Source organism: Microcebus murinus, chromosome 31 (genome assembly GCF_040939455.1).
Source record: "Microcebus murinus isolate Inina chromosome 31, M.murinus_Inina_mat1.0, whole genome shotgun sequence".
NCBI classification, from domain to species: domain Eukaryota; kingdom Metazoa; phylum Chordata; class Mammalia; order Primates; family Cheirogaleidae; genus Microcebus; species Microcebus murinus.
In genome coordinates, this window is record NC_134134.1 from 635,226 (window position 1) to 707,314 (window position 72,089).

The following is a 72,089-nucleotide window of genomic DNA, read 5'->3' on the forward strand; positions in this document are numbered from 1 at the left end:
ATGTAAAGTATACTTTCTGGTCAGGGTGGTGGTAAAATGTAATAAAGTATAATTTTTTGCTATTTTTGACATGCAAATACTGATGTTATTCAACTTCAAATACAGTAGATGGTATGCTTTCAATCTTACCCTGATGTGAATGTGTGTGGTTAATGATAGTTACATCACATTTATTCTATATTAAGAATACAGTCTTTCTATATTAAGTAGGCATTATTCATGTACTTTTCCATGGAAAATTGAAAACACTGAAATATGAGATTTATGGAATGGAGAGGTACTTTCGAGTTTTCTTGTAACAAACAGTATTTCAACTGATGTATGATGTAGGTATACAGATTCATATTCTTATTATGATCAGAATGAAAAAATTACAATATTAGAAATAACTTGTTTTACAATTAAACATTCAGATAATAAAATAGAATGAAATTTGGAATGTTTTTAGATATGTAAACTTAATTTTTTTCAATAATTAATATTTTTAATTTGTCAAACATGTTGTAGATAGAATGAAGTGTTATTTTGCACCAACTTTAACTTAACCCATGTTACTCAAAGTTGGAGGTAATGGATTGTAAAAATGTACTGTTGGATTACATAGTACAAAGACATCATTTGTGATCCTTTTAATCAGTGGGTCTACTTTGAAGAATAATGTTCCCAAAGCTTTTTTTTCCTTATATTTATAATTACATTGTTGCTGTAATGCTTATAATAAAGATTTTGCACTTAATGAAAAGCCATACATTTCTGAACACAGAATGACTAGTTGTTACATTCTATCCTACATTTTTCTTTCAACATGCAACTTGCTTGGCCAGTAAAACAGAAATAAGCATATTTTTTTTTTGAACTTTGTTATAAAAATTTAATGTCAACAAATAGGATAATTCAAAAAGATATTATAATACTCATCCAATTCCTGCTTTATGAATTCAATAGTTTCCTTTTTCCACTTTATACATCAGTAGTGTCAGTTTATAAATCAAAATATGTTTATGAAAAGTCAGTATAGCACTTGAAACATGGCAGAAAACTAGTACAGTGCCTTAGTCCTTTTTTTTGTTGCTACAACTGAATACCACAGACTGGGTAATTTATAAAGACAATAAGTTTTTTCTTACCATTCTGGAAGTTGAGAAGTCCAAAGTCTAGAGGCCTGCCTCTAATGTTTTTTTTTTCTGAGTCATCTCCCATGGTGGAAGGCAGACAGGCAAGAGAGTACATGAGAGAGGCAGGGAGCGAATGAGGCTGAACTCGTTCTTTTATCAGAAACATGCTGCAATAACTAACTCACTTATGTGACATTAATCCATTTATGAAAGTAGAGTTCTTATTACCTAATCACCTCTTAAAGGTCCCATTTCTCAACATTTTTTCACTGGAAATTAAGTTGCCATCACATTTATTTGGGGGAACTTTTCAAACTGTAACATGTAGAGTTGCTGAATGATGCTATCAAACATTTACTAAGTGTTTAGGGAATAAAATAAAAATGCACACATATTTCATTTCAGAAAAGGTCTATTGCTTTAACTTCCATCTTTAAAAAAGTATCATCTTGCTTACACAGTGAAATTCAAACTCCTTCTGGGCATAATTTGAGATTCCTTTGCTTTCCAGACACCATTTACTCTAGCCAGTTATTTCCATAACCATATAGGTGAGCTCCTTATCATTCTACATTCCATGCCTGTTTGCCTTTCCTCAGGCTTTTTTTTTTCAGCATATTATGGGGGTACAGAATATAAGGTTTCAATAAATGCCCATTTCCCCCTGTCCCCCCAAAAGTCTGAGTCTCCATCATGACCATCCCCCAGATGGTGCACATCTCACTCATTATGTATGTATATACCCGCCCCCCACCCCCCTACCACCTGCCCAAACCCTATTACTGTAGTACCTATGTGTCCACATAGGTGCTACTCAGTTAATACCAGTTTGCTGGAGAATATATCTGGTGCTTGTTTTCCCATTCTTGGGAAACTTCACTTAGTAGTATGGGTTCCAGCTCTAACCAGGAAAATATAAGATGTGCTATATCACCATTGTTTCTTAGAGCTGAATAGTACTCCATGGTATACATATACCACATTTTATTAATCCATTCTTGGATTGATGGGCACTTGGGCTGTTTCCACAGCCTTGCAATTATGAATTGTGCTGCTATAAATATTCGAGTGCAGGTGTCTTTTTTGTAGAGTGCCATTGGATCATTTGGGTAGATGCCCAGCAATGGGATTGCTGGATCAAATGGTAGATTCACTTGTATCGCTTTAAGGTATCTCCATATTGCTTTCCAAAGAGGTTGAACTAGTTTGCAGTCCCACCAGCAGTGTAGGAGTGTTCCTCTCTCTCCTCAACCACGCCAGCTTTTATTGTTTGGAGATTTTTTGATAAAGGCCATTCTCACTGGGGTTAAGTGATATCTCATTGTGGTTTTGATTTGCATTTCCCTGATGATTAGAGATGTTGAGCATTTTTTCATGTTTGTTGGCCATTCTTCTGTCTTCTTTAGAAAAGTTTCTGTTCAAGTCCTTTGCCCACTTTTTAATGGGGTTATTTGATTTTTTCTTCCTAATTATCGTGAGTTCTAAGTATATTCTAGTTATCAGTCCCTTATCGGATGCATAGGATGCAAAAATTTTCTCCCATTCTGTAGGTTGTCTGTTGACTTTCATGACTATTTCTTTGGCTGTGCAGAAGCTTTGTAGTTTGATCATGTCCCATTTATTTATTTTTGTTGCTGCTGTGATTGCCTTTGGGGACTTCTTCATAAACTCTTTGCCCAGGCCAATGTCTAGGAGAGTGTTTCCAACTTTTTCCTCTAGAATTCTAATAGTTTCATACCTTAGGTTTAAGTCTGTTATCCAGCGTGAGTTGGTTTTTGTGAGAGGTAAAAGGTGTGGGTCCTGTTTTAGCCCTCTGCAGGTGGCTATCCAGTTTTCCCAGCACCATTTATTGAAGAGGGATTCTTTTCCCCAGCGTATGTTTTTGTCTGCTTTGTCAAAGATTAGATGGCTATATGAGGATGGTTTTTGTTTTTTTTTTTTTTGAGACAGAGTCTCACTTTGTTGCCCAGGCTAGAGTGAGTGCCGTGGCGTCAGCCTGGCTCACAGCAACCTCAATCTCCGGGGCTCAGGCGATCCTCCTGCCTCAGCCTCCGGAGTAGCTGGGACTACAGGCATGCGCCACCATGCCCGGCTAATTTATTTTTTGTATATATATTTTTAGTTGCTCAATTAATTTATTTCTATTTTTGGTAGAGACGGGGTCTCGCTCAGGCTGGTTTCGAACACCTGACCTTGAGCAATCCGCCCGCCTCGGCCTCCCAAAGTGCTAGGATTACAGGCGTGAGCCACCGCGCCCGGCTGAGGATGGTTTTATATCAGGATTCTCACATCTGTTCCACTGGTCAATATTCCTATTTTTGTGGCAATACCATATTGTTTTAATTACTACAGCTTTGTAGTATAGTTTGATATCTGGCATATTAATGCCTCCCATTTTGTTTTTGTTGCCTAGAATTGCTCTTGATATTCGAGGTCTTCTTTGGTTCCATACGAAGCATAAAATTATTATTTCTATGTCTGTGAAGAATGCTGATGGGATTTTAATAGGTATTCCATTGAATCTGTAGATCAGTTTGGGTAGTATAGACATTTTGATGATATTGAGTCTGCCGATCCACGAGCATGGTATGGATTTCCATCTGTTTACATCCTCTGCTATTTCCTTCCTCAGTGTTTCATAGTTCTCCCTGTAGAGGTCTTTTACGTCCTTGGTTAAGTATATTCCTAGGTACTTTAATTTCTTTGTTGCTATTGTAAAGGGAATTGAGTCTTTGATTTGGTTCTCAATTAGATTGATGTTGGCGTATACGAATGCCTCTGATTTCTGTGTCTTGATTTTGTATCCTGAGACTTTACAAAATTCATTGATCAGTTCCAGGAGTTTCTTGGTTGAATCCTTGGGGTTTTCTAGATACAATATCATATCATCAGCAAACAGTGAAAGTTTGATTTCTTCTGCCCCTATTGGGATACCTTTGATTCCATTTTCCTGTCTGATTGCTGTAGCCAAGACTTCCAGCACTATGTTGAACAGAAGTGGAGATAGTGGGCAGCCTTATATGGTTCCAGTTTTAAGTGGGAATGATTTCAATTTTTCCTCATTCAGTATGATGTTGGCTATGGGTCTGTCAAATATGGCTCGTATCATTTTTAGGTATGTCCCTTCTATGCCTATTTTCTTAAGTGTTCATATCATGAAAGGGTGTTGAATTTTGTCAAAAGTTTTTTCTGCATCTATTGAAAGAATCATGCGGTCTTTGTTTTTGCTTCTGTTTATGTGGTGAATTGCATTTATAGATTGACGTATGTTGAACCATCCCTGCATCCCTGGGATGAAGCCCACTTGGTCGTGGTGGATTATTTTTTTGATAAGTGTCTGGATTCGGTTAGCTAAGATTTTGTTGAAAATTTTTGCATCTATATTCATTAGGGATATTGGTCTGTAGTTTTCTTTTTTTGTTGCAACCTTTCCTGGTTTTGGTATCAGAGTAATATTCGCTTCATAAAAGGTGTCAGGGAGGTTTCCGTTCTTCTCAATGTTGTGGAATACTTTCTGCAAGATAGGTACTAGTTCTTCTTTGTAAGTATGGTAAAATTCAGGTGTGAAGCCATCTGTACCGGGACTTTTCTTTTTAGGGAGATTTTTAATTGCTGTTTCTATTTCAGCTGTTGAGATTGGTCTGTTCAGGGAATCTATTTCTTCCTGGTTGAGCCTAGGGAGGCTGTGTGTTTCTAGAAATTTGTCCATTTCCTCCACATTTTCTAGTTTGTGTGCATAAAGATTTTTGTAGTATTCATAAATTGTATCTTGTATCTCTTTGGAATCAGTTGTGATATCTCCTTTTTTATTCCTGATGGAGCTTATTAGAGATTTCTCTTTTCTGCTTTTCGTTAGTTTAGCCAATGGTGTGTCAATTTTGTTTATTTTTTCAAAGAACCAACTTTTTGTTTTATTAATCTCCTGAATAGCTTCCCTGTTTTCAATTTCGTTTAGTTCTGATTTGATCTTGTTGATTTCACTTCTTCTGCTGGGTTTGGGGTTGGTCTGTTCTTCTTTTTCCAGCTCTTTGAGTCGTTTCATTAGATTGTCTATTTGTGATCTTCTTGTCTTTTGGTTATAGGCATTTATGGAGATAAACTTTCCTCTCAGAACTGCTTTAGCTGTGTCCCAGAGGAGTTGATAACTTGTCTCTCCATTGTCGTTTTCTTCATAGAAGTTTTTTATTTCCGTCTTGATTTCTTCATTTACAAAGTAATCATTTAGTAGGAGGTTGTTTAATTTCCACGTTTTTGTGTAGAATCGTGAGTTTCTGTTAGGGTTGATTTCTAGTTTTATTCCACTGTGATCTGAGAAGGTACATGGTATGATTTCTATTTTTTTAAATTTCTTGAGATTTTCTTTGTGTCCTAGGATATGGTCAATCTTAGAGAATGTCCCGTGAGCTGATGAGAAGAACGTATATTCAGTGGATTTTGGGTAGAATGTTCTGTAGATGTCTGTCAGACCCAATTGTTCTAGAGTTTTGTTTAAGTCCATTATTTCTTTATTAATTTTCTGTTTGGAGGATCTGTCTCGTGCCGTCTGTGGGGTGTTGAAATCTCCGGCGATTACGGAGTTGCTATTAATCCATTTGCTTAGCTCCAGTAAGGTTTGCTTTATGAATCTGGGTGCACCTAAGTTGGGTGCATATATATTTAAAATTGTTATCTCTTCTTGTTGGACTTTGCCCTTCACCATTATATAATGACCCTCTTTGTCTTTCACTACTTTTGTTGGTTTAAAAACTAAATCGTCTGAAATTAGAACTGCCACACCAGCCTTCTTTTGGCTTCTATTTGCTTGGAATATTGATCTCCACCCTTTTATTTTTAGACTCTATACTTCTTTGCAGGTTAGATGTGTTTCCTGAAGACAGCATATACTTGGCCTATATTTTCTTATCCATTCAGCCAGCCTATGTCTCTTGAGTGGAGAGTATAAGCCATTCACATTTATTGAGAGAACTGATAGGTAAGGTAGATTATTGATCATTCTGTTGGGTTGGATGTTGTTGCTATGATTTCTGTCTTGAGCCATTGTAATATCTGGCCTTTAATATCTTTGGGTTTTGGTTGTTTTTATATTCGTGTGTTATTATTATGATGTTCCGTGTGTAACGCTGTTTTAAGTACTTCTTGTAGGGCTGGTCTTGTCTTGGTGAATTCTCTGAGCCTTTGCTTGTCTGAGAATGTTTTTTTTCTCCTTCATATACGAAGCTTAGTTTTGCAGGGAAGAATATTCTAGGCTGGGCTTTGTTTTGTTTCAAAAGAGTGAGAATGGGGCCCCAGTCTCTCCTTGCTTGTAAAGTCTCATTAGAGAAGTCGGATGTTATTCGAATTGGCTTTCCCTTGTATGTTACTTGCTTCTTTTGTCTTACAGCTCTTAGAAGGGCCTCTTTAGTTGATACTTTGGTCAGTCTGATGACTGCATGTCGTGATGTCTTCCTGTTTGCGTTGAATCTCCCAGGGGTCCTCTGAGCTTCTTGAACTTGTATATCAAGATTTTGAGCAAGGCCTGGGAAATTTTCCTCTATCATATCTTCAAACAGCTTGTCCAACCCTTGAGTGTTGTCTTCTTCCCCGTCTTGTAACCCTATGACCCTCACATTAGGTTTCTTCACATAATCCCACAGGTCTTGTAGGCTTTGCTCTTTTCTCTTGTTTCTCTGCTCTACTTCTGTGACTGATTTATTTAATTGGAGGGTGTTATCTTCAAGCTCTGAGATTCTTTCTTCTGTTTGATCTTCCCTGTTCTTGAGACTTTCCACTGTATTTTGTAGTTCCTTGAATTGATTCTTCATTTCCAGGAGTTCGGTTAAACTTTTCTTCATTTTGTCTATTTCTTTTCCCATATCCTGGAGGCTTTTTGTGGTTTCTTTGTGTTGGTTATTGAGTTGTTGTTGCAGCTGGGTGAGTGTTCTTATATTCCATATACGAAATTCCTCTTCTGTCATATTGGTTGCCTGATTTTGGTCGGTGTCCGTTTCTAGGGGGCTGGTGCTCCTCTTTGGGGGTGTGTTTTCCGTTTGGTTCTTCATATTTCCTGAGTTCTTTCGCTGATTTCTTCCCATGTCGATCAGTTGTTGTTTCTTTCCTTAAGTTATTGTTTGGGTATTCACACACCTTGTTTAGTTTCTGAGGCATTACGTGGTGTCTGTGGGTGAAATTGGAACACTCCCTGTATATTGAGTCAGTGGGTGCCATGGAAAGGCTCTGCAAGATGCCGTCCCTGTCAGTAGGTGGCGTTTGCTTGGAGGAACAGGCTATACTGTTGATTTTGTGTCCTGTTAACAGCTCTTGTTCTGGACGGAGCTGGGTTGGGTAAGCCTGCCCTCAGGCCGTTAGCAGGGGTCAAAGTTCTGTTCTCTGCTTCCAGGGAAAGCTGTCAGGGCGGGGCTGGAATGGTCCCGCTCAGCCGGAAAGTCTGTGTGTGGGGGTGGGGCTGTCTGAGACACGCAGTCTGGAGCAGGCCTCGCTTCTTTCCACCCTCCTCAACTCCGCAGCTACTCCTGGGCCTCTGCCAGCAGGCCAGACCACAAGCCACCAGGCTTCCCCGGACTGTGATGTCGGCGGGGAGGTTCCCTGCACAGGAACGCCACCTTGGCTGGGCACACGGCCTCCTACTGGGAGGAGGGTTGCCCTCTAGGACGCCGATCCACCCCTGGAGGCACACACCTCAGTAGGCTGTTCACGTATAACCCTTCTGTGTCCTGGGCAATGCTAGCCCTCGGTGCAGGGGATCTTGTCAGCAGGTCCGACCTCTGGGTCCCAGAGTTCAAACTGTATCCCCACCAGGGAGAAGATTTCCGGTCCCAATTCACCCACAGGGAGCCCAAGCTGGGTCTATGTCTCTCAGCCAGTGAGTCGGCACCGTTCTCCTGGGAACACGGTGCCAGCAGCACCTGGGAGGGCTGGCGGGTAGGGAGTTCACAGTCTGAGTTCCCCTAAGTCAGATGTAGGGTCCCAAATGGAAAGGTCCCGTTCCCTGGAGGTGCCTCTGGCTGGCGACTGTATTGTCTCTCTGGGCAGCCACGGGTAGGGTTGGTGGAGGGGAGGAGGAGGCAATATGGCGCCTGCCGTGCGGCTCGGATCTGTGCACACGGAGGTGCCCGGAGGAAGTTGGGAACCTGGTGCCACGTCTGCTACAGGCTCACTGCTGGCTGGTGGCGGCGGCGGTCTCTGGGCTGGTGTCTGCAGGTCTCTCCACCCGCTGGGGAGCCCACCAGCAGTCCCAAATGCAGGGGAGGGAAAACAGCAAATCCACCTACCCTTTCCGCTGGTCTCTGGGCTGCTCTGGTGGTCTCAGCCTCCGGTTCTCCTCCGCAGCCTCCTCCCGTGGAGTCTCCTGGGGTCTCAGGTACCCCTCCTTCCGGCCCTTATCCGCTGTATGCTCGTCTTCTTGCTTCTTTCCTCTAATTTCTGCTAGAATCTGTCTTTTCTACAGAGACACTCTGTCTGGCGGTGTTATTCGTCCGCCATCTTGCTCCGCCCCCTATTTTTTTACTTTAAAATTCTAACACACTCATTAATTTTATTTCATCAGGATTTGTATCATCAGAGGTGTAGGTTCTTATCAAATAATCAACAGGTGTCCTGAAAATTTCATCAAACTATAGGAGCTCCCTCTAAGAAACCCCATGGGGGAGGGTGAACTACACTGCAGATTAAAGATAATGACATATTAATTACCCTTAGCACACCCTAGGTCCCATTGTAAATATTATTATGCCTTGGATAGGGAAATGCTAGATTGATAAAGCATTCCCTCCATCCTCAGGTGTAGAAGTGACTCAGGGTAGAACTAAGGGTGGAGCAGCACTGAAATAGAATGGCAGCCTTATCCATCTCCCCAGGTGGAGCAATTGCTGGAAACAGCACCAAAACAGGGCACCATTGTCCCGAGAAGAGCCAGAGATCCAAACTATCTGCCTAAGATATGTATATCCTTTTGAAGATTTTTAAAAGTTTTTTTTATTATAACAAATGATTTTTCTGAAACTGAAAAACATCTCTTTGAAATAAAACATCAAGGAAGTTAGGTCCCTATCCCACAATTTCCATAGGAAGATGTGATCCTATCTTCAGTGAGCATCTAGATTTAAGTTACAAAATTATCTCCTCCTGCATTGACTTCAGACGCATGTATTTTATTTGAATTTAACCAATTACCAAAAAAAGAAAGTCTCACTGATAACCAAGTAAGTTTAGGGTGCACCGTTTATGTCAAATATTGCTGTACAGTCTTCATTCTTCACAGAAAATGATTATTTATGTAGATAACATATATGTAAAAGTTAGGATTTGCTTAGCTATGTACAGTAGCAACTTTGTGTGTGCCTTTGAAATGTCTCAGTGGATTGGAACTATGCATATCACATTCTGCTTTAATTGAGTAATAAAAGAGTATACTTTCAATTCTCTTTTATCTTTGTGGAGAGGTTTTCTTAGTTGGAGACTTTTGATATTTCCTGAACACTTTCCAGAATTAAAAATGCAACATAAACATAAAATGTGCCCACCACTTCTAAATTAGAAGGACTTTGAACACTAGATTCCTTCTCGAGCTTCCAGTCTGTAACCTGCAAGTTTGCAGCACAGAGCTTCACTGTCCCCACATCTGCACACAGTAAGTTCTCTAAGCCTCTGTGGTGTCTACTGTCCCTCCGGAGCATACTTAGACCAGATTCCTGTGAATACACTCTCATAGGATAAAAATCAGTAGTTCTATCCTTTCTCTAAATGCATCTCACATCTTTAGAACTGAAATGGATTCAGAGACCATGGGGCTCCGACAGAAATGGGAACAAGATACTCTGCACTGTGTGTGACACATAAACTCCCTTTCTGCTTTCTGTTTTGCCCAAATGCCAGGAAGTGTGCATGAGTGCTACTGAATCCATGCCTCTTTAGAGACCTAAATCTGCAGATTTGAATTCTGAATGAAAGGTCTATGGTTCCTCAAGATGCATTAGACAGGTTCCAAAGAGGAATTTCTCTTCCTGTTTTCCTTCCTTCTCTGTAAAAGCAAAGGATACACACGTTGTATACACACATTGTGTATCCTTTGCTTTGAAGAGAGGGAAGGAAACTACACCTGGCCTCAACCTAGAATTTGCAAGACAGGGACATACTCTGGATTAAGGATGTACCAAAAACTCAGGGGAGACATGCTGCAGTGTTAGAGATCAACATGGACTTGTAAGTTGAGTTTGAAAAAACCTTTTTGGAGTGAGTGTAGACAATTTACTAGATCTTCTGTAATGTTGTATTATAATGTCTTATAATATCTTGTATTATAATGTCTTGTGTAATGTCGTATTATAATTGTGTTAGAAGAATAGAAAGGCTGGCACAACATCTAAAATTTTCTGTAAATTATTGGACACTTACTACTCACCTTTTCTGGCACAGCAAGGATTAAATCACACAATGTAAAGCCTTCTTCACAGTGCAACATACTATACTTCTGAGCACATAGCACATACTCTGTAGACATTACATTATGCTGCTCTTCACTTTGGAAATTAAGTATATGTTGTGATGATGAGTGTTGGGCAAAAGGCAGTATGTATGCTGTACTTGCTGTCTCTACCTGAGTTCTAATAATAATGGATCTAGATTGAACAACATCACCACTAAAAGGGGACATGTCAAAGAACCCAATTAATGTACCCCTTCCACACCACCAGACCACATTTCTTAGAGTGAGACCCACAGTACCACATGATTTATATTCACAGTGATGTTTCAGAGACAATTTTAAGATAATTACCTCTCAGCCCAGGCTTTCAGTTAGGATACCTTGGCTAGATTGAAGAAACACCATCACCTGCCTGTTGGGCTGGGTGGGAACATCCATGTGGTTTTAATTGTGCCCCACAAAATTCTAATTTGACACCAGCGTCAAGCATTAGGACTTCTGCATATATTCATGTGAATTGAGTTTAGCCTTTGTTTTAGAGGGAAGGCACAGGTTCTGCTCTCTGGGTTTGGTAGAGGCAGATCAGTTTGGTTCAGATTCCCATTCCTGTAGCAAAAACTCCTGGCACATGTAGCAGGGGAAGGTAACCAGAAGAAAAGACAGAAGAACCTCACATTTTGGTCTACATGAAGGAGCTGATCATAGCTGAATCTTTTCTATGACCAAGAACAAGTGAGTGTAGCCTTTCTGCATTTTATGTTCCTCCTGCTTGTGAATATTGTGGAAACAAGGGAAAAAATTGTGCTGACTCCATTAAGCGTAGTCTGAAGATTTAATTATAATCGTTCTGCACAATCTCACCTGAAAAGGAATTTCAGAGTAGAAGAAGAGGGAGAAGAAATGGCTGGTTTTCAGGTAAGTGTGTCCCAATTAAGGGGTTGTGTCCACTCTTTCTCCTAGAAAGTCATGTAGAACCTCAATTTTTTGAACTTGTAGACCTTTACTTCTTTACTTCTGATGTATATGCCTAAAAAGTTTTGTAACTACATGTTTTTTCTTTCTTCTTATGATAGTCAAGGAGCTCTGGAAAATCCTTCCTCCCTATATAACAGAACCTGCTCTATATTCTCTCCTACAAGCTTCTTACTACAATAACCAACTTTCATAAGAACTGTATGACATGTAATATTGAAAAGGTTCCCATTGTGACAGGTCAAGATAGAATAGTGTGAATGTCTGAGATTCATCCTGGGGATGGGATAGTCTTTGGATCTGAGTGAGGAAGAGAAACATGTACTCTCAATGTTTGATCTGGATGCTTCATTAGCTCTACATAAAATATCATTAGGAAAATTTCAAAAGAAGATAGCATTGATTGAAAAGAATAACCAGAAAATTATGGAGAAAAGCGAAAATAGAAGAGTTGCTCTGTATGATGCTAAACTATTTACATACATTATTAAAGACAACAAAATATAGGAAGTATCAGTATCTGAAATTTGTATAAATTGATGATTCTTCATGGTTACATATTGTTGGCCACTACCATCCCAGCAGTGATTTGTGTCCTCCTCTTTGCAATGATGCCTAACACCAATTTGTGCAGCTAAAGTTATGTTAATTTCATTCACTTGCTTAATATGCTCTCTGACAGATTCATCCAATATAAAGTTAATTGTTTTTTTTTTCTTTATTGTTAAGTGTCTTGTGGAGATTTACTGACTGATGTGCATGAGCCATCACATTAAATCTGGAAGCTCTAATTTATTCTTATACATTGCATTGAAAAATGAGGGCTATTATCTGTGTTCTGTTCAGATGAACTGAGATAAATTCAAAGTCTACCACTTATTGGATATTGACAATATACTCTCCTTAGGCAAGCAGCATTGTTATCAGTAGTTATATTATGTGACAGGCAGAGATTCAGACTACACCCCAGATCTACTGAATCAGAGCTTGCATTTAAAAAAAAAATCTTCAGTTCTTTATTGTACTGATCAAAATTATGTGATACTTTCTAAATCTCTGTTTCCCTATGTGACAAATATGCACAATTTACTGATATGATGTAAATATAACACCCATAAATTTATATTACTGTACTGAGGCCTTTAATTTTGTATTAAATACTTTATCATCTAAAGCAGAATCATATGCACACAGTTTCAAACATCTTTAGTGATCCTCATTCCTGTGAATAAGAGAATATGTTCAAGAATATCAGTATGCTAAAAAAATATCTCATTGGATAAGTCTAGTCACTCATATGTCAGAAACAGTTTTCATAACTTATTTTCCTTGTAGTCAAATGAATAACTCTCTCTATGGCCACTTGGGAAATCTATGTCTTTTTACAGGAGATGGTGACATTCAGGGATGTGGCTGTAGAATTCTCTCCAGAAGAGTGGGCATGCCTTGACAATGCTCAGCGGAATTTGTATAGAGATGTGATGTTGGAGAACTATGGAAACCTGGTCTCCCTTGGTGAGGATCACTTATGTACAGAATTTCTATTCCACATTAAGTTCATTAATTTATTTTTGTAGGTAGTTTCTTAAAAGTTTCTACTTTATATGAATGAATTGTATATCCCCACTTATAAAGAAAATTTGAAGTTTTGGTGTACAAAATAAAATCATTAGATGTCTCAGGTTATCTTGAACATTTCCTTTTCTTGGGCTGATACGTATATTTCACACTAGATTAGTAGTTACTCTAGAAATCAGGGTATATAGTTCTTACCTGCAAGTTAGAATAGAATTTTCACCTCTTATTTATTTGGTGCTAGTGGGAATTGGTGCTCTAGTCATAAATTAGAAATAATTTTTTATCATTCTACAAGGTCTGTGAGAAAACAATATCTTGCAAAGGAATTTGTAGAATATTCTATAATGTTCTCTCTGCTAAGGATAGTACTGCATTAGTAATTGGAAAGACTTCAGCAAGAGTCATGTGAATTTTTTTTTTTTTTTTTTATAAAACAGGTCTTGTTGTCTCAAAGCCAGAGCTGATCACATGTCTGGAGCAAAGGATAGAGCCCTGGATTATGAAGAAAGAGGAAACAACAGCCAAATATCCAGGTAGGTGTGATTCAGTGAAGCAGATAACAAATGTTTGAGAGGTAAAGCTCAAGGAGGAAGGCAGATATTAAAAAGTGGCTTGGAATATTCTGCTGTGTTGGCAATGATTTTTAGAAGCCTGTGTATGTTTCTCTTTAACTTACAGAAGGACATCTTCTGTCCCATGCTCTTAAACTCTCTACAAAGTCTACCCATGCACTGATTTTCCTTAGAATTCAGTAGGAACCAAACTTCTTTTTTTTTTTTTTTTTTTTTTTTGAGACAGAGTCTCGCTTTGTTGTCCAGGCTAGAGTGAGTGCCGTGGCGTCAGCCTAGCTCACAGCAACCTCAAACTCCTGGGCTCCAGTGATCCTTCTGCCTCAGCCTCCCGAGTAGCTGGGACTACAGGCATGCGCCACTATGCCCGGCTAATTTTTTATATATATATCAGTTGGCCAATTAATTTCTTTCTATTTATAGTAGAGACGGGGTCTCGCTCTTGCTCAGGCTGGTTTCGAACCCCTGACTTTGAGCAATCCGCCCGCCTCGGCCTCCCAAGAGCTAGGATTACAGGCGTGAGCCACAGCGCCCAGCCTATGAGCCAAACTTCTTGTCATGGCTTATAAGGGACTCTATTATCTGTCTCTATTTCTATTGCATGTGGGGATATGAGAATATCTGTACATATTTTGAAGACCTCTACATTAAATCATCTTTTGACAGAGTTTTGCTCTGCTGCCCCTTCTGGAGTATAGTGGCTGATCATAGCTCACTGCAACCTCAAACTTCTGTGCTCCAGGGATCCTACTACTTTAGTCTTCTAAGTAGTTAGGACTAACTATGTTCAGGAGTTACCATTGCAAGCTATTTTTTGTTATTAATAGTTTTTTTTAAAAAAAATGGAGTCTCCTTATGTTGCTTGAGCTGGTTTCAAGATTCTGGCCTCAAGTGTTCCTCTTTCCTTGGCCTCCCAAAGTGCTGGGATTATAAGTGTGATCCACCATACCCAGCTCCATGTTTTAAGTTCCTTTTGTTGCCTCATAACTGTAATTTATAAAGTGGAATATTAGAGATATTAGGATTTGTTTCAGTCATGCTAGAAACACTAGGGACAGATGTTCATATTGTCTGCATCATCATTTCCAATTCCAAGGTTTCAGAGGCAATCCTACAGAAATTCAGACTCATTAATTTTATGCAAATACATAGCCTCTTCCTAAACATAAGAAAATCTAATGTTATTTCACTTCTAAATATCCTTTTTTCTAGTAGAAAATAAGAGTAAAATTACAACTTTATTAGACCATAGTTTCCAAGCAGTAATATAGTTTATTTTGCATTCTCACCTCATAGAATTCTTAAACATACTGTCCCATTGAGTGCTTCAAATTGCTAAATATGTTTATAATCACAATTGATACATAATATTTTGATAACTTATATTTTGTAATTTTCCCCTAATTAGTACCATCAGGAATGTGTGATTCCTATGTGCATATGTGTGCGTATATGTGTGTGTGTGTGTGTGTGTGTATTTGTGTGTGTGGTGTGTGTGTCTAACATGTGTACTTTTACACAAATAAGAATTGTATAACTGTACACATTTATTTTTTATGCAGTAATGATTTGATGTGTGTATACATTGTAAAATAATAGAGTTAAAGTGATAAACATATCCATCATCTCTCACATTTATAATTTATTTATAGTGAGAACATTTACTTATAGTGAGGTCTATGTTCTTAACAAGTTTCATGTATATAAATTATTTTTAATAACTGTAACCATGATGCTGTGCATTAGTTCTCCAAGAATTATAACTAAAAGTTATTTCCCTTAAACATCTGCCCACTTTTCTTGCCTCTGCACTCTGGAAACCAATGTTGTACTATTTATTTTTATAAGTTCAACTTTTTTATATTACCTATAGCAGTATTTATGTTTCTGGGAATGGCTTATTTTACTTAGCATAATCCCTACCATGTCCATACATGTTGTTGAAATGGCAGGATATTTATCATTTTTATGACTTAATAATATTCTATTGTATTTGTTTGTATACTCATTTTTTAGCCTTTTCATCATAAACAGTCATTTAGTTTGTTTCCATTTTATTGGCACATGTGCATAATGCTGTGATATACATGGAGGTGCAGAATCTTCCTAAGATACTGATTTTACATCTTTGGTTATACTCATAAGTAGAATTGATTGATGATAAGGCTATTCTCTTTTTTTACAATTGTTAATGAATCTCTATGATGACAGTACCAATTTACAATCAATAACAGTGTACAGGGATTGCTTTCCTGCACAGTCTTGCCCACACTTGTTATGTCTCTTCTTTTGGACATTACCCATATTAACAGTTGGGAGGGGATACCTTAACAAAATTTTGATTTGTGTTTGCATGACGTTGTAGTGATGCTGAGTTTTTCTTCATGTTGCTTGTTGTAAACTTGTAGGTTTTCTGTGAGAAAAATCTACACAATATTTTTCTTGTTTTTGATTGGGTAATGATGTTGAAGATAATATTGTTTTTGCTTTTGATTAATAGGAGTTTCCTTTATATTGGGCATTAACATATGGGCATTATATGGGCATTAACATATTATAGAATATAAAGTGTGAAAATACTTTCTCCTATCTTAAGTTTTCTTATTTTTTTCTTTTCCTTGCTGTACAGAGGATTTGAACTTTTATGCAGCTCATATATTTTATATTTTTTCCAGTGCTTATTTTGTCATATATATCCCCCCCAAAGAAAAACAAAAAACAAAACACAAAATTTCAAGACATATATCATGGTTGTCCCATATTTCTTCTTTTCACTTATGCTTTTTTTTAAAGAAACATTACAGTTTTAAGTGTACCATTTAAATATTTAATACATCTCAAGTTAGTTTTGGTGTATCATGTAAGAAAAAATAGTCTACTTTTATTAATTTGTTTGTGGGTATCCAGTTTTCCAGCACCAAGCATTGAAGACACCATACTTCCTACATTCACATTGCTAGTACCATAGATAAAGATTAGTTACCTTATATGTTTTCGTTAATTTCTGACCTCTCCATTCTCTTCCTTTTCTTTTTGTGCTTTTCTAATACTCATATTTTGTTGTTTTTATTACTGTCATCTTGACATACACTTAAAAATCATAAAGTGTGATGCCAGAACCTTTTCTCTTCTTTCTAAACATTGTTTTGGCTCATCAAAGTATTTGTGATATGGTACAAATATTAGGAATTTTTTTGTTGATACTATGTGTAATACCACTAGAATTTTGATAGGGCGTGGATTGAATGTATGCATTGTTTTGGATAATATCTTTCTATTTACTCATGTCTTATTCAATTTCCTTTATTAATATCTTCTAGTAGTGAGTGCAAAGGATCTTTTTTACCACTTGGTTAAATTTATATCTTAGAAATCTATTATCTTGATGCTATTGTAATTGACAGTGTTTTCTTTACTTACTGGATAGTTTGCTAGTGTATAGAAAAACAACTGATATTTGTATGTAAATTTTATGTCCTGTGAATAGCTGAGTTGTTTTACTACTTTATAATTTTTTTTCTATCTTCTTTATGGCTTTTGATATATAAGATAATGTCATCTGCAAACAGTGTTAGTTTTACTCTTCTGTTTATAATTTGAGTGGATTCTTCTTATGTTGTTGCCTAAAATTTCTGATTAGATCTTGTAGTAATATGATAAAATAGATGTGTTAAGAGTCATTGCATATTATCTTTATATTGGTATCTGTGCATGTGAAGGATTACTTTTCCAGTTTTTATAAAGTGATTTTGGAAGGTAAAGATGTTTTCTTTAGGGTTCTGGGTTTTCAATGGATAGTTGCTGTAGCTCGGTAACAAGACTGCCTCTTGCTCTACAGTGGAGTCTGGGTTTGGTGTGCTAGTTCTGAAGCACTTGGGCCATTTTCAATCCTCTCTTGTTTCTGGGTAAACGGCATTCCTTCAGGAGTTTGATCTGTATGACACCAATTAGGGCCTGGTTGTATAGTGACTCTGCATATGGTGGGGCTGATACCAGCTGTGTGGGTGGGTGTGGCTACCAATGAGTACCTTGGAAGTTACCCTTCAGTTCACCATGTGGATCTACATATTAAGAAAACTGGACATGGACTGTGGTTGAGACTGCTGTAGCAGAGTCACAGGTCTGCTTCACAGATGATAGCAAGACCAAGTAATACAGGCCTGCCTTCATGGCTGCACATAGGTGTGTCTCTCCTAAAGTCACTGGATGAGCAGTACCACTCCAACTTTGTCACAGGGAACCATTGGAACCTCTGCACATTCCTGTTGGTTGACTCATGTTATAGTCTGTAGTGAGGACAAGGAATCCTTAATTTTGCCAACTGGATGAGAACCTGAATATTGAAAATGACTTCCTAGATCTGTGGTACCTCTATGGTTTAATGACCATCCATTTAAGTCCCCAAATTCACATAAATGTAATTTTCCGTGGATAGCTGCCAAATTTTTGTTTTTTGGGATAAAACAACTGGATATTTTCCACCCGACCATATTGCTCATTTGATTCTTTTTTTTTTTTTTTTGGCATATTATGGGGGTACAGATTTTAAGGTTTCAATAAATGCCCATTTCCCCCCCTCCCCCCAAAAGTCTGAATCTCCATCATGACCATCCCCCAGATGGTGCACATCTCACTCATTATGTATGTATATACTTGCCCCCCTCCCCCCTCCCACCTGCCCAATACCCTATTACTGTAGTACTTATGTGTCCACATAGGTGCTACTCAGTTAATACCAGTTTGCTGGAGAATATATCTGGTGCTTGTTTTTCCATTCTTGAGATACTTCACTTAGTAGTATGGGTTCCAGCTCTAACCAGGAAAATATAAGATGTGCTATATCACCATTGTTTCTTAGAGCTGAATAGTACTCCATGGTATACATATACCACATTTTATTAATCCATTCTTGGATTGATGGGCACTTGGGCTGTTTCCACAGCCTTGCAATTATGAATTGTGCTGCTATAAACATTCGAGTGCAGGTGTCTTTTTTGTAGAGTGTCATTGGAACATTTGGGTAGATGCCCAGCAATGGGATTGCTGGATCAAATGGTAGAGTCACTTGTATCGCTTTAAGGTATCTCCATATTGCTTTCCACAGAGGTTGAACTAGTTTGCAGTCCCACCAGCAGTGTAGGAGTGTTCCTCTCTCTCCGCAACCACGCCAGCATTTATTGTTTGGAGATTTTTTGGTAAAGGCCATTCTCATTGGGGTTAAGTGATATCTCATTGTGGTTTTGATTTGCATTTCCCTAATGATTAGGGATGTTGAGGATTTTTTCATATGTTTGTTAGCCATTCTTCTCTCTTCTTTAGAAAAGTTTCTGTTCAAGTCCTTTACCCACTTTTTAATGGGGTTATTTGATTTTTCCTTCCTGATTTTCATGACTTCTAAGTATATTCTAGTTATCAGTCCCTTATCGGATGCATAGGATGCAAAAATTTTCTCCCATTCTGTAGGTTGTCTGTTTACTTTCATGATTCTTTATGTATTTTTAAGTTCTGATCTGTTCCATGTCTATGTCTTATAATATTAGAATCCAAGGTTGAGAAAAACATGGGAGCATTTCAATTTCTCTACATTGTCAACCTATGTATGTATGTGTATATATATTTACTTATTTAAAACTTCTCAATGTAATGGATGTGAGGTAATATCCCATTGTGATGTTGCTTGCATTTCTCTAAAGATTAATAATTTTGAGGACCATTTCAAATTCTGTTTGGCCATTTGTATATCTGCTTTTCAGAAATGCCAGATCAATCCATTGTCCATTATTTAATCAAGTCATTCATTTTTGTTGTTGAGTTGTAGTCATTTTTATATATTGAGGATGTAATCTATTATGGTTAAGTGGGCTTCATCTGAGAGATGTAGGCATGGTTAAACATAGGCAAATCCATAAATGTAATTATATACATAAAAGGAAAGTAAAAACAAAGACCATATAATATTCTCAAGAGACCCAGAAAAAGCATTTAACAAAATCAGGCCTCTTTGGTGTAAGAATGCTTAACAAGATAGGCATTGAGGGGACTTACCTCAAAATGATAAAGGTCGTATATGACAAACCCCCAGTCAATCTCACACTGAACAGAGAAAATTTGAAAGCATTCCTGCTTATAAACAGATAATATATCCCTTTAAGTTATTGTAAACATAGTACTGGAAATCATTGCCAGAGCTTATGGCAAGGGAAAGAAACTAAGGGAGTCTCAATCAGAGCAGAAGAGGTCAAACCATCACACTTTACAGATTAATGATCTCAGAAAACACCAAAGAGTCTGCCAAAAGCTACTGGAGTTGATAAATAAGTTCAGCAAAGTCTCAGGTTACAAAGTCAATGTACACAAATCAGGAACTTTCTCATAGGCCAACAACTGTGAAACTGAGAACCAAATCAAAGATGCATGCCTTTCATAATTGAAACAAAGCAAATGAAATACTTAGGAATATATTTACTAAGGATGAGAAGGACTTCTACAGGGAGAATTATAAAACACTGAGGAAGGAAATAGAAGAGAATAGAAACATACGGAAAAGCATCCCATGGTCTAAGATAGGCAAAATCAACATTGTTAGAATATCTATACTACCCAAAGTAATCTACAGATTGAATACAATTTGTGTTAAACTAATAACATCATTGTTTAGAGATTTAGAAAAGTAATTCTATACTTCATATGGTACAAGAGAAGGCCCCATAAAACAAAAACGACACTGAGGAACATGAACAAATTGAGAGGCATCCGTTTACTAGACTTTCAGCTATAGTACAAGGCTATCATAACCAAAACAGCATGGCATTGTCACAAGAACAGGAAATAGAACAAAGGAACAGAACTGAGATCACAGATATAAAACCATCCTCATATATCCATGGTATAGCAGACAAGAACGTGTACAGGGGAAAGAAATCGCTTTTGAATAAATGGTCCAGTGAAATTTGGATAGCCACATGTAGAAGAGTGAAACAGGATCCACACTTCTCATCTCTCACAAAAATCAACTCACAATTGATGAAAGACTTTATTCTATGGCATAAAACCATAGAATTTTAGAAGAAACTGTTGAAAATGCTCTTACATACTTCAGCCTAGACAAAAAATTTAGGAAGAATACCCCAAATCAATCACACCACCAACAAAAATAAATAAATCAGGCCTCATCATACTAAAAAGTTCCTACACAGCCATTAAAAGTATAACTAGAGCAAGCAGACAACCTAGAGAATGGGAGAAAATATTTGCATGCTATATATTCCATATATTGCTAATAGCTAGAATTTATACACATAAGTCCAGGAACTCAGTAAGATAAAATCAAACAACCTGATTAAAAGCATGCCAATATATGAACAGAAAGTTTTAAAAAGGACATGTACTATGGCCAAGAAGCATATGAAAAAAGTGTGTATATCTCTATTCATCAAGGAAATGCAAATGAAAACCAAAGCGAGATATCTCTTTACTCCAGTGAAAATGGCTTTTATCAATAAGCCCAAAGTAAGTGTAGGTGTGGATGTAGAGAGGTAGGAAGACTTGTATACTACTAGTGGGACTGCAAACTGGTACAATCTCTCTGGAAAGTTACATGGAGACACAGGAAAGTACTAAATTTAGAACATCCATTTGATCCAGAAATCCCACTACTTGCTATCTAACCAATGTAAAAACATCATCCTATAATAAATACATCTGCACTTGAATGTTTATAACATCAAAATTTACAATTGCAAAGAGGTAGAAACATCCTTAGTACTTATAAATACATTAATATAAATATATCTATAAATAAATATAAAATGTGATATATGTATACCATGGAGTACTACTGAGCCTCAAATTCAGTGGCTAAATGACACCCTTTTATATTATCCTTGATTATGCTGGAGGCCTTTCTTTAAAGTAAACTATCACAAGAATGGAAAAACAAGCACCACAAATAGTCCCTATCAAATTGTTACCAATCGATCAACACATATGTGAACAAATGGAAGTAAATTTCATTGGGTATTGGGCTGTTGAAAGGGGGAGAAGGTGTTGGGAAAATCCACTCCTAATGAGTGTGGTGCACACGATCTGTGGATGGGCACAGTTGTAGCTCTGGTCAGTCGATGCAAAAGCAATATACATATTCTAAATGATTTACTCCCATAATATTTTGAAATTAAAAAAACAATTTTGTAATATGTAAGAAAGTTTTGAAAAGTTCATCTCTGTATCTCTTTAAGATATTCTTTTTATTTTAATTATTGTAAATTCACAAAAATTGAAATCTTAATTACTTTTAGTTGTTAACATCAGTCATGTGAGCTATATTTACATCATCATGTACTATATTGTCTGGAATGTATGTACTAAGTAAATGTGAATTTCAGTACACATGAGAAAACTACCTGTTTTGCCCATTGCCTAACTGCTGACAAAAAGCATTATGTTTTCTGTTCCTAGGAGTGTAACAGCTTAGAAATATCCTATACATACAATCAAAATACATCTGTCTTATTGTGACTGACGTTTCATTAAGCATATTGTCATCGAGGTTTATCTATATTGTGGATGTTATTAGAGAATCTGTTTTTTCTTAAGCTGAGAAATAATCCATTATTTCTACATTTCAAATAGTATTTATCTGTTCATTTGGCAAAGGCAGTTTGGGTTGCTATCATCCACTGACTTTTGTAAATTATGGTGAAATGAATATGCATATGAATAGAACTCTTTATTTTACAATATATGTAAGAGCTTATTTGTGTTTCTTTCTCATTCATTGGTCCAGGTGTCTCTGCCATTAGATAACTTCTTTGACTACTGTATCATTTTTTTATTTTTCTATTTTTATTTCAGCATATCATGGGGGTAGAAATGTTTAGGTTATGTGTGTTGCCTTCACCCCCAGAGTCAGAGTTTTAAGCGTGTCCATGCCCTGATGGTGCACATCGCACTCCTTATGTTTCTATATACACATCCCCTCCTCCCCCTCCCACTTGCCCGACACCCGATAAATGTTAATCCTATATGTCCACTTAGGTGTTGATCAGTGAAACAAATTTCCTGGTGAGTACATGTGGTGCTTGTTTTTCTATTCTTGGAATATTTCACTTAGGATAATGGGGTTCAGTTCTATCTAGGAAATTACAAGAGGTGCATATCAGTGTTGTTTCTTATAGCTGAGTAGTATTCCAAAGTATACATTTTTAATGTTTTAAAATGGGTAAGTGTGGTACCTATAGCATTGCTTCTCTTTTTGATGATTGTTCACATCTTTGTGGTCTCTTTAGATTTCATATTATTTTGGGGTTTGCTATTTCTATTTTTGAAAAAATGAAATTGAGAATTTGAAAGGAATTGTATTTAATCTGTAGATCACTTTGGACATTTTCACAACATTAGGTCTTCTTCCCTTGAACAAGAACATGTTCAAGAGTGTGTTGTTTATTTTCCTATACTTTTGAATTTCTCTGTGTTTTTTGTGTCACTTATCTACAGTTTCATTCCATTCTGGTGAGAAATTAAACTGTGTAAAATTTCAATTTTCGAAACTTGGTTAAGACATGTTTTCTGTCTGAACAGGTAGATTTGTAGGAAGAATTTTTATGAGCTATCAAGAATATTGTATATTTTATTATGTTCTATATATGTGTGAGGACTTATTGTTCTCTAGTGATTTCAACTCTCCTGTTTTCTTACTAGTAATTTGACTGACCTTATTAGTATTGAAAGTGGAATACCATGCTATCCTATTATTTTTATGTTCATTTCTTGCTTCAATGTTGTCAACACTTTTTATATATTTGAGAACTTTTATGCGAGACATAGATAGATATCAGATATATAAGTTATATTTAAAGGGTTATCAGTGAATGACCTCCTTTTATATTAAATGTCCTTGTTTGTCTCTTGTGGAACTTTTGACTTAAAGTATATTTTATAAACTATAACATTTTGCACTTCAAAAGTCATGTGCCTAATATAATTTTGAACTCCACTGCTCTGGTATGCTGAGCATTTTCGTGGTATGTCTTGTTATTTCCTGTCACTTTTTGTCTATTGCTTTCACCAGGTATGAAGTCAAGTCTCTTTAGAGAGAATATAGTTGGATTTTTTAATTTCTTTATTTAATTGTGTCTTCTGAGTAGAAATACTAGTACATAAATATTTGCATAATTGTCTAAAAGGGACGGATTCAAAATTGCCCTAATATTAATTGTTTATATAACTTTTGTCACTATTTAGTCTTTCTTTTCACTCCTTTTCTCCTCATTCCACCTCACTGAATTTTAGTGATATATTTTGTTTCTGTGGCCACCTTCATTTGTGTATTGCTTTAAACATTTTTCTGGTGTTCACTGTGAGAATTACCTAAAATATTCTGAAGTTGCAACTTATGTTAAACTGATAACTACTTAACTTCAATTGTACATAAAAATTCATAATATTTATATCTGCTCTCAACTTCATGATATAGATGTCAATAATTATGTCTCTTTATATTCTGTCAATTAACATGTGGTAATGATCATTTTTATTTTGTCTTTCAAATTTTATAGCATAATTAAATTTTTTGCACCATCAATATAATACTGCAGAATTTTATTTTTGATATGTGCATATCTTTCCCAGAATGTTATGTAGTTGTCTTGGAAGATAGAAACCAGACATTCAAAGGCCATCAAAAACCAGATGTATGGACACATGTGCCATTGGTTGGAATCTCTTTTGAAAGGGAATCCAGGAAATAGAATTTTACTGCTAAAGTGAGAACTCTGTATCAGTGGGGAGGAAGAGTTTTGCTGGGTAAATGTAACAAATGTTCCTTCCCCTTCCATATGGTTCTTGGTGTCATACTCATCTGGGGTACCATGAAATATTACCAATTATGACTTCTCAATGAATCATGTTTGCAAATATATTTTGAAGGTAATATATCTATGATGGAAGTAAGACTATGGTAGTCTATTGCACTTTCTTGCTAATGTCCTTGGTATAGTTTTGTATATTCAAATTATGAAGTATACTTACCTAAGTATAATTAGTGAGATACTTTGTTATTTTAATTTCTTTCAGGACTGTCTTCCCATTGCACCCAAGACCTACTGCCAGAGAAGGGCATAAAACATCCATTCCAGAAATCAATAATAAGACTATATGGAAGCTTTGACCTAGAAAATGTACATTTAAGAAAAGACCGGGAGTGTGTTGATGAGTGTAAGACGCAGAAAGTATGTTATGATAATCTTACCAAATGTTTGTCAGGTAATCATAGGAAAATCTTGAAAGGTTATAAATGTATAAAAATGTTGAGCAAGTCCTCAAATCTAAATAAACCTAAGATAAGATATACTGGAGAGAAAAGATTCAAACATAATGAATGTGGCAAACCTTTTATGCACAGCTCAAAAGTTCTTGGACATAGGAAATTTCACACTATAGACAAACCCTCCAAGTGTGAAGAATGTGGAAAACCCTTTAACTGCTACACAAATCTCACTATACATAGGAGAATTCACACAGGAGAGAAACCCTACAAATATGAAGAATGTGGCAAAGCTTTTACCCATTGCTCAATCCTTACTCAACATAAAAAAATTCATAATGGAGAGAAAACATACAAATGTGAAGAATGTGGTAAAGCTTTTACCCAGAGCACACACCTTACTCAACATAAAAGAATTCATAGTGGAGAGAAACCCTACAAATGTGATGAATGTGGCAAAGCCTTTATCAAGATTGGAGACCTCAATCGCCATAAACGAATTCATACAGGAGACAAACCCTACAAATGTGAGGAATGTGGCAAAGCCTTTACCCAGAGCACATACCTTACTGAACATAAAAGAATTCATAGTGGAGAGAAACCCTACAAATGTGAAGAATGTGGCAAAGCCTTTAACAAGATTGGACATGTCCATCGACATAAACGAATTCATACAGGAGAGAAACCCTACAAATGTGAGGAATGTAGCAAAGCCTTTACCTGGTGCTCAACCCTTACTCTACATAAAAGAATTCATAGTGGAGAGAAACCCTACAAATGTGAAGAATGTGGGAAGGCCTTTACCCAGAGCACATACCTTAATGAACATAAAAGAATTCATAGTGGAGAGAAACCCTACAAATGTGAAGAATGTGGCAAAGCCTTTAACAAGATTGGACATGTCCATCGACATAAAGGAATTCATACAGGAGAGAAACCCTACAAATGTGAGGAATGTGGCAAAGCCTTTACCCGGTACTCAACCCTTACAATACATAAAAGAAATCATACTGGAGAGAAACCCTACAAATGTGAAGAATGTGGCAAATCCTTTAGCCAGAGCACACACCTTACTCAACATAAAAGAATTCATAGTGGAGAGAAACCATTCCAATGTGAAGAATGTGGCAAAGCCTTTATCAAGCTTGGAGACCTCAATCGACATAAACAAATTCATACAGGAGAGAAACTCTACAAATGTGAAGAATGTGGCAAAGCCTTTACCCAGTTCAGAAAACTTACACAACATAAAAGAATTCATAGTGGAGAGAACCTCTACAAATGTGAAGAATGTGGCAAAGCCTTTACCCAGAGCACACACCTTACTGAACATAAAAGAATTCACAGTGGAGAGAAACCCTACAAATGTGAAGAATGTGGCAAAGCCTTTAACAAGATTGGACATGTCAATCGACATAAACGAATTCATACAGGAGAGAAACCCTAAAAATGTGAGGAATGTGGCAAAGCCTTTACCCGGTGCTCAACACTTACTCTTCATAAAAGAAATCATAGTGGAGAGAAACCCTACAAATGTAAAGAATCTTGCAAAGCCTTTATCCGGTGTAGAGACCTCACTTGACATAAAAGATTTCATTCAGGAAAGAAATCATACAAATGTGAAGAATGTTGCAAAGCCGTTACCCGGTACACACACCTTACTCTGGATAAATGAATTTATACTTGAGAGAAACCCTAGAAATGTGAGCAATGTGGAAAAGCCTTTTCCCAGTGCTCAATCCTTACACTACATAAAATAATTCGTAGTATAGAGAAACCATATAAATTTGAGGATCGTGGCAAAGCTTTTATCCAGTGCTCATACTTATATCTATATGAAAGAGTTCATAACAGAAAAAAATTGTATAAATGTGAAAATTGTGACAAAGTCTTTAATAACTGCTCCAATCTTACTCATCATCAAAGAAATCATACTAGATATAAGTGAGATAAATGCAGTGACTTTGGAAGTATTTTCCCAAAATATTAGCTTTAAAATGCACAACAGTACTTATACTTATGTAAACAATAATAATGTAGAGTGCTGACAATATCTTGAGTTATGGCAGAGATTTTATTGGACATGGGAGAACTTTCACTGAAAGTAATTCTCTAATATTTTCTGAAACATTGATCAACATCACAAAAATTTTCATAGATAGAAACCTTACAAATATACTGAATGTGAACAAATATTTATGAAAAAGGTATACCTTAGAGAACAACAAAGAACTGATACTTAAAACTCCTTTTGAGATATAATAAATTTCAGAACACATATAATCAATATTAAGTCTAAACAGATATCAGAGGACTGACAGAAAAATGTGCTGAGGCACTAACACATTTAAACATTTCTTTAAACCAGGTTGTTGTTTATAGAGAATAACTCTGTTAAAATAGTTAGATAAATTATTTTTATGTCAGCTTTAAAAACACGAGATTTTATGAAAATTATTATGATGTGTAAAATATACTTTCTCGTCAGGGTGGGATGCAAATGCAATAAAGTATAATTTTTTTTGCAACCTTTGACAAGGAAATACTGATGTAATTCAACTTTAAAAACAGTAGATGCTATGCTTCATTTTTAGTGTGTATGTGAATGTCTATGGTTAATGATAGCTACATCACAGTTATTAGAAGTCTTTGTGTATTAAGTACATATCATTCATCTACTTTTCCATAGAAAACTAAAATCACTGAAATGTAAGATGTATGAAATGGAGAGGTGCTGTGTGGTAGACTTCTAACAAACAGTATTTCAAGTGATATATGATGTAGGTATACAGATTAATATCCTTCTCATTAAAATCAGAATAAAACAATGACAATATTACAAATAATTTGTTTTACTAATTGTACATTCAAATAATGAAACAGTGAATTTTTAAATATTTTTAGATTACATGTAAACCTAATTTGTTTTATTAAATTAAAAAAGGTTTTTGTTGTGTCAAACGTGTTGTAGATTGAATGAACTGTTAGTTTGTTACCAACATTAACCTATTCCATGTTACTCAAAGTTGGAGGCAATGGATTGCAAAAATGTACTATTGGGTTACACAGTAAAATTAAATCGTTTGTGATCTTTTTTTCAGTGGCTTCAAATTTCTAATTCTTTGAAGAATAATGTTCCCACAAGTTTTATTTTTTATTATTTTTATAATTCATTGTCACTGTAATGCTTATAATAAAGTTTGTCCACTTAATGAAAAGCCATATATTTCTGAACACTGAATGAGTACTTATTACATTTTATGCTACGTTTTTCTTTCAACATGCCACCCGTCTGGCCAGTTAAACAGAAATAAACACACTTTTTTATTTATACTGAATCAAATACACAAATACATCACGTATAAGATGAACTTTGGTTGCAGTAGATTTATAGAGTAAGTAATTATGTTTGTGTGAATATGGATGTATACTTATTTTGAAAAGAAAAGTAGAAATATTGAAAAAAATAGTTAATTTCATAATTGTTCAGAATATACTAGCAAACTAGAAACTCCACAGATTCTGAGAGCAATATTTTTTGCTTTATGTTGAATGAATTTGTTTAAAATTCTAAAGTCTCTAATTCAGAACCTGCCCGTGCCTATCTTCTGTTCTTACACGGTTATTACTCATGCTAGGCTTAATATATTATTTTATTACTTGAAAGTTTGTATTTATTGTATGTATGACCTACTCTGCAATTATAAGAATGATTTTTATAAAATTTAATTGTGGCTCCAGGTAAGAGATTGAAATGTCCAGGGTGAAAAATGTCACTGATTTTCATGTGGAGTGATGAGACCTGCAGAACAAACAACTCTCAGAATTTATCAGTGGGAATTCAGCTTCTTTCATTTCTTAATTATTTCCAGTGTTTTTTTGTTTTTTTTTTTTTTTTTGGTCTCTTTTTATCTTCATTCCCTTCTACAAATGTATCTATGCCATTCTTTTTTCTGCCTGCACTTGGGCTACAATATTCTCACTGTTGTACTCACCTGCTGAGAGTTCACATAATACTTTAAAGGTTCTGATGAGAATTGTAGAATTAATTTAATTTGGTGAAAATCATTTAACTATAGAATTTGAGGGAATTTATTGGCTATACATGCAGTATTCTGATTACTTAATTAAGATTAGAGAGATTCAGAATCCTAAGCTTAAAGTAAGAGCCTTAAGAACAAAGACAGATATACAATTCTGAATGCCAGAGGATTAAATCAAGAACTCAGTATTGTTTGCTTTGTAAAAGCAAACTGTTATTAGATCCTAACATATAATGCCATAAATATGAAAATAATTCCAATAAGTAAAGCATAAATAAGTGTGTGATGCATACAGTAAGTACTATATAAAGAAACATGAGAATCTGGCAATCTCTTAATAGAGAGTTTGGGTAAATAAAGAAGTTTGAATTTAATTTTCTATAAAGTACTTATAGTACAACCTATGCATCCATCTAGAATCTACTTATGAGTGTGTATTTTCAGGGTTAGAATATAATAGAATTATTTCTGTGTATTTAAAATATTTGGAATAATATTTATCTGATATTTCAATCTAGAGAATTTATTTACATGACTTTATCTTCCTTTATTTTAGTGGGTGCAGTACACAGTGCACAGTTTTCATTTTTAGTCATCTAACTTTGACAAACGATTCGGTCATTCTCTCTAGAGGAATCTCATGGATCATAGCTGCTTTTTGATTGAAAATTTCATTAGTGATTTTGGATGCAATCCTGCTTTCTATGTCCACAGTGGCCAGAGGGGAGACGGTGAGCACCACATACATCTTTAGTCTCTTTCATAACATAATCATCAGCACCAGGAAGTCCAGCTGTCTTTAGCTTCAAATAAAATTGTTAAAGCCCCTTTCATGTTCTGTGCTGCATTATTAATCTGTTGGTAAATATCAGAGTTCCCTTGTTTATGAATGACAGGTGGAATGACAAAAACAGCACTCTCACTCTGTTGCCCAGGCTAGAGTGCCATGGCATCAGCCTAGCTCACAGCAACCTCAAACTCTTGGGCTCAAGCAATCCTTCTGCCTCAGCTTCCCTAGTAGCTGGGATTACAACCATATGCCACAATGCCCTGCTGATTTATCTATATATTTTTATTTGGCTGATTAATTTTTTTCTATTTTTAGTACAGACACAGTCTTGCTCTTGCTCAGGCTGGTTTCAAACTCCTGACATTGTGTGATCCTCCTGCCTTAGCTTCCCATAGTGCTAGGATTACAGGTGTGAGCCACTGCACCCGGTCAGCACAAACTCTCTTTACACCAATAACTCGTTTAAAGAATTGGCTCAAATGGAAAGATTAATTCCTTGGGTTTGGAAATCTCTTGTGTGAACCGTTATATCTCCGTGTAAACTTTTAAAGTTCACCACTTAGTGCAGGGATTAGATGTGTCAGAAACCCTAGCTAAATGAGTCCACAGACCCACCAGTAAAAATCGATGGCACAAATGATGGGACAGGAAATTTGGTTTGATATTAATGCTTAACTAAAATATGATGATCAAGCTATTTCTCAAATTCAACAGTGCTGTATTAAGAATGGAAAAAGATAGCTTCTCTTAGACTGTAGCTTCCTATATAAATGTTAAACAAAATGTTAATGAAACTCATGTAGATTTTATTGCTAGATTGTAAGAAACATATGGTGCAAGAAATGGTTAGTCCTCCTAATTTAAGAAATATGGTTTTACATATATTGGCTTTTAATAATGTTAAATCTAAATGCCAGCGGCTTTATGCCCAGCAAAATTAAAGTGCATGGTGCCACCGCTGCCATGGCTGCTGAGCCACCAATGCTGTGGCTGTGCTCAGCCAGGCAGCCCCGCACCAGCTCCCCTCCACCGCACCCCAATGGCACCTTATGGAGGAAGGGGATCACCTGGCTGCTGAAAAAACTTTTAAGAATTTGCCATTATTTGTCCTGGTCCAACAGGCACATTAATATTAATAATTTGGTCATATTTTTGTTACATGAAAAGGAGTATTAATGCATTTAGGTGTAATTGATTCAGCTTATTCGAAAGAAATTTCAGTTATCAAGGAAAATAGCTCCCAATCCCACAATTTCCATCTGAAGATGGGATCCAAAGTTCAGTGAGCACCTGCCTTTAAGTTACAAAATTATCTCCTCCTGTATTAACTTCAGAAGCTTGTTTTTTTTTTTTGTTTTGTTTTTTTTGAGACAGAGTCTCGCTTTGTTGCCCAAGCTAGAGTGAGTGCCCTGGTGTCAGCCTAGCTCACAGCAACCTCAAACTCCTGGGCTCGAGCAATCCTTCTGCCTCAGCCTCCCTGGTAGCTGGGACTACAGGCATGTGCCACCATGCCCGGCTAATTTTTTATATATATATATCAGTTGGCCAATTGATTTCTTTCTATTTATAGTAGAGACAGGGTCTCGCTCTTGCTCAGGCTGGTTTTGAACTCCTGACCTTGAGCAATCCGCCCGCCTCGGCCTCCCAAGAGCTAGGATTACAGGCGTGAGCCACAGCGCCCGGCCCAGAAGCTTGTTTTTTATTGGAATTTAACCAATTATCAAAAAAAGAGAGTCTCACTAATTACCCAGTAAGTTTATGGTGCACTGTTTAGGACAAATAGGGCTGTCTAGACTTCTTCCTTCAAAGCTAATTATTATTCATCTAGATAACATATATGTAAAAGTTAGGATATGCTTAGTTATGTACAGGAACGACTTTATGTGTCCCTTTGCAATCTCTCAGTGTATTGGCACTGTGCACATCACATTGTGATTTGAGTAATAAAAGGGTTTCTTTTAATTCTCTTTTACCTTTGTGGAGTGGTTTTCTTAGTTTGATACTCTTTACTATTAATACTTCCTGAACACTTTCCAGAATTAAAACTGCAACATAAACATAAAATGTGCCCACCATTTCTAAATTAGAAGGGCTTTGAACACTAGGTTCCTTCTTGAGCTTCCAGTCTGTAACCAGCAAGTCTGCAGCAGAGAGCTTCACTGTCCCCACATCTGAACACAGTGAGTTCTCTAGACCTCTTTGGTGTCTAGTGTTCCTCCGGAGTATAGTTAGACCAGATTCCTGTGAATACACTCCCATAGGATAATAATTAGTAGTTCTATCCTTTCTGTAAATGCATCTCACATCTTTAGAACTTATATGGATTCAGATACCATCGGCCTCAAACACAAATGGGAACAATATTATGCACACAGAATTGGACACATAAACTCCCTTTCTGCCTTCAATTCTTGCCCAAATGCAAGGAAATGGGCAGTGAGCCCTACTGAATTCATGCCTCTCTAGAGACCTAAATCTTCAGCTCTGAACTCTGAATCCAAGGTCTGAGTTTCCTCAGGATGCATTAGAGCAGCTTCCAAAGAGGAATTTCTCTTCCTGTTTTCCTTCCCTCTCTGTAAAAGCGAAGAATACACAAATTTGATCCAAACTAAACCTGGCCTCAACCTGGAATTTGCAAGACAGGGACACGCTTTGGACTGAGGATGGATCAAAATCTCCGGGGAGAAATATGCTGCAGCGTAAGAGATCAACATGGACTTGTAAGCGGACATTGAAAAGATCTATTAGGGATAAGTGTAAACAATCTTCCAGATCTTGTGCAGTGTCATATTATAGTTGCATGAGAAGAAAAGAAAGGCTGGCACCACATCTAAATTTTTCCGTAAATTATTGAACACTTATTACTCACCTTTTCTTGTATAATAAGGATTAAATCACACAATGTAAAGGCTTCTTCACAGTGCAACAAACCATACTTCTGAGCATATAGCACATCTCAGTAGACATTGCATTATGCTGGTCTTCATATGGATATTAAGTATATGTTGTGATGAGTGTTGGGCAAAAGGCAGTATGCATGCTGTGCTTGCTGTCTCTACTGAGTGCTATCAATAATGGATCTATGTTGAGCAACATCAGCACTAAAAGTGACATGGCTAAGAACCCAATTAATGTGCCCCTTCCACCCCAGCAGACCACAATTCTTAGAGTGAGGCCCACAGTACCACATGATTTATATTCACATTGATGTTTCAGACACAAATTTAAGGTAATTACCTTTCAGCTAGGCTTTCAAATAGGATAACCTGGCTAGATTGAAGAAACACCATCACCTGCCTGTTGGGCTGGATGGGAACATCCATGTGGTTTTAATTGTGCCCCAAATAATTCTAATTTGATAACAAGGTCAAGCAATAGGATTCCTGCATATATTCATAAGAATTGGGTTTAGCCTTTGTTGTAGAGGAAAGTCACAGGTTCTGGTCTCTTGGGCTTGTTAGAGGCAGATCACTGTGGTCAGATTCCCATTCCTGTAGCAGAAACTCCTGGCACCTGTAGCAGGGGAAGGTAACCAGAATAAAAAACAGGAGAACCTCACATTTTGGTCTCCATGAATGAGCTGATCATAGCTGACTCTTTACTGTGAGCAAGAGTAATTGAGTGTAGCCCTTCTGCATTTTATGTTCCTCCTGCTTGTGAATGTGGTGGAAACAAGGGATGAAATTGTGCTCACTGCTTTAAGTGCAGTCTCAACATTTAATTCTAATTGTTTTACAAAATCTCAGCTGAAAAGAAATTTCAGAGTAGGAGAAGAGGAAGAAGAAATGGCTGGTTTTCAGGTAAGTGTGTCCCAGATTAGAGGTTGTGTCCACTGTTTCTCCTAGAAAGTCATGTAGAACTTCAGTTTTTTGAACTTGTAAACCTTTAATTTTTTACTTTTGTTGTGTATGCCTAAGAAGTTTGTAAGTACATTTTTTTTCCTTTCTTCTTATGATAGTCAAGAAGCTCTGGAAAATCCTTCCTTCCTATATAACAGAGCCTGCTCTACATTCTCGCCCAGAAGCTTCCTATTACAATAACCAAATTTTATAAGAACTGTATGATATGTAATATGAAAATGTGCCCATTGTGACAGGTCAAGATAGAATAGTGTGGATGTCTGAAATTCCTGTTGGGCATTGGATATAGTCTTTGAATTTGAGTGAAGAGGGGAAACATGTACTCTCAAAGATTTATCTGGTTGCTTTATCAGCTATAAATAAAATATCATTAGGAGAATTCAGGAAGAGGATAGCATTGATTGTGTAGGATAACCAGAAAATTATGGAAAATAAAGAAAATAGAAGACTTGCTCTGTGTGATGCTAAAGTATTTACATACATTATTAAAGACAACAAAACATGGGAAACATCTGTGTCTGAAATTTGCATACAACTGATGATTTTTCATGGTTACATATTGTTGGCCACTACTATCCCAGCAGTTATTTTGTATTCTACTCTTTGCAATGATGCCTAACAACAATTTGTCCCACTAAAATGATATTAATTACACTTACTTGCTTAAGAAGCTCTCTGAGAGATTGTTCCCATATAAAGTTAATTGTTTTTTTCTCTTTATCATTAAGTATCTCATGGAGATTTACTGAGTGATGTGCAGGAAGGATCATATTTAATCTGGAAGCTCCCCTTTCTTCTTATAGCTTGCTTTGAAAAATGAGGGCTATCATCTTTGTTCTGTTCTGATGAACTGAGATAAATTCTACCTTTTACTGGATGTTGACAACATACTCTCCTTAGGCAAGAAGCATTGATATCAGTAGTTATATCATGTGACATGCAGAGATTCAGACCCCACCCCAGATCTCCTGAATCAGAATCTGTATTTTAACAAAATCTCTAGTTCTTCATTGTACTCGTAAAAATTAGGTGATACCTTCTAACTCACTATGTTTCTCTATGTGAGAAATATGCACAATTTATCAATGTTTTGTAAACATAACACCCATAAATTTATATTACTGTTGTAAGGCTCTTAATTTTGTATTCAGTGATTTATCATCCAAAGCATAATCATATGCACACTTTTTCATACATCTTTTGTGATCCTCATTCCAGCGGATAAGAGAATATGTTCAAGAATATCAATGTGCTAAAAATTATCTTATTGGACAATTGCAGTCACTCATATGTCAGAAACAGTTCTCATAACTCATTTCGCTTGCAGTCAAATTAAGAACTCTCTCTATGACCACTTGGGAAATATGTGTCTTTTTACAGGAGCTGGTGACATTCAGGGATGTGGCTGTAGAATTCTCTCCAGAAGAGTGGGCATGCCTTGACAATGCTCAGCGGAATTTGTATAGGGATGTGATGTTAGAGAACTATGGAAACCTGGTCTCCCTTGGTGAGGATCACTTATGTACAGAATTCCTGTTTCACATTAAGGCTATTATTATTTTATTGGTAGTTTCTTAAAGGTTTCTACTTTACATGAATGAATTTTATTTTTTTTATTTTTATTTTAGTGTATTATGGGGGTACAAGTGTTAAGGTTACTTATATTGCCCATGACCCCTTCCCCCTTGAGTAAGAGCTTCAAGCATGTCCATCCCCCAAACATTGCACATCTTACTCCTTGCGGTTGTATACACCCATCCCCTCCTCCTCCCTCCCATCCTCCTGACACCTGATAAATGTTACTCATATGTGTCCCCTTAGGTGTTGATCCGTTAATACTAATTTGCTGGTGAGTATATGTGGTGCTGGTTTTTCCATTCTTGAGATACTTCACTTAGTAGAATGGGTTCCAGCTGTATCCAGGAATATATGAGAGGTGCTATATCACCATTGTTTCTTAAAGCTGAGTAGTATCCCATGGTATACATATACCACATTTTATTAATCCACTCATGAATTAATGGGCTCTTGGGTTCTTTCCATAGCTTCACAATTGTGAATTGTGCTGCTATAAACATTGGAGTGCAGATGTCTTTTTCATAAAGTGACTTTTGATCTTATGGGTACATGCCCAGTAGTGGGATTGCTGGATCAAATGGTAGATCTACTTGTATCTCTTTGAGGTATCTCCATATTGCTTTCTACAGAGGCTGAACCAGTTTGCAGTCCCAATAGCAGTGTAGAAGTGTTCCTATCTCTCCACATCTGTGCCAATATTTATTGTTAGGGGACTTTTTACTGGAAGGCCATTCTTACTGGAGATAAGTGATATCTCATTGCAGTATGTTCAACATCTCTGATCATCAGGGAAATGCAAATTATTTTATTCTTTCTGTATTTTTAATTTCTGATCTGTTCTATGTCTATTTTGTATAATATTAGAATCCAAGGTTCAGAATAACATGGCAGCATTTCAATTCCTCTACATTCTCAACATATGTATGTATGTATGTATGTATGTGTATATATATTTACTTATTTAAAAGTTCTCAATGTAATCAAAAAGTCCCCAAACAGCAAATGCTGGCATGGATGCGGAGACAGAGGAACACTCCTACACTGCTGGTGGGACTGCAAACTAGTTCAACCTCTGTGGAAAGCAACATGAATGAATTTTATATCCGTGCTTTTAAAGAAAATTTGAAGATTTTGGTGCATAAAATAAAATCATTAGATGTCTCATGTTATCTTGAAACTTTCCCTTTTTTCGGATTTCACACTAGATCAGCTGATCACATGTCTGGAGCAAAGGATAGAGCCCTGGATTATGAAGAAAGAGGAACCAACAGCAAAATATCCAGGTAGGTGAGATTCAGCAAAGCACATAACAAATGTTAGAGAGGTAAATCTCAAAGAGGAAGGCAGATATTAAAAAGTGGCTTGGAATATTCTGTTCAGTTGGAAATGATTTTTAGAAGCCTGTGTATGTTACTCTTTATCTTCCAGAAGGACATCTGTTGTCCCAGGCTCTTGAACTCTCTAAGAATTCTACCCATGAAGTGATCATCCTTAGAAGTCAGTGAGAGCCATACTTCTTTTGATGGCTTATAAGGGACTACATTATATATCAGCATTTCTATTGGTTAGGACTTATGGGACTATCTGTGCCTATTTTGAAGACCACTACATTAAACCATCTTTTGACAGGGTTTTGCTCTCCTGCCATTTCTTGACTACAGTGGCTGATCATAGCTCACTGCAAACTCAAATTCTGGGCTCCAGGGATCCTAAAACCTCTGTCTTCCAAGTAGCTAGAACTATGGGCATGAGCTACCATGGCCAGCCATTATTTTTCATTATTATTATTATCTGGTAAAAATGGAATCTCCTTATGTTGCTAGGGCTGGTATAAAATCCTGACCTCAAGTGATCCTTCTTGCTTGGCCTCCAAAAGTGCTGGGATTATACATGTGATCCTCCATGCCCAGCTCCCTGTTTTTTGTTGTTTTTTTTTTTTTTTGAGACAGAGTCTCACTTGGTTGCCCAGGCTAGAGTGAGTGCCGTGGCATCAGACTAGCTCACAGCAACCTCAAACTCCTGGGCTCAAGCAATTCTCCTGCCTCAGCCTCCCGAGTAGCTGGGACTACAGGCAGGCGCCACCATGCCCGGCTAATTTTTTCTGTATATATTAGTTGGCCAATTATTTTTTTTCCTATTTATAGTAGAGACGGGGTCTCGCTCTTGCTCAGGTTGGTTTCGAACTCCTGAACTCAAACGATCCGCCCGCCTCGGCCTCCCAGAGAGCTAGGATTACAGGCGTGAGCCACCGCGCCCGGCCTCAGCTCCCTGTTTTAAGTTCCTTTTGATGTGTCATTTCTGAAATATGTAAAGGGGAATAGTGGAGATATTTGGATTTGTTTCTGTAATACCAGAAACCCTAGGGACAGATAGTCATATTTTCTGCTTCATGATTTCCAATTCTAAGTTTTCAGAGGCAAGTCTACAGAAAGTGAGGCTCACTAATTTTGTACAAATGCATAGCCTCTGCCTAAATGTAAGAAAATCTAATGTTATTTCACTTCTAAGTAATCTTTTTCTAGTATAAATAAGAGTAAATTTTCAACTTTCTTATAGCCAAATACCAAAACTATAATATAGTTTATTTTGCACTCTCACCCTATAGAATTCCAAAATAATCTGTTTCATTCAGTGCTTCACATACATGAATATATTTATATTCCCAATTGATTCACAATATTTTGATAACTTATATTCCATAATTTCCCTCTGTTTAGTAGCATCAGAATTGTGTCATTCATATGTGTGTATGTGTGCATATATTTCTGTGTATGGGGTGTTTAATGGGTGGAAGTTTCCACAAATAAGAACTGTATAACTGTGTATATTTATTGTACACACTGTAGTGATCAGATGTGTGTACAATGGTAAAACAATATAATAAAGGGCATAAATTATTCCATCATCTCACATATTTACCATTTAATTATACTGAGAAAATTTATTAATAGAGAGGTCTATGGTCTTAACAAATTTTAAGCATATAAAACATTATTAATAACCCTAATCATGTTGCCATACAATAGATCTCCAAGATCTGTTCATCTTATAACTAAAAGATTTTACCCTTAAACATCTCCTCATTTTTTCTGACTCTACACCCTGGAAACCACTGTTGTACTCTTTATTTTTGTAAATTCAACTTTTTAAAACTAATTATCCATAGCAATATTCATCTTTCTGGGAATGGCTGATTTTACTTAGCATAATGCCTCCTACGTCCATCCATGTTGTTGAAATGGCAGGATATTTATCATTTTCATGGCTTAGTAATAGTATATGGTATGTGTTTGTACAATCATTTTTTAGTCTATTCATCATAAGCAGGCATTTAGTTTGTTTCTATTTTCTTGGCAAATGTGCATAATGCTGCGATATATATGGAGGTACAGAATCTTCTTAAGATACTGATTTTTCATGGTTATACTCATAGGTAGAAATGGTGAATGACAAGGCAGTTGTATTATTTACATTTTTTAACAAATCTCTATGGTGACACTGTCCATTTACAATCAATAACAGTGTACAGGGATTGCTTTCTTGCACACTCTTGTCCACACTTGTTATGTCTCTTCTTTTGGACATTAGCCATTTTAACAGTTGTGAGGTGATACCTTATCATAGTTTTCATTTGTGTTTACATGATGTTTTGGTAATGCTGAGTTACTCTTGGTGTTTCCTGTTGTAAACTGGTATGTTTTCTTTGAAAAAAATCTACATCAACTTTTGCTTATTTTGAAGTGGGTGATGACATTGTTTTGCATTTGAAAAATATGAGTTTTCTATGTATTTTGGGTGTTAACATATTATGCAATATAAAATTTGAAAATATTTTCTTCTGTCCTATATATTTTCTTATTTTGTTTTTTTCCTTGCTGTGCAGAGGATTTTAAGTTTGATGCAGCCAAAATTGTTCAGATTTTGTTCTAGTGCTTATTTTATCATATACAAAAAAATAAAATTGCAAGTCTTATGTCAGGTTTTCCCATATTTCTTCTTTTCATTTATACTTTTTTTTTTTTTTACAAACATTACAGTTTTATGTATTCCATTTAAAATCTTTATTATATCTGGAGTTAGTTTGGGGTATCATGTAAGAAAAAATAGTTTGCTTTTATTCATTTGTTTTTGGGTATCCAGTTTTCCAGCACCAAGCATTGAAGAGCCATACTTTCTGCATCGTGCATTCCTAAAGCCTAGATAAATATTAGTTGACCTTATATGTTTCGGTTTATTTCTGAGCTCTCCATTCTCTTCCATTGTTATTTGTGTCGGTTTTTATGTGGATATTTTGCTGTTTTTATTACTCTCACCTTAAAATGTACTTTGAAATCAGAAAGTGTGATGCTGGAACCTTTTTTCTTCTTTTGCATTATTGTTTAGGGCTCATCAATGGTATTTGTGATATCATACAAATATTAGGATTTTTTGGTTATTACTGTCAAGTAATGCCTCTGAAATTTTGATAGGGAGTACATTGAACGTATACATTGTTTGGGAAAATATCTTCCTATTTTCTCATGTCATCTTCAATTTCTTTTATTAATATCTTATAGTACTCAGTGTGAAGGGTTTTTTTAAACAACTTTGGTTAAATATATTTCTTAGGAATCTATTATCTTGATGGTATTTTACATGAGAGTGTTTGTTTTCCTTTTTTATTTTCTACTTTATTAGTGTGTAGAAAAGCAACTGATATCTGTATGTAAATTTTACATCCTGTGACTTAACTGAGAAGTTTTATTACTTTTAAAGCTTTCTTCCTATCTTCTTTATGGTTTTTGACATATAAGATAATGTCATCTGCAAATAGTGTAATTTTTACTTTTTTCTTTCTAACATGAGTGGATTCTTGTCATGTTCTTGCCTAATTTTTGTACTTACGTCTTGTAGTGTTATTATAGTATAGAAGCATTAAGAGAAGTTGACCATTATTTTTATATTGGTATCTGTGCATGTGAAGAATTAAATACATTTCCCAGATTTTATAAACTGGTTTTGGAGGGTAAAGATTTTTTTTTTTTGAGTACTAGGGCTAAAGGTCTCTCCACTAGGTTTTCAATGAAGAGTTGCTGTAGCTAGGTTACAAGACTGTCCCTTGCTCTGCAGTGGAGTCTGCATCTGGTGGGCCAGTTCCAAAGGGCTTGGGTGGTTTTCAATCCTCTCTTGTTGCTGGGTATACTGGTTACCTTCAGGATTTTGATGTGTATGACACATACTAGGGCATGGTTGTGCATTTCAGTTTGCATATTTTGGGGCTAAAACCATATGTGTGGGTGGGTGTGGCTCCCAAGGAGTACCTTGGAAGAGTCCCTGCAGGTCACTGTGTGGATCTATGCACTGAAAGAACTAGACATGGACTATAGTTTAGACTGCTGTAGCAGAGTCACAGTTCTGCTTTACAGATGATAGCAAGACCAAGTTATTCAGGTCTGCTTCAATGGCTGCATATATGCCTGTCTCTACCAAAGTCTCTGGATGAGCAGCACCACTCCAACTTTGTCACAGGGAACCATTGGAGACTCTGTGTATCCAAGATGGTTGACCCATGTTGCAGTCTGTATTCAGGACAATGGGTCCTTAAGTTTGTCAGCTGGATGAGAGCCTGAATACTCAAAATGACCCTCCCAGATCTATGGTTCCACTAGAGTTTAATGACCTTCCATATCAGCCCTCAAATTCAGATAATTGTAATTGTCCTTCAATGGCTGCCAAATTTTTGTTGTTCTTTGGGAAAACAAAAACAACTGGATCCTTCCCCTCCCACCATATAGCTGATTTGCTCTCCTAATGTATTTTAAATTTGTGATCTATTATATTTCAATTTTTATAATTTTTAGAATCAAAGATTCAGAATAACATAGTAGCGTTTCAATTTGTCTACATTCTCACCATATGTATGTATTTGCATATGCTTTTATTTACTTAAAAGTTCTCAATGTAATGGGTGTGGGGTGATATATCATTGTGATTTTGTTTTGCATTTCTCTAAAGATTAACAATTTTTATAATGCTTTCAAAATATATTTGGCCATAAGTATATGTTCTTTGCAGAAATGCCAGATCAATCTATTGTCCATTTGTTAGTAACGTTATTCACCTTTGTTTTTGAATTTTTATCATTTTTTACTGATTCATGATGTTAACTTCTATCAAATATGTGATTTGCATCTATTTTTAACCCATTTTTTAGGAGGCCTTTTTACTCCACTAAGTTTTTCCTTTGTGCATAAAATTTGAATTTGTATACAATCCCATTTTTTTGTCTTCCTTTTTCTTGATTATGCATTTGATGTTACATCTACTAAAACAGTGCCAGGACCAATATCATGATGTTTTTCTTATATTTTCTCTCAGAGTTTTATACATGTATTTCTTATGTTTTAGTATTTAATTTATTAAAGATACATTCTATATAGTGAAGATACCAACATCATTTTTTTTTTCTATCAGAAATATTCAGTTTTCTACAACATTTGTTGAAGTGACTGTTCTTTTTCATTGCATGGTCATTGTAATCTTGAGGAACCTAACTTTGGTCATGGACAAAAAGGTTTATTTCTGAGTTCTCCATTCTATTATCTCATCTCATTATTTGTCTTTGGGCCAGTAACATGTTTTTTTTGTTCCTGAAGATTTTTTTTCAAATCAAGAATTGGTATGTCTCCTTGTTTGTATTTCTAAAACAGTCTGGCTATTTATTGTTCCAATATACTTTTGAATATATTTTTATATATCTTCAAATATGGTCCTAAGGTCCTACAAATGGTCCTAAGTATGATAGGATCATTATAGACATTGAATTAAATTAGTATATCACTGTGGATATTATTGACATCTTAACAGTTTTAAATCATCTGACAATTGAGCATGAATGCATTAAAGAGTGTATTTAATTTTGACATATTTTTGTATTAGACAGTTTGTGTTGTACTTTTGATTTCTAGTTCCACTTCAATTTTGTCAAAAAATATATGTTGTATGATTTTAGGTTTCTTCAACTTGATAAGACTTAAGTGTCCTAATAGCATTTATCATGTATGATTGAAACCATAGTGTACTCTGCTGCTTTTGACTGAAGACTTCTGTAAATGTCTTTTACATCTAACTAGTCTATAATGCCCATTATCTGTTTTCTTATTTATCTTTTGTCAAATTTTTGTATTCATCATAGAAATCATATATATCAGGCATAGCCTTAAATATTCATCATGAAATAATCATATATCATGCAAAGCCCTGATAAATAATATATATTTAAAAATATCTAAGCTAAAATATGTACATTACATGTTTATGATCTGTCTATGTGTATTCTGTGCCATAGATTTCTCCTAAATGACCAATTGTAAAAGTCTTTGTCTCTTCTGATGGTTTTGACTTAAAGTGTATTTTATTTAATTATGGCCACAATATCCTCCTATTCTTATTTATGTAGAATTTTTTACATTACTTTCAATCATTTGACTTTTTAGAGCTAAAGGAAGGATTTCGTAGGTGGCATATACTAGGGTTCTGTTTGTTTTTTATTCATACATTCATCTTATTTTTCATTGGAGAGACTAAACCATTTACATTTAATGAAACTCCTGAAGGAAGAGTGTGCTGTTTCCATTATTCAAAAACCGAAATTGAGAATTTGAAAGAATTGCATTTAATGTGTAGACCAATCTGGACATCTTCACAACATTAGGTCTTCTTCCCTTCAAAAACAATGTATTCAAGACTGTGTTGTTTATTTTCCTATATTTGTGAATTTTTTTATGTTTCTTTTATTATTTATTTTCAGTTTCATTCCATTCTAGTCAAAAATTAATGTTAGTAAAATTTCAATTTTCTAAAATTGGTTAAGACTTGTGGCTGAACAGGTAGTTTTTTAGGAAGAACATTTTATGAGTTTATCAAGGAGATTGTGTATTCTACTATTATTCTGTAGAGTGTTTCTACTATATCTGTTAGGTCTAACTGCTATGTAGTGTTTTCAAATCTTTTGTTTTCTTATTAATAATTTGACTGGTTTTATCATTATTGAAAGTGAAATAGAATGTCAAAGTATCATATTATTTTGATGTCCATTTCTTGCTTCATTTCTGTCAATGCTTTTTAAAAATATATTTGAGCACCTTGATGTGAGATAAAGATAGATATCATATTAATGTATTATTTTCATAGGCCCTCCGTGAATGACTACTTTTTATATTTATTGCGCTTTTTGTCTCTTGTGACAGTTTTGACTTAAAGTATATTTTAAAAATTATAATGTTTTTACTTCAAAATAATGTGCCTAATATAATTTTGAACTCCACTGGTCTTAGATGCTAAATGTTTTTCTGATATATCTTGCTATATCCTGCCAGTTGTAGTCTATTGTTCTCACCAGGAATGAAGTCAAGTCGCTTTAGATGGAATATTGTTGGATTTTTTTTTACTCTTTATTTAACTGTGCCTTCTGACTGGGAACAGTAGTACATAAATATTTACATAATTTTCTCAAAGGAAGGACTTACAATTTCTCTTATGTTAATTATTTTGTATACCATTTTTCACTGACTTTTCTTTCTTTCCTCTCCTTCTGTCCTGCATTGTGCCTCACTGATTTTTAGTGACATATTTTGTTTCTTTGCCTAGCTTTCTTTTTTCTCTATAAACATTTTTTTCTGATGTTCACTGTGAGAACTATATAAAACCTTTTGAACTTGCAACTTATGTTAAATGAATAACTTCTTCAGTTGCATATAAAAATTCTTAATCTTTACATCTGCCCTTACCTTTATGATATCGATGTCAGTAATTATGTCTTTTTATATTGTATAGAAACCAGCACATGGCAATGATCATTTTTTTATTTTGCCTTTCAAATTTTATAGCATATTTAAATATTTTGCACCATCATTATGATAATGCAGAATTTTATTCTTAATATGTGCATATTTTTCTCAGAGAGTTATGTAGTTGTCAAGGGAGGTGGAAACCAGCCTTTGGAAAGGCAACAAAAAACACATGTGTGGACATATGCCCTTAGTTTCATTCTCTTTTGAAAGGGAATCCAGGAGATGGGATTTTACTACTAAAGTGATAACTTAGTATCAGCATGGAGGAAGAGATTTGGTGGGAAAATGCATCAAAGTTTCCTTCCCTTCCTGTGGTTCTGGGTGTTTTTCTCAGTTGGGGTGCTATGAACTATAAGCAGTTATGATTTCTAAAAGAATCATAGTTGTAAGTATATTTTTAAGGTCATACATCTATGATGCAAATAAGACCATGGTATTCTATTGTGCTTTCTTGCTAATGTGCTTTGTATAGTTTTATATATTCAAATTGTGAAGTATATTCACCTGAGTCTAGTTAGTGAGATACTTTGTTATTTTCATTTCTTTCAGAACTATCTCACTATTGCACCAAAGACCTATTACCAGAGCAGGGCATAAAAGATCCCTTTCAGAAATCAATAATGAGACTATATGGAAGCTGTGGCCTTGAAAATATACACTTAAGAAGAGACTGGGAGTGTGTGGTTGAGTGTAAGAAGCAGAAAGTATGTTCTGATGGTCTTACCCAATGTTTGTCAACTTGCCATAGAAAAATAGTCCAATGTAATAAATGTAAAAAAGTCTTTAGCAAATCATCAAATCTAAATAAACACAAGACAAGACATACTGGAGAGAAAAGTTTCAAACTTAAAGAATGTAGCAAAACTTTTAACCACAGCTCTAATGTTTCTGGACATAGGAAAATTCATACCACAGAGAAATCCTACAAGTGTGAAGAATGTGGAAAACCATTTAACTGTTGCTCAAAACTTATTATACATAGGAGAATTCACACTGGAGAGAAACCCTACAAATGTGAAGAATGTGGCAAAGCCTTTACCCAGTGCGTACACCTTACTCAACATAACAGAATCCATACTGGAGAGAAACTCTACAAATGTGAAGAATGTGGCAAAGCCTTTACCTTTTACACAAAACTTACTCTACATAAAAGAATTCATAAGGGAGAGAAACCCTACAAATGTGAAGAATGTGGCAGAGCCTTTACCTGGTGCACAAACCTTACTGTACATAAAAGAATTCATACTGGAGAGAAACCCTACAAATGTGGAGAATGTGGCAAAGCCTTTAACCAGTTCTCAATGCTTACTCAACATAAAAGAATCCATACTGGAGAGAAACCTTACAAATGTGACGAATGTGAGAAAGCCTTTAACCTGTTCTCAAACCTTACTCAACATAAAAGAATTCATACTGGAGAGAAACCCTACAAATGTGAAGAATGTGGCAAAGCCTTTACCAGGTGGTCAAACCTTACTCAACATAAAAGAATTCATACTGGAGAGAAACCCTACAAATGTGAAGAATGTGGCAAAGCTTTTACCAGGTGGTCAAGCCTTATTCAACATAAAAGAATTCATACTGGAGAGAAACCCTACAAATGTGAAGAATGTGGCAAAGCCTTTAACCGGTCCTCAATCCTTACTCTACATAAAAGAATTCATACTGGAGAGAAACCCTACAAATGTGAAGAATGTGGCAAAGCCTTTACCCAGTGCACACACCTTACTCAACATAAAAGAATCCATACTGGAAAGAAACCCTACAAATATGAAGAATGTGGCAAAACCTTTACCAGGTGGTCAAGCCTTACTCAACATAAAAGAATTCATACTGGTGAGAAACCCTAAAAATGTGAAGAATGTGGCAAAGCCTTTAACCAGTCCTCAATCCTTACTCGACATAAAAAAATTCATACTGGAGAGAAACCCTACAAATGTGAAGAATTTGGTAAAGCCTTTAACCAGTCCTCAGTCCTTACTCTACATAAAAGAATTCATACTGGAGAGAAACCCTACCAATGTGAAGAATGTTGCAAAGCCTTTACCTGGTGGTCAAGCCTTACTCAACATAAAAGAATTCATACTAGAGGTAAACCCGAAAATCTTGTAGAATGTGGCAAAGTCTTTAACCAGCTCAGACACTTCACTCTATATAAATGAATCCATACAGGAGAGAAACCATACAAATGTGGAGAATGTGGCAAAGCATTTTCCCAGTGCTTACACTTTAATCTTCATAAAAGAATGCATAACGGAGAAAAATTTTATGAATGTGAGAATTGTGGCAAAGTCTTTAATAACTGCTCGCATTTTATTCAACACCAAATAAATTATACTAGATAAAAGTGAGATAAATGTAATGAGTATGGAAGTGCTTTCCCTAAGTATTAGCCTTAAAATGCACAACAGTACTTATACTTAAAGTAAACAATCATAATGTAGAGTGCTGACAATACCTTTAGTTATAACAGAGATCTCACTGGACATGGGAGAACTTACACTGAAAAAGTGCTCCAATATTGTCTCCAACATTGTTCAACATCACAAAAATTTTAAGAATTAGAGACCTTACAAATATAATGAATGTGAAAAAATATTTATGCAAAAGATATACCTTAGAGAACCACAAAGAATTGATAGTTAAAATTACTCTACAGATATAATGAATTTTAGAACACATTTCATGAAGAATCAAGTCTAAACAAATATCAGAGGACTCACAGTGCAATGCACTAATGCACTAACACATTCACAAATTTCTTTAAACCAGGTTGCTGATTATAGAGTACTACCCTGTTAAAATAGTTAGTTGATTTACTTGTATGTCAGCTTTAAAAAAAGAGAGATTTTATGAGAGTTATAATTACATGTAAAATATACTTTCTGGTCAGGGTAGGGTAAAAATATAAAAGGTAAAAATTTTTTTTCCTTTTTGACAAGCAAATACTGATGTTATTCAACTTTAGATACAGTAGATGGTATGTTTTCATTCTTAGCGTGTATGTGAATGTGTGTGGTTAATGATAGCTACATCGCATTTATTAGTAGTCTTTGTGTATTCAGTAGGCATTATTCATGTACTTTTCCATGGGAAATTAAAATCACTGAAATGTAAGATTTTTGAAATCGAGAGGTACTATGGATATTTTTTATAACAAACAGTATTTCAAATGATGTATGATGTAGGTATACAGACTAATATTCTTCTCATTATAATCAGAATGAAAAAAGTAGAATATTAGAAATTACTTGTTTTAATATTGTACATTATGATAGATAATAAAAGCGAATGACATTTGGAATATTTTTAGATTACATGTAAACTTAATCTGTTTCATTAAATTAAAAGTAATTTTAATGTGTCAAACATGTTGTAGATTGAATGAAGTGTTATTTTGCACCACAATTAACCTATCCCATGTTACTCAAAGTTGGAGGTAATGGGTTGTAAAAATGTACTGTGGGGTTACACAGTAACAAGACATCACTTGTGATCCTTTTTATCAGTCTCTCTACTTTGAAGAATAATGTTCCCAAAGCTCTTTTTCATTATATGTATAATTACATTGTTACTATAATGCTTATAATAAAGATTTTGTACTTAATGAAAAGCCATACATTTCTTAACACAGAATGACTAGTTATTACATTGTATCCTACATTTTTCCTTCAACATGCAACCTGCCTGGCCAATAAAACAGAAATAAGCATATTTTTATTTATATTGAATCAAATATACAAATACATCATGGTTAAGTTGAACTATAGTTGTAGTATATTTACAGAGTAAGTAATTATATTTGTGTGAATGTGGATGTATACCTATTTCAACAGAAAAAAAGAAATATTAGAAAAGATGGATAATTTCAAAAGTGTTGAGAATTTACTAGCAAACTAGAAACTTCAAAGATTCTGAAAGGAAATATTTTGTTCACTTTATGTTGAATTAATTGTTTAAAACCCTAAAGCTTCTAAATGGGAACCTGCCCATGCCAATCCTCTGTTCTTACATGCTTATTACTCATGCTAGGCCATCTATGTTATTTTATTATTTCAAAGTTCATTAAATACCATTTATGTGACCTGATCTACAATTACAACAAGGATTGTTATAAAACTTCATGGTGCTCATAAAATTACCTAAAGGTGTGAGTAATTCCACATTGTAGTAATTACATTTTACTTAGTACATTCTATATTTTCATACTAATTTGGGAAGGATATTGAAAGAACATTCTGGTTACTGTTTCTTTTACTTTGGGTTATCGAACTAATTGATTTATTGACTTTATCAGGCTACTTTGTTCAGGTAAACACTCAGAAGGATATATAAATTATGGAGTTGATTTTATATTTAAATAGAAGAAATAAGTACAGGACATTGTTAGATATTTAATAGATGCTTTATAATTAGCCGTCAATATTTCTGTAGGAGAGAGCTTGTGGCTCCAGAGAAGAGATTGAAAATGTCCAGGGTAAAAAAATCACTGATTTTGAATGTAGAGTGAAGGAACTGGCAGAACAACCAACTCTTGGAATTTATAAGTGGAAATTCTGCTTCTTTCATTTCATAATTATCTCAAGTTTTTTGGCATTTTTTATCTGCATTCCCTTCTACAACTCTATCTAAGCCATTCTTCTTTACATCTGTGCTTGGGCTATAACATTCTCACTGTTGCACTCAAGCCTGGCCAGTTCACACAATACTTTAAAAGTTCTGATGAGAAGTGCAGAATTTTTTTAGTTTGGTGAACAAAAATTTTAGCTAGACAGCTTGAGGCCATTTATAGGCTATACATACAGCATTCTCATAACTTAAGTAAAATTAGAGAGGTTCAGTGTCCTAAGGTTAAAGTAAGAGCCTTAAAGGCCAAAGAAAGATAAACAATTCTGAAGTCCAGAGGAGTAAATCAAGAACTCAGCATTGTTTTCTTTTGTAAAAGCAAACTGTTACTAGATCCTAACATATAACGTCATAAATATGAAAATAATTACAATAAGTGAAGGATTAATAAGTGTGTGATGCATATCTTAAGAATTTGGCAATCTCTTAATAGGGAGTTTAGGTAAAGAGCTTTGGATTTAATTTTCTATTAATTATAGTACAACATATGCATCCATCTAGAATCTACTTTTGAGTGTGTATTTTCAGTGTTAGAATATAATGGAATGATTTCTCTGCATTGAAAATGTTTGGAATAATCTTTCTTTACCTGATATTTCAATCTTAGAGAATTTATTTTACATAACTTTATCTTCCTTTATTTTAGTAGTTGGAGTGTGCAGTACACACTTCACATTCTTAGTCATCTAACATTGGCCAATAATTTGGTCATTCTCCCTAGAGGAATCTCAGGGATCATGGCCACTTTTTGATTGAAAATTTCATCAGTGATTTTGGATGCAATCCTGTTTTTGATGCTCACAGTGGCCAGAGGTGAGACAGTGAGCACCACATACATCTTTAGTCTCTTCCATAACATAAGCACCAGGAAATCTAGGTGTCTTTAGCTTCAAATAAAATCGTTAAAGCCCCTTTCATGTTCTGTGCTGCATTATGAACCTGCTGGTAAATATCAGAGTTCCCTTGCTTACAACTGACAAATGGAATGACAAAAGCAGCACTCTCACTCTGTTGCCTGGGCTAGAGTGCCATGGCATCAGCCTAGCTCACAGCAACCTCACACTCTTGGGCTCAAGCAATCCTTCTGCCTCAGCCTCCCTGGTAGATGGGACTACAGGCATATGCCACAATGCCCTGCGTATTTTTCTATATACTTTTATTTGGCTGATTAATTTCTTTTTATTTTTAGTATAGACACAGCCTCATTCTTGCTCAGGCTGGTTTCAAACTCCTGACCTTGAGTGATCCTCCTGCTTTGGCCTCCCAGAGTGCCAGGATTACAGGTATTAGCCACTGCTCCCAGCCAACACAAACTGTCATTACACAAAGAACTCGATTAAAGAATTGGCTCAATTAGAAATGTTAATCCTTTGCGATTGGAAATCTTTCGTGCAAACAGTTATATCTTCGCCTAATTTTTTTTTTTTTTTCAGACAGAGTCTCACTTTGTTGCCCAGGCTAGAGTGAGTGCCGTGGCGTCAGCCTGGCTCACAGCAACCTCAATCTCCGGGGCTCAGCGATCCTACTGCCTCAGCCTCCCGAGTAGCTGGGACTACAGGCATGCGCCACCATGCCCGGCTAATTTTTTGTATATATATTTTTAGTTGATCAATTAATTTATTTCTATTTTTGGTAGAGACGGGGTCTCGCTCAGGCTGGTTTCGAACTCCTGACCTGGAGCAATCCACCCGCCTCGGCCTCCCAAAGTGCTAGGATTACAGGCGTGAGCCACCGCGCCCGGCCCTCTTCGCCTAAATTTTTATAGTTCACCACTTGGTGCAGGGAAAAGATGCATCAGCAACCCTAGTTAAATGGGTCTAGAGACCTACGAATTAAAATTTCTGACTCAAATTATGGGCCAGGAATATTGGTTTGATATTAATGCGCAATTAAAATATGATGATCAAGCTATTTCTCAAATTCAACAGTGCTGTATTAAAGTAGGGAAAAGATAGCTTCTCTTAGGCTGTATCTTTCCATATAAATGTTAAACAAAATGTTAATGAAACTTATATAGATTTAATTGCTAAATTGCAAGAAATATCAGGTTCAAGAAATGGTAAGTCCTCGTAATTTAAGAAATATCACTTTACGTATTGGCTTTTAATAATGTTAATTCTAAATGCCAGCAGCTTTATGTCCAGCAAAATTAAACAGCATGGTGCCACCACTGCCATGGCTGCTGAGCCACCCAGGCTGTGGCTCTGCTCAGCCAGGCAGCCCAGCACCAGCTCCCCACCTCCGCACCCCAGTGGCACCTTATGGCCCAAGGGGAGCACCTACGTGCGGAAAAAACTTTTAAGAAATTGCCAAAAGGTCTGATCAGACATTTAAAATGCAACTTTGGCTGAGACTATTGGCCCAATGGTAATTTCAGAGAACAAAGACCATCTTGTGACAATGGATTCTTAACACCATCAACTGAGATTTATATACCTATAGATATATTTGGCCTGATCCTACAAGCACATTAATATTAGTTAATAATTTGGTCATTTTTCTGTTACATTAAAAAGAGTAATAATACATTTAGGTATAATTGATTCAGCTTATTCGAATGAAATTTCAGTTATGATGATTTTCACTTCTGATTATGTTATTCAGGCTAGAGAACCTATTGCACAACTTCTGCTATTAATATGCAAATTAAAAAATCTAATGTTTTAAGACAAGGAGGTTTTGGAAGTACTGGAATAAAAGTTTATTGGCAAACTTTATTAATGACCAAAAACCTCAATTAGAAATTAAGCTAAATGACAAATCTTTTGTTGGATTTATAAATACTGGAACTGATATTAAAATTTATCTAAAGGTTTTTGGCTAAGGATTGGCATATTATAATAATAGATTTAAAAGACTGTTCTTACTATCCTTTTGCAAATTCTGATAGAAAAAAATTTGCCTTCATCATAGCTGCTTTAAACAATCAACAGCCAACTAAACAGTATCAATGGAATGGAAGGGAAACAATTTTCTATACAAAAATTTTTAATGAAAATGATTTAAAACAAAATTATTAGTTTTATTAAAAGATGATTTTGTTTAATTTATTGATTTTTTTAAACCACTTGGTTTATGTAATGAGATAAGCAGAAGAATAAAAGTACAGTGCTGACTTGTCACACAGTCAGCCAGCACACGCTTACCCAACACACACATCTCCATACTATGTCAGACATTAGTAATGCAGAGATTGATCAGATATATTTGTTTATTTTAAGTAATTTACATATAAAAATACATTTAATAAAGTACCTATAGGTTTCAGGTAGAGCATAGCATAAATAGACATAAAAATGTGGGCCATAAAGTATGGAAAAAATTGTTGTATGTTCTCCAGACATATGTTAAAAATGGTAAGGAGGAGGCCTTCAGGTAAAAGAGCAGGAGGTAATAAGGGAGGAATTATGGAATAGATTGTCGGACTCTTAAAACTGCAGAAATGTCTACAGAACTCATATGTTCAACACTGTGTTTTTCAGTCCTAAACACATTGTAGATCACATTGCTTCCTGAATTAATAAATGAATGAATAAAAATACAGTGAGGAAAATCACAGGCCTTAAAGTCAGTATTTAGGTACTTACTAAAACCAGGGGTTCCTTCTTTCTCTCTGCTGGAGATACGTTTGTTATTATCTGTTTAAAAAATAAACTATGTTATACAAAGTATTTAGAAGAATCAAATTCATAGAAGCAAAAATTAAAATGGTTGTGCCAGGGACTGGAACAATGGAGAAATGGAGTTATGTTTAATCGGTGTTCCGGAAAAAAAGTTCTCAAAATTTCTTTCACATAGTGTGAATATGCTTATAACTACTGTACTGCATACCTAACAAGTGTAAGATGGTGCATATTATATTGGGTTTATTTTACCACAATTTCAAAATTTAAATTACCTATATAGTCACCAAGTGATTCAGAATATGACACGGTTATTCTGTCTATATGATCACATTGGTGATATTGGCCACATTGGCCACAATGTTTTCTCAGTCATGAACCCCCTTCTTTGTTTTCATTTTTGCTTTTTGTCAGATAGTCCTAGAGGGTTTTGATTCTAGGTATCTGCTTAAAAGTGGGGGAGGTTTTAGACCTCTCCCAAAATCTTTTTAAAAAAATAAATACCCAAGCTGAGGTCCAATATTATGTCCATTACCTTGTGGGTTTGCCCTACACAGCAAGCCCTTTCCTGGCAGTATTCAGAGGAAGTTCTAGTAACAAGGCAGGTCCTCAGAAGCCAGGGCATGTGATTGGAGCTAGAAGAGGGTGGGACATGAAATAAGATCCTGGGAGGTGAGAACATGGTGGAAAGGATGCTGACAGTGAAGTGAGTGACCTCTTTGAGGTCTACCCCAGCAGGGGAGTAGCACAGGAATGCTTTTTTCTGGAGACAGCAGAAGACCCTGGAGCAGGTCAGCTGCCAGAGAGTACTGAGAGAGCCCTGGACTGGATCAACCAGAGGCAAGGCCACCATGGTGCACTAGAATGAGAAGGTGATCTAAGATAATGTTCATCACAACTAAATTCATTGGGTGTTGGGCTAATGGGAGGGTGGAGGAGGGGCCGGGTATATACACACCTAATGGCTGCAGTGATGGACACACTTGAATCTCTGACTCAGGTGAGACAAATGCCATGTACATAACCTGAACATTTTTACTATTGTAATATGCTGAAATAAAAAAAAAAAAATTTAAAAAAGAGCTAAATCTATTGGGAAAAGTACCACAAGGGACTACTAACCCAGAAAGTCTACACTCAGTATTACAGGAATCTCCTCCAAAAGTGAGGAATATGGTGAGGTGTAGAATGGGCAAGAGTGGGGAGAACACCCCAGGAAGGAGGAGTCAGGGGCTGAGGGACGGGGGTTGAAAGTGCTAGTGAAAGTGAAGATGCATTGTCACACACCCCAACCTCTGTCATGGACTTCAAGAATAATAAATTTGGAAGGGGTCTCATCCCACATTACATTAGACATATTAGCTATATTCAAATTCATCCACAACATGATTCAATAATTTTGTTGTAGGAAAAGAGCAGAATGCCTTTTAAGAATATTTCTTTGGAAATAATTATATTTTGCAAGATTTTTATGTTTCTTTTTTTTGTATTTTTGTTTGTTTTTAACCTCTTCAATATGGTGCTCACTGGCCCCGAAACCTTGCCCACAGCCGTCACTCATAGTCTGCATGATAGTTTGTGCTTTGCATTGACAACGAATCCATTTTGCTGTTGTGTGATGATAAAAGCATGAAAGCACTGAAAGCTTGAATTAATTTAAAGGCAGCTTTACTTGTAATGTAAACCAGAATAGGTAACATATACATATCTGTTTTCATTACGTTATTTTTAAATGTTCAAGATTTTATTTTGATAAATGAAAAATTAGAAAAGTCATGTCACGCTGTTCGTTTAGTTGATGCTCGGCTGTGCGCCTTCCTATCACCACTGTCGGCTAAGGTCCTGTGCATGTTCATCTGTGGCTATGGACTATAGTCGATGCTCAGCTGTGCGCGTTCATCTGTGGATATCAACTGTAGTTAACACTCGTACTGAAGTGGTTAATAAGCTAGAGATTTTATATCAGGCTTCTGATATTGTGTTAGATCTTTGAAAGTCCACAGGTAGTAGCCTCTAGTGCTGTGTTGCTCCCCTGATAAAACAACCTTACCCTCCACTCTTCACTGTGCACACGCCTTAAGCAGCTTTATCTCATCCTGTCACATCAGCACCCCCTAAATGCAACAAGTGCTAAATGCAGCTTTAGATCCACACACCAAACCACCTCTCAGCTGCCTTCCCTGGGCAACCCATAGGAAACTCACACCATGTAGAAAGCTAAGCTCACTCTGCAGCTTCTTTCACAACCCCCTGTGGTACTTTAGAACATATTGTCACAGAAAAAAAAACACCACAATAATTCACCCTCTCAATTTGGAAGCCTAAGTGCCATTATCAAGGCTTATCCTTCACACCCTATTCTTAAGTAGGCATAAGTCCCACTCATTCCTGAAAATTTCTCTTACCTGACCCATTTGTTTCTACCTCAGAAAAAGGCACCATTGTGCACATCATCTTACCTCTAATATTACCTCAATCTATGCCTCTCCTTCCTCAATACCAAAGCCTCAGCAGGACCCTAGTCAGTGGCATGTTGATTGGTCTGATGGGTTCCCAACTGTTCTTTATCTTTGCAAGTTGGCCCCTCCAAATTATTCCCTACTCTAGCTAGTAGATTATTTATCTACTAGCTAGAGGATTGCCAAAATGCCAGTTTTATCACCTCAGTTCCCCCATAAACTCCTTCAGAGGCCCCCACAGTTTCTGGGCTATCAGATCAGTGTATAAAGCTCATTTGGATTGGGCTCTGATTCCTGCATAGTGTCATCCCATACTCCCCTCCATCACTCCGCCTGTGTTATTTTCATAAATGTTTAAGTATCTAGGATGCACCAGCCACTGCTGAAGGATCCTACACATATCCCATGCTCTCTCACCATTTACATATAAATGGAATTACTAAATTTACCATGCCATTTTCTACTACTTTACCTATACAAGCATTTTTTTTCTTCCTGAACTCCTTCTCCACCACCTGTGCTTAATTAACTACAGTCCATAGAAGCCTGACTACAGAGATAAAATGTAGTGTGTTTTCTTTACTTATAGCTTACTGGGTTTACATTAGGAGCCCCTAGTGACTAAATTCAGGAAAAAAATTAAGTCTTATTCCCACATTGCAAATGAGAAAAGTGAGAGTTAGTAAGCATAAAGAACATGATGAAAGTTATACAGCAATAGAGGATCTTGATTTGCTCAAAAGTGGTACTTATAAGAATGCTATACAGTTTCTTTCCAAATGGCTTGGTTATGGAAGTTTTGCAGTGCTTATAGAAGCAGCAAAAATTTGGTCCATTCAAGCAACCTAATTAATCACTACGGGAAACTTTAAGACTTTATAAGGAAAGAAAATCTCTCACTTAATGTCCCTTTGGCAAATGATACATTGGAGTAAAGTGAGAGAATATTAGAACTTGTATTAATGTTTACTTTTATCCTTAAATGCAGTGATGATGCTTTGCTAATAACTGATCATAGTAAATAAAGGCTCTCTGTATGCATGAATTAGGGGTGCATGCCCCCAAATTTTTTACTTATAGGAGTTTGAGTTAAAAAGTATAGGGACCCCTGTTCTCTACTGACCTCTGCTCATTTCCTTCTACTCTCCACCCAGCTCACACCACTTGAGCCAAAACTCACCAAGCTCACACTCAGGTTCTTCCCACATGTACTCACACAGTGCACTCACTACCTTCATCCAGGTCTCTGCTCTGATGGATCTCCCTAGGGGCAAATCACCCACACCCCACCCCACCATCAACTCTCCCTCCACTTATCCTGCTTTACTCCACTCCATCACAGTTACATTTACCTGACAGTATATATTTGTGTGAATCACCACAAACAGAATGAAAGCTCAGGGAGCCTGGGAGCCTTCTCTGTTTTGTTTCCAGCCTTTTCTCCAGTGCAGTAGGAATTATGACCTGAATGGATGAATGTAGATTTTGCTCTTCTGGTACCATGTACACTCCTGAGTGTAGATCATTCTTTGGTTAAACTTGTTTGGCTGCCTTGTGGGTTTTTCTTATCTATAGGCCAGTACTTTATCTTCCCATGGCTGGTTTCTGCTTGGCATCCATGAGATCATTCTTCAATACTGAAAATGTTTGATATCCATGCTGAAGTATAAGCTGTAGCCTTTAACCACATGTTGTTACTAAGCTCTTGAAAAGTGTTTAGTGTAACTAAAACACTGCATTTTTTATTCTATTTAGTTCTTAAGAATGTTTACTGTAATTATGAGAGGATTTCAATTTCTAGAACTTTAATTAAGAAAAAAACATTTCAAAAGTACATGTTGAAATGCAACAGTGCTTATGCCCTCTCTTCCAATGTGTCAAGGCTCATATTCTAGAACTATTTTATGATACTGTAGTAAATCTTGGTGAAATGCAAATGTAATTATTTACTGAAACTAAAAGAAGAAGGGCAGGGCAAAAATGAATTTGAAGTGCTGGAAATTGCCTTGTGACTAAATTCGGTGTAATTATGTACAGATTGTGAACATAATGCTCTTTCAAACTTTCTTCACAGTTAACAAAAAAGGAAAAAGCACAGCAGAACAACCTGACATCAAGGGTTGTGTCATCTTTTAGTCCTGTTTCACAGAACCCAGGATCCCTGGCTTCTTTTTGTCCTCGCCATGCTGGAACTCCTGATCCTTTCTGGAAACATCACAGTAATCCTCCTCATTCGGCCCTACTCACCTCTCCAGTGCAATATATATTTTCTGATCAGCAAGCCATCTGTCATGTAGCAATTCTATATGTACATGTTTGTTCCTCAGATGGCCCTCAACTTTCTCTCTAGGGATCATCACATCTCTCTCACTGACTTTGACATTCATTTCTTCCTTCTCATCATCTTGTCAGCAGCAGAGTGTCAGATGCTGGCCGTCCTGGCTTAGCACTGCTACGTGGCCATCTGTCACCCATTGTGATACCCCATCCACATTCCCCATGTCCTCTGTGTTCTCCTGGTGCAGGCATCTTGGCTGAGGGTAGTGCTCAATGCATTCATATCTGTGCTCTGCCCTCTGACTTTCCATTACTTCACTTCCAGGGAAGGTCGTCATTTTGTTTCTGTGATCCCAGCTGTATTTAAACTGGTCTCTGTTGACACTTCCCTCTATATCAGGGTCTTTTTATCCATGGTGTTAGTTTTCTCTTCCCTCCTATTTTAGCTATTATGGCCTCCTATGTATTTATACTGTCCACTCAACTGGTGACAGTCTCAGGCCAGGGACACATGGAAACCCTGGTTACTTCTCTCACATGGCCCTGGAGTCTCTATTCTATGTGGGTGCCCTTCGCAAGTACCTTCTACAAAAGTCTCATTCCCCTGAGAAGATGAAATGGTCTCTGTCATCTATACCATACTAATGACAATGATCAACCCTCTCATCTATAATCTGACAAATGGGGGTGTCTTTGGACCCCCCAGTAGAGTTCTCAGAAAATAGGAATATGACATATTTAACTTTCCACTAAAATCCAAATCTAAAACAATGAAACACATACATTGAAATGGTGGGATTTACCATATGTAGAGAGACATATTCATATGCATTTAACTATAAAGCCAGATATTTTGAGGAACAGATAACAGACAAAAAGAAATGATCCTCTCTTGAAAGTTGATATGTAAATAGGTCATTTTCTTCCTGTTACTCATTTCTGTATTTGTACTCCAATATAATATATTTGGAATGTGGCTTATTCATGTACTATATCGAATATCCATTTCTTATTCCTATGCAATCATCTTATTGGTAATTGCTATTTATTTTTATATTTTGTTTTTAATTGACAAATAATTTTTTATGTATAAGTCGGACACAGTGTGATGGTTTTATCTAGGCATACTTTGGGAAAGAAATGATAAAAATAATTGACATTTCTCAAAAGAGACTAATGAATGTTCAACAGATTTAAGTCAAAATGCTCAACCTATCTAATTATCATGGAAATTAAAGTTAAAGCCACAATGAGCTATTACCTCACACCTATGATAATCCCTATTCTCAATATGATGAATACTAAGTGCTGGTGAGGACGATGAGAAAAGGAAACACTTCCATATTGTTGCTGTGAATATAAATTAGGACAAGCAAATTTATTTCTATTTCAATAAATTTATGGGGTACCAGTCATGTTCTGTTTTTTTTTTCTTTGATGAATGTATGAATTATACAGTGTTAAATTCAGGACATTGAGTGTATCATTCATTCAATGAATATAGGTTTCACCCAGTACATGAGATTTGATCCCTCAATTCCAATCACCATCCTCCCTTCTGAGTCTTAAAAATCAATTTTCTCATTAGCGCCAATGTAGAGAATAGTATAGAGATTTCTCAACAATGAGAATTGAATTACCATATGATCCATCACTACCAATTCTTCATGCATATTCAGTTCAAGCAAAACCAGTATGTAGAAGATATATCTGTCCTTCCATGTTCATTACAACAATATTCATTCTAGCCCAGGTATAGAAGCAGCTTAAGTGTCCACCAGCACATGAGTGGATGAAGAAAATGAGGTGAATTTACACAATGAGCCTTCAAACAGAATGAAATTCTGTCATTTGTGACAACATGTTTTGAACTGGAGGACATGATGCTAAGTAAAGTAAGCCAGGCACAGAAAGACAAACACTGTATGATCTCACTTATCTGTGGAATCTAAAGAAAGCCGATTTCTTAGTGGGAAGTGTGGTCACCACAGAGAATAGGATAGGGAAAGAGAAAATCAAAGGGTTCAAAGTATCAGTTTGTGCATTTTTAAATATTCATAGACCTCTAAAAAGAAATACCATGATATCCTTACATAATTATATCCATTAAAATGTAGTTATCTTCTAATGCTACCATTATAGACAATATACTAAATTATATATTTTAATGTATAATTTTTCTTAAATTTGAAATTTTTCTAAAGTCACCCTAATTCTAAGTACCTGGCATGAGATTACTACATCAAAATTTATTGATGCATTTATAATTTTTAAATAAACTTGACTTTTTGCTTAAGTGACTTTGAAATCATTACTTGTTTGACCTTTATATCTGCTTTGTGACTCAATATATGGAATTTTTATAAAATTTAGGAAAGATGTATGTTTTTTATTTTTATATTTTTTATTTCAAAAAATATGAGAGTGCAAATATTTTAGTCACATTTTATAGCTTTGCCTCTCCCTAGCAAGGGACAGAGGTGTGCCCTTCCCCTCCATGATGATCAAGGCATCTTTCAGATGTGGGCTTACCCAAAACCCCTGAATCCCTCTTGAACACCACCACCATTTGAGCACCATAGTGTTAATCAGTCAGTACCAACTTGATGGCAAGTACATGTGGAGCCATTCTTCTGATCTTGTGTCACTTTTCTTTGGATAATGGGCTCACTCAATCCAGGAAAAGATAAGCAGTGCTGGCTCACTGTCATTTGTTAAAATTGAGTAATATTTCATTGTAAACATGTACCTAATATTAATAATCCACTCATGAATTGATGGGCTCATGTGTGGTTTTTATTTTTTTATTTTAAAATTCTAACATGCTCATTAATTTCATTTCATCAGAATTTGTATCTTCGAAGGTGTTGGTTCTTATCAAATAATCAACAGGTGTCCTGAAAATTTCATCAAACTATAGGAGCTCCCTCTAAGAAACCCCATGGGGGAGGGTGAACTGCAATGCAGATTGAAACTAATGGCATATTAATTTCCCTTAGGATACCCTAGGTCACTTTGTAAATCTTATTATGCCTTGGCTGGGGAAACATTAGATTGATAAAACATTTCCTGGGTCCTCAGGTAAGAAGTGGCTCAGGGTAGAATGAAGGGTTGAGCAGCACCAAAATGGAATGAAAGACCTATCCATCTCCCCAGGTGGAGCAATTTCTGGAAACAGCACCAAAACATGGCACCATTGTCCTAAGAAGAGCCAGAGATCCGAACTATCTGCATAAGATTTGTAAATCCTTTTGAAACATTTTTTAAAAGGATTTTTTCAAGAAATGCTTTATCTGAAACTGAGAAACATTATTTTGAAATGAAATATCAACAAAGATATTTCCCTATTCCACAATTTCCATATGAATATGGAATCCTAACTTCAGTGAGCACCTATCTTTAAGTTTCAAAATTGTCTCCTCCTGCATTGATTGAGACACCAGTTTTTATTAGAATTTAACTAATTATGAAAAAAAGAGAGTCTCACTAATTACCAAGTAAGTGTAGGGTGCACTGTTTATGATGAATAGGGCTGTCCAGTCTTCTTTCTTTTTTCTTCAAAGTAAATTATTTATCTAGATTACATGTATGTAAAAGTTAGGATTTCCTTAGTTATGTACAGTAACGACTTTATGTGTGCCTTTGAAATCTCTCAGTGTATTGGCACTGCACACATCACATTCTGCTTTAATTGAGTAATAAAAGGGTTCTCTTTTAAATCTCTTTTAACTTTGTGGAGAGGTTTTCTGAGTTGGAGACTCTTTACTTTTAATATTTCCTGAACACTTTCCAGAATTAAAAATGCAACATAAACATAAAATGTGCCCACCACTTCTAACTTAGTAGGTCTTAGGACATGAGATTCCTTCTTGAGCTTCCAGTCTATAACCTGCAACTCTGCAGCACAGAGCTTCACTGTCCCCACATCTGCACACAGTAAGTTCTCTAGGCCTCTTTGGTATGTACTGTCCCTCTTGGGCATACTTAGACCAGATTCCTGTGAATACACTCTCATAGGATAATAATCACTAGTTCTATTCTTTCTCTAAATGCATCTCACATCTTTAGAACTGAAATGGATTAAGAGACCATAGGGCCCAGACACAAATGGGAGCAAGATAATATGCACTGGGTTCGACTCATAAACTCCCTTTCTGCCTTCTTTTTGCCCAAATGCCAGGAAATGTGCAGTGAGTGGTACTGAATTCATGCCTCTCTAGAGACCTAAATCTGCAGCTCTGAATTCTGAATCCAAGGTCTGAGGTTCCTCAGGAAGCTAGAGCAGGTTCAAAGGAGGAATTTCTCTTCCTGTTTTCCTTCTCTCTCTGTATAAGCAAAGATTATACCAGATTGAACAAAGATAGACTGGGCCTCTACCTGGAATTCGCAACACAGGAAAAGACGTTAGACTGAGAATGCACCAAAATCTCAGGGAGACAAATACTGCAGTGTAAGAGATCAACAAGGACTTGTAAGTTGACTTTTAAAGGACCCTTTTGGGGTGTGTGTAGACAATTTTCTAGATCTTGTGTAGTATTGTATTATAGTTGTGTGTGAAGAATGGAAATGCTGGCACCACATCTAAATTTTTCTGTAAATTATTGGACACTTACTAGTCACCTTTTGTGGAATAATAAGGATTAAATCACACAATATAAAGGCTTCTCCACAGTGCAACAAACCATACTTCTAATCAAATAGCACATGCTCGGTAGACATTGCATTATGCTGCTCTTCACTTTGGATATTAGGTATATGTTGTGATGAGTGTTGGGCAAAAGAGAGTATGTATGCTGTGCTTACTGTCTCTACCTGAGTGCTACTAATAATGGATTCAGGTTGACCAACAGCAGCACTAAAAGGGGACCTGACAAAGAACCCAAATAGTGTATACCTTCCACACCAGCCGACCACAATTCTTAGAGTGAGGCACACATTATCACATCATTTACATTCACATTGATGTTTCAGAGACAATTTTAAAGTAATTACCTCTCAACCCAGACTTTCAATTAGGATAACCTGGCTAGATTGAAGAAACACCATCACCTGCGTGTTGGGCTGGGTGGGAACATCCATGTGGTTTTAATTGTGCCCCACATAATTCTAATTTGATACCAGGGTCAAGCATTAGGATTTCTGCATATATTCATGTGAATTGAGTTTTGCCTCTGTTCCTGAAGAAAGTCACAGGTTCTGCTCTCTTGGGTTTGGTAGCGGCAGATCAGTGTGGTCCATATTTCCATTCCTGTTGCAGAAACTCCTGGCACCTGTAGCAGGGGGAGGTAACTGGAAGAAAATACAGGAGAACCTCACATTTTGGTTTCCATGAATGGGCTGATCATAGCCGACTCTTTACTGTGAGCAAGAAAAAGTGAGTGTAGCCCTTCTGCATTTTAAGGTCCTCCTGCTTGTGAGTGTTGTAGAAACAAGGAAAGAAATTGTGCTGACTCCTTTCTGGGAAGTCTCAAGATTTAATTGTAATTGTTCTACACAATCTCACCTGAAAAGAAATTTGAAAGTAGGAGAAGAGGAAAAAGAAATGGCTTGTTTTCAGGTACGTGTTTCCCAGATTAGGGGTTGTGTCAACTCTTTCTCCTAGAATGTAATGTAGAACTTCAATTTTTTGAACTTGTAAACCATTACTTCTTTACTTCTGATGTGTATGCCTTATAAGTTTTGCAACTATATTTTTTTCTATTTTTTCTTATGATACTCAAGGAGCTCTGGAAAATCCATCCCCCATATCTAACAGAGCCTGCTCTACATTCTCTCCCATAAGCTTCTTAATACAATAGCCAAGTTGTATAAGAAGCGTATGACATGTAATATTGAAAATATGCTCATTGTGACAGGTCCAGATAGAATAGTATGAATATCTGAGATTCCTACTGGGGATGGGATAGAGTGTTTGGATTTGAGTGAGTATGGGAAACATGTACTCTCAAAGTTTGATCTGGATGCTTCATCACCTCTACGTAAAATATTATTAGGAAAATTGAGAAAGACAATAACATTGGTTGTCTAGGATAACCAGAAAATTATGGAAAAAAGAGAAAATAGAAGACTCGCTCTGTATGATGCTACAGTATTTACATACATTATTAAAGATAACAAATCATGAAAAGTATCTGTATCTGAAATTGGCATATAACTTATGATTCTTCATTGTTACATATTGTTGGCCACTACCATCCCAGCAGTGGTTTGGTATCCTCCTCTGTGCAATGGTGCGTAATACCAATTTGTCCCTCTAAATTTATGTTAATTTCATTCACTTGGTTAAGATGCTCTCTGACAGATTTTTCCCATATACAGTTAATTGTTTTCTGTGTTTTGTCTTTATCATTAAGTGTCTCATGGAGATTTACTCACTGTTGTGAATGAACAATCACATTTAATCTGGAAGCTCCCCTTTCTTCTTATAGCTTGCTTTGAAAAATTAGGGCTATCATCTGTGTTCTGTTCAGATGAATTGAGATAAATTCAAAGTCTACCACTTTTACTGGATGTTGACAAAATACTTTCCTTAGGCAAGAAGCATTGTTATCAATAGTTTTATTATGTGACATGCAGAGATTCAGACCTCACCTCAGATCTACTGTATCAGACTCTGTATTTTGACAAAATCTCTAGTTCATTATTGTACTTGTTAAAATTAGGTGACATTTTCTAACTCTGTATGTTTCTCTATGTGAGAAATATGCACAATTTATTGACATGATGTAAATAAAACACCAATAAATTTATATTACTTCTGTAAGGCCCTTAATTTTGTATTAGATACTTTATCATCCAAAGAAGAATCATATGCATGCAGATTCATTCATCTTTTGGGATCTTCATTCCTGTGAAAAAGAGAATATATTAAATAATATCATTGTGCTAAAATATAACTTATTGGATAATTCCAGTCACTCATATGTCAGAAACAATTCTCACAACTCATTTTCCTGATAGTCAAATTAAAAACCCTCTATATGACCACTTGGGAAATATGTGTCTTTTTACAGGAGATGGTTACATTCAGGGATGTGGCTGTAGAATTCTCTCCAGAGGAGTGGGCATGCCTTGATAATGCTCAGCAGAATATATATAGGGATGTGATGTTAGAGAACTATGGAAACCTGGTCTCCCTTGGTAAGGATCATTTATATACAGAATTCCTATTCCACATTAAGGCCATTGGTTTATTTTTGTAGATAGTTTCTTAAAAGTTTCTACTTTACATGAATGAATTTTATATCCCTTCTTTTAAAGAAAATTTGAAGATTTTTGGTGTATTAAATAAAATCATTAGATGTCTCATGTTATCTTGAATGTTTCCCTTTTGTTGGGTGATATGTATATTTCACAGTAGATTAGTAGTTACTCTAGAAATCAGGGTATATCGTTGTTGCCTGCACCTTAGAATAGAATTTACACCTCTTATTTATGTGGTGCTAGTTGGAATTGGTGCTGTAGTCATAAATTAGAAGTAATTTTTTATTATTCTACAGTGTCTGTGAGAAAACAATATCTTGCAAAGGAATTATCTAGAATCTTCTATAGTGTTCTATTAATGATAGTACTGCATTAGTAATTGGAAAGTTTTCAGCAAGAGTCATGTGAAATTTTTCTAATAAAACAGGTCTTGCTGTCTCAAAGCCAGAACTGATCACATGCCTGGAACAAAGAATAGAGCCCTGGATTATGAAGAAAGAGGAAACAACAGCTAAATATCCAGGTAGGTGAGATTTGGTGAAGCAGATTAACAAATGTTAGAGAGCCAAAGCTCAAGGACAAAGGCAGATATATAAAAGTGGGTTTGAATATTCTGCTCTTTTGGAAATGATTTTTAGAAGCCTGTCTATGTTTCTCTTTATCTCACAGAAGGAATTCTTCTGTCCCATGCTCTTAAACTCTGTCAGAACTCTACCCATGCAGTGATCTTCCTTAGAATTCAGTGAGAGCCAAACTTCTCTTCTTGGCTTATAAGGGACTACATTATCTATTAGCATTTCTATTGGTTAGGAGTTATGGGACTATCTGTGCATATTTTGAAGACCATGACATTAAACCATCTTTTGATAGCCTTTCGCTCTCCTGCCCTTTCTGTAGTACAGTGCCTGATCATAGCTCACTTCAACCTCAAATATAGGGGCTCCAGGGATCCTACCACCTCTGTCTTCTAGGTAGCTAGAACAATGGGCATGAGCTACCATGGCCAGCCATTTCTTAGGTGTTATTATTTTCTTGTAAAAATGGAGTCTCCTTATGTTGCTAGGGCTGCTATCAAGATCCTGGCCTCAAGTGATCCTTCCCCCTTGGCCTCCCAAAGTGCTAGTATTATAGGTGTGATTCACCATGCCCAGCTCCATGTTTTAAGTTCCTTTTGATGCCTCATTACTGAAATGTGTAAAGAGGAATAGTGGAGATATTGGCACTTGTTTCTGGAATGCCAGAAGCACTAAGGACACAAGTTCATATTTTATGCATCATGATTTCCAATTCTTAGTTTCCAGAGGCAATCCTACAGGAAGTCAGATTCACTAATTTTGGACAAATACATAGCCTCCTCCTAAATGTAAGAAAATCTAATGTTATTTCACTTGTAAATACTCTTTTTCTTGTATAAAATAAGAGTAAATTTTCAACTTTATTATACCCAAATTCCCAAACTAATAATATTGTTTATTTTCCCTGCTCACCTTCCATTTAAATCTTTATTACATCTGGAGTTAGTTTTTGGGTATCATATAAGAAACAATAGTCTGCTTTTATTCATTTGTTTTTGGGTATCCAGTTTTCCAGCACCAAGCATTGAAGAGCCATACTTTCTGCATTGTGCATTGCTAGTGCCTAGATAAATGTTACTTGACCTTATATGTTTTGGTTTATTTCTGAGCTCTCCATTCTCCTCCATTGTTATTTGTGTTGGTTTTTATGCACATATTTTGCTGTTTTTATTACTCCCACCTTAAAATTTAGTTTGAAATCAGAAAGTGCGATGCTGGAACCTTTTTTATTCTTTCTCATTATTATATAGGGCTCATCAATGGTATTTGTGAGATCATACAAATATTAGAAGTTTTTGGTTAATACTGTCAAGTAATGCCCCTGGAATTTTGATAGGGAGTGCATTGAATGTATACATTGTTTTGGATAATATCATTCTATTCACTCATGCCATCTTCACTTTCTTTTATTAATATCTTATAGTACTCAGGGGAAAGGGATTTTTTAACCACTTTAGTTAAATTTATTTCTTAGACATCTATTTTCTTGATGGTATTGTAAATGAGAGTGTTTTCCTTTTTCATTGTCTACTTTATTAGTATATAGAAAAACAACTGCTATCTGTATGTAAATTTTACATTCTGCGACTTAACTGAGAGGTTTTATTACTTTTATAGCTTTCTTCCTTTCTTCTTTATGGCTTTTGATCTATAAGATATTGTCGTCTGTAAACAGTGTTATTTTTACCTTTTCCTTTCTAATTTGAGTGGATTTTGTCATATTCTTGCCAAACATTTCTGCTTAGGTGTTGTAGTCACATAATAAAATAGCATTAACAGTGGTTGCACATTATACTTATGATGGTATCTGTGCATATGAAGGATTAAATACCTTTCCCAGTTTAAACTGGTTTTGGAAGGTAAAGATTTTTTTCTTTTGAGTACTTGGACTAAAGGTATCTCCACTGGGTTTTCAATGAAGAGTTGCTGTAGCTAGGACACAAGTCTGCCCCTTGTTCTGCAGTGGAGTCTGCATCTGGTGGGCCAGTTCTAAAGGGCTTGGGTGGTTTTCAATCCTCTCTTGTTTCTGGGTAAATTGGTTGCCTTCAGAATTTGGATGTGTATGACACATACTAGGGTATGGTTGTGGATTTCAGTCTGCATATTTTAGGGCTAATTCCATATGTGTGGCTGGGTGTGCCTCCCAACGAGAACCTTGGAAGAGTCCCTGCAGGTCACTGTGTGGATCTATGCACTGAAAGAACTGGACATGGATTATAGATGAGACAGCTGTAGCAGAGTCACAGTTCTGCTTTACAGATGATAGCAAGCCCAAGTTATTCAGGTCTGCCTCCATGGCTGCAGATAGCTGTGTCTCTCCCAAGTCTCTGGATGAGCAGCACCACTCCAAGTTTGCCACAGGGAACCATTGGAGACTCTGTGTATCCAAGATGGTTGACCCATGTTGCAGTCTGTATTCAGAACAATGGGTCCTTAAGTTTGTCACCTGGATGAGAGCCTGAATATTCTAAATGACCCTCCCAGATCTATTTTTCCAATAGAGTTTAATGACTTTCCATTTAAGTACTCAAATTCAGATAATTGTAATTTTCCGTGGATGCCTGCCAAATTTTTGTTGTTCTTTACGGATAAAAACAAGTACATCCTTCCCCTCCCTCCATATAGCTGATTTCCTCTCCTTATATATCTTAAATTTGTGATCTGTTCTATTTAAATTTTTATAGTTTTTAGAATCAAAGGCTCAGAATAACATGGCAGCATTTCAATTTCTCTACATTGTCACCATATGTATATATTTGCATATGATTTTATTTATTTAAAAGTTCTCAATGTAATGCATGTCAGGTGGTATCTCATTGTGATATTGTTTTGCATTTCTCTAGTGATTAATAATTTTTACGATGCTTCCAAATTATGTTTGGCCATTAGTATATCTTTGTTGCAGAAATGACAGATCAATCTATTGTCCATTTGTTAGTCAAGCTGTTCACATTTGTTTTTGAATTTTAATCAGTGTTTATTTATTCACGATGTTAACTTCTATCAAATATGTGATTTGCATCTATTTTAACCCATTTTGTAGGAGGCATTGTTACTCCACTATGTTTTTCCTTTCTGCAAAAAATTTGAAGTGTGATACAATCCCATTTTACTTCTCTCCATTTTTATGGATTGTGCATTTGATGTTACCTCTACTAAAACGATGCCAGGACATATATCATGTTGTTTCCCTTATATTTTCTCTATGAATTTTATACATCTATTTCTCTTGTTTAAGTACTTAATTTATTTAAGGTATAATCTATATAGTGCAAGGGAAGATACCAACATCATTTTTTTCTCTCATAAATATTCAGTTTTCTACAACATTCATTTATGGGACTGTTCTCTTGCATTGCATAGTCATTGCAATCTTGATTAACTTAATTTTGGTCATGGAATACAAAGGTTTATATCTGGATTATCCATTCTGTTATTTCATCTCATTATTTGTCATTGTGCCAGTAGCACGTTTTTTTAATCCTGTAGATTTGTTTTCAAAACAAGAAGTGCTATACCTCCTTGTTTGTATTTCTAAAACAGTCTGGCTATTTTTTGTTCCAATATACTTTAGAATTTATTTTTATATATCTTCAAAACAAGTATGATAGGACCATATAGACATTGATTAAATTTGTATATCACTGTGGATAGTATTGACATCCTAACAATTTTAAATCATCTGACCGTTGAGCATGAATGTATTAAAGAGTGTTTAATTTTGACATATTTTTGTATTAACCAGTTTGTGTTGTCATTTTGACTTCTGGTTCCACTTCCTTTTTGTCAAAAATTATATATTGTATATTTTTAGGTTTCTTCAACTTGATAAGACTCAAGTATCCTAACAGCATTTGCCATGTATGTTTGAAACTATAGTGTATTCTGCTGATTTTGAATGTAGAGCTCTGTAAATGTCTTTTCCATCTAACTGGTCTCTAATGTTTTCCCCGTTATCTGTTTTCTTATTTATCTTCTGTCAAGTTTTTGTATTCACCATTGAAAGTGAGGTCTTGCAGTCTCCTATAACTAGTGTGTTGCTAGGTGTTTCTTGCCACACTTCTGTCCATACTATGGTTCATATTCCCTTAATATATTTAGAAGCCCTGATATATGATGTATTTTTTAAAATATCTACGCTAAAATATGTACATTACATGTATGTCATCTGTCTATGTATAGTATGTGCCATATATTTCTCCTAAATGACCCATTTTGTCATAAAATCTTTGTCTCTTCTGATAGTTTTTGACTTAAAGTGTATTTTCTTTAATTATGGCCACAATATTCTCCTCTTATTACTGTAGATATTTTTTTACAATTACTTTCAGCCAGTTTGATTTTTTAGAGCTAAAGAAAGGCTTTTGTAGGTGGCATGCTTTTATTCATATGTTCATCTTATTTTTCATTATACAGTCTAAACCATTTATATTTAATGAAACTTCTGAAGGAAGACTTTGTTCTTTTTTATTATTCAAAAACTGAAATTGAGAATTTGAAAGGAATTGCATTTAATCTGTAGATCAATTTGGATATCTTCACAATATTCTGTATTCTTCCCTTGAAGAAGAACGTATTCATGAGTGTTTTGTTTATTTTCCTATATTTGTTAATTTTTCTGTGTTTCTTCGAGTATTTATTTTCAGTCTCATTCCATTCTAGTCCAAAATTAAAGTCTGTAAAATTTCAATTTTCTAAAATTGGATAAGACTTGTGGCTGAACAGGTAGTTTTTTAGGAAGAACGTTTTATAAGCTATGAAGAAGATTGCATATTCTACTATTATTCTGTTAGGTGTTTCCAATATATCTGTTAGGTCTAATTACTGTATATTGTTTTCAAATATTTTGTTTCCTTATTAATAATCTGACTGGCTTTATTATTATTGAAAGTTGAATATCAAAGTATCCTATTATTTTTGCTGTCCTTTTCTTCAATTCTGTCAATGCTATATAAAATATATTTGAAAACCTTGATGTGAGATAAAGATAGATATCCTATATATGTATTATTTTCATAAGCCCTCAGTGAATGTCCACTTTTTATATTTAATGCCCTTATTTGTCTATTGTGACAGTTTTGACTTAAAGTATATTTTAAAAATTATAACATTTTTCACTTCAAAAGTAATGTGCCTAATATAATTTTGAACTCCACTGCTCTTAGACGCTAAATATTTTCCTGATATATCTTGGTATATCCTGCCAGTTTTAGTCTCTTATTCTCACCAGGTGTGAAGCCAAGTCACTTTAGATACAATATAGTTGGATTTTGTAATCCTCTTATTTAACTGTGGCTTCTGACTGGAAACAGTAGTACACAAATATTTACAAAATTTCTCAAAGGAAGGACTTACAATTTCCCTAATGTTAATTGTTTTATATAACTTTTATCACTATCTTTTCTTTGTTTCATCTCCTTCTTTCCTTCATTGTGCCTCACTGCTTTTAGTGGCATATTTTGTTTCTTTGCCTAGCTTTCTTTTTTTATCTCTACAAACATTTTTCCTGATGTTCACTGTGAGAACTACCTAAAATCTTTTACTTGCAACTAATGTTAAATGGATAACTACTTAACTTTGGTTGCATACAAAAATTCTTAATCTTTACCTCAGCCCTCACCTTTATGATATTGATGTCAATAATTACATCTCTTCATATTGTATGCAAATTAACACATGGAAATAATAATTTTTTATTTTGCCTTTCAAATTTTATAGCATAATTAAATATTTTGCACCAACATTATGATATTGCAGAATTTTATTTTTGATATGTGCATATTTTTCCAAGAGAAATATGTAGTTGTCCTGGGAGATAGAGACCAGCCTTTGGAAAGGCTATAAAAAAACAGATGTGTGGACATATACCTACAGTTTCATTCTTTTGTGATAGGAAATCCAGGACATGGGATTTTTCTACTAAAGCGATAACTCAGTATCAGCATGGAGGAAGGGCTATGGTGGGTAAATGCAACAAAGTTTCCTTCTCCTTCCATGTGGTTTTTGGTGTTCTTCTAATTTGGGTTTCTATGAACAATTGGCAGTTACGATTTCTAAAAGAATCATGGTTGTCAGTATATTTTTAAGGTCATACATCTATGATAGTATATATGACAGTATATTTTTAAGGTCATACATCAATGATAGATACTGTTGCTAAAGTGCTTTCTACACTTTTATATATTCAAATTGTGAAATATATTCACCTGAGTCTAGTTAGTGAGATACTTCATTATTTTCATTTCTTTCAGAACTGTCTTCCCATTCCACCAAAGACCTATTGCCAGAGCAAGGCATAAAAGACCCATTTCAGAAATCAATACTGAGACTATATGGAAGCCGTGGCCTTGAAAATGTACACTTAAAAAGAGAATGGGATTGTGTGGTTGAGTGTAAGAAGCAGAAAGTATGTTCTGATGGTCTTACCCAATGTCTGTCAAGTAGCCATAGAAAAATCTTCAAATGTTATAAATGCATAAAAGTCTTTAGTAAATCATCAAATCTAAATAGACATAATAAAAGACATATTGGAGAAAAAAGATTCAAACTTGATGAATGTGGCAAAATTTTTAATCACAGCTCTAATGTATCTGGACATACGAAATTTCATACGACAGAGAAATCCTACAAGTGTGAAGAATGTGGAAAATCCTTTAACTGTTGCTCAAAACTTATTATACATGGGAGAATTCACACTGGAGAGAAGCCCTACAAATGTGAAGAATGTGGCAAAGCCTTTGTCTCGTGTACAAAACTTACTGTACATAAAAGAATTCATATGGGAGAGAAACCCTACAAATGTAAAGAATGTGGCAAAGCCTTTGCCCAGTGTACAAATCTTACTCTACATAAAAGAATGCATATGGGAGAGAAACCATACAAATGTGAAGAATGTGGCAAAGCATTTACCCAGTGCATACAGCTTTCTCGACATAAAAGAATCCATTCTGGAGAGAAACCCTACAAATGTGAAGAATGTGGAAAAGCCTTTACCCAGTGCACATACCTTACTAAACATAAAAGAATTCATACAGGAGAAAAACCTTACAAATGTGAGGAATGTGGCAAATCTTTTACCCAGTCCTCAACCCTTACTCAACATAAAAGGATCCATACTGGAGAGAAACCCTACAAATGTGAAGAATGTGGCAAAGCCTTTACCTGGTGTGCAAGCCTTACTCTACATAAAAGAATTCATATGGGAGAGAAACCATACAAATGTGAAGAATGTGGAAAAGCCTTTACCCAGTGCACAAACCTTACTAAACATAAAATAATTCATACTGGAGAGAAGCCCCACAAATGT

General features: G+C 35.7%; 1 protein-coding gene across 1 annotated transcript; it reads left to right on the forward strand.

Moving 5' to 3' along the window:
- The first annotated feature begins 21,746 nt into the window (after nt 1-21,746).
- LOC142865666 (uncharacterized) lies at nt 21,747-26,500 on the forward strand. The gene is given in 2 exon segments (XM_075998847.1): nt 21,747-21,767; nt 25,265-26,500. Coding segments are annotated over 2 exon segments (1,257 nt in total).
- The last annotated feature ends 45,589 nt before the right edge of the window (nt 26,501-72,089 follow it).